This window comes from Podarcis gaigeae (assembly GCF_964106915.1).
Source record: "Podarcis gaigeae genome assembly, chromosome: 1".
In the NCBI taxonomy this organism is placed as follows: domain Eukaryota; kingdom Metazoa; phylum Chordata; class Lepidosauria; order Squamata; family Lacertidae; genus Podarcis; species Podarcis gaigeae.
In genome coordinates this window covers 58851633-58923057 of record NC_139678.1, presented here as the reverse complement: position 1 = coordinate 58923057, position 71425 = coordinate 58851633, and the positions used below count along the sequence as shown (strand labels likewise).

The window sequence follows — 71425 nt, the reverse complement described above, 5'->3', positions numbered from 1 at the left end:
CTTCCCACCTCTGCTCTCTCTGATTATACTTGTCAAATGCTCTTCCCAGCCACACATTAGCTATATGAGAGAACACAGGTCCATTGGGCTCATAAAGCATAGAGCATCCTTTGCAGGTAACTTTGGAAGAAATATCCATGATTAGAAACTGAAGGAATTATGCCTTCAGCTCTATGTATAGGGTATTGCCAGGTTCTGCTGATAAGATCATTTCTTTCCCCATATTTTTGCATCACTAGGGCACTAAAAGAAAGCATTTTGGCAGATACAGTGTTCCTCATATAGAGAAATGGAGGTGGTACATCACCAAAAGAAAGCATAGAAGGACACTGACTGGAATAGAATTTCCTTGTACTGATTCATATTAATATGATCATTTATTTATATACATTTAGTTATTTGCTTAATGTCAAGATGACATCTAAGTGGTTTACCAAAAAGAAAGACAACAATTGCACAACATTGCACAGAATAATTAAAACTACACCATAATTAAAATGCATAATAAGGTGATGCTATCAAAACGTTAAAATATAAATGTATGTGATTAAGATATGCTGTAAAATAAAACAAGTATAGATATTTTGTATCTATATGTATATGCACATATTTAAATTTAAGTTTTAATAAAGAAATGAATACTATGCATCTCATCATAGTTGGGAAAGACCGTGGCCAGGTGTGTGCCTGCTCAGTTTGTTTTCCAGGTACTACCTGTTGATGGGCAGCTTCTAGGCTCCTCCTGTTCCTTCTTGTGGATCTTTTATCTTTAAACTAGACTTGGACTGGCCAGCCCTCTAGACAGAGAAACTATTTGCTTGAGAGCTATGAAACCCGGGATCAAATCTCTTTTTGGCTTACTGGATGGCTTTGGACCAGTCATAAACTCTTGGCCTCATTTACCTCAGACTTCTTTCCACCACTCACCCAGGAATCACTCAGAGAAAGAGTGAAATACAAATGAAAATATATGGAGAAAGAGTGAGTGAGAGAGAACATGGAAAATTAAATATTAAATTAACACTTAAATTTAAATTTACATTAAGATCTTCCCTTCCTGAGGCTCTCATTTCCTGAACAGAGCATGCATTCACTCAAGGTACCAAATTTTCAAGGCTTTGATTTTCAGAAAGTGTTGAACAATCTACCATATTTTAAATTCTATCTTGGAAATCCTAATTTCTTAATAATAATAAAAATTAAACCCCAACCTTGAAGTGCTTTAAGCAGACATAGAAACAATGAAGGCATCCCAGGTCACCAGTCACTTTCAACAATCTTGGGCTAGGATCATTATTAAAGAGAGACCTCTGCTGCATTTTCACGTTATCCACAATAAGCTCTGATTACAATATTGCCCACGGCCATTTGAGTCATTACTGTACACTTCATGAGAAATCGAAGTATGAGAGCTATGGAAATTAAACTCCCTGACCTGAACACATTTTCTCCTCTTTGATGTCAGTCTGAATAGCTGTTTTGACTGGGATATAATTTTACTTTTTAGGCATACAAGCTCTCATGACAGCTACAACACTTGACTTTTGGAACCTTAAAAGCCACACATTGTTTTTTGTCCCCTGAATGACAAGGAAGTCAGAATAGTTACAACAAAATTTTGTAAATACTGTGGTTCACAAAACTGTTCTTGTGGCAATGTTCAGATCAGACTTCTGTTTCTCAGAGGTAGACCATACTACCTGTCAATGCCCAGGCACCTCAATAAGGATGATACTGATTATGATGATGATGATGATGATGATGATATAGCTGCTAGGAAAATTTCATGGTTTTATTGTATAATTTACCACTGAAATAACCGAACATTGATTTTCCAAAACTCCTTCATATTTGTGAATGTTCACGCAGTATTATACTCTTAAAATTATGGTCCTGTGGTAGGGGGGATGAACAGATGGACAGTGAAAGTGGACCCCAAGATCGCTCATGGTTGCAAGGAGATTTATATTGCGAGCCTGAAAGGATAAACATTCACATCTACTTTTCAGTCTCTGATGTCCTCACTGCCCTTTCTACATTTGATCATATACGTTTAATCGTCCATCTCCTTTATATTCCTATTTGGACACATGGACTGCCTATATTAATTTATATTTTTAAGTCATTATTAACTAATACTCAATATTTGTTATCAGATGCAAGTCTTAAGAACCACAAAAGACATAATAATTGGAAAAGGTTTATTGAATATATAGAAAATAACTGTGTACTGCTGAAAACGCATTAAGATAAATTCAACAGGGTAATTAAGTTTTGATGGATGCAATAATGGAAAACTGATTGGTATAGTTTTTGTAAAATATGCAGGAATATAAGATATGTAAAATGAAGCATGGAAAAGGAAATCATTGATATCTTAAGTATATAAAATGTTTATTTGAAATTGTAAAACAGAAAATTTAATAAAAATATATATTTAATAATATCAGTTTGGGAATATATTCTTAGTTCTCCTTGAAGCATCTTACAAAGAACAATTCAAATTAGTCATATCATTTTTTCATATTTCTTTCACACTGTCACATAAACAAATATTCTGATGCACCCAAAAACGAGAAGAAAATGGGATAGTCATGGCAACAGGCAATACCATTAGGGAAAGTGAGGGAGCTGCCTCAGGCAGCAGGTGCTGGGAAGCAGGGAGTGGTGGCGAGGTATAAGAGGGCACAGCTTTTTGTGTCATGGGGCTACCCTGCACCTGCTAATCTAGCCTTCTGCCCACCAGTATGGTGGAAAGCACTGTCCAGTTGCCACTGCTGAAGGAAGGGTTCAAGCAACAGTGCAAATGACTTCTATACATAGAATGGGGGTGGGGAGGTGACCATCTTCTCCTTTGCCTCAGGCAGCAAAATGTCTTGGACATTTTGTATAAGACATTTTCTTGCTCTCATTGTCAATGAGAATATTTCATTACAAAGCTTTTTAAAAGTTGGATCCACCCAAGACATCCATATACAGTGGTACCTCGGTTTAAGAACAGTCCGGTTTAAGAACGATTTGGTTTACAAACTCCACAAATCCAGAAATAGTGTCCCAGTTTGAGAACTTTACCTCGGTCTAAGAACGGAATCTGAATGGTGGAAGGGCACTGGTGGTGGAAGGCATCATTAGGGAAAGGGCACCTTGGTTTAAAAACAGTTTCGGTTTAAGAACGGACTTCCCAAATGGATTAAGTCTGTAAACCGATGTACCACTGTACTCTCCACCCCAATATTCAATTGTACTGTAGAACATCTGCAAAGAGACCCTGCACATGGAAAGCAGTATTTGTGCAAGTCCTCCTTGCCAATGTTTATACTGATTTGTAAATCTCAGAAGGTAAGGCCAGAAGATGCATAGACATGGAGGGTAAGGCCAGTGTGAACAGTCGCACTCCTCCTCCTTGGTTATGGAATATGAGTGGCAAGCTTGTGAACAGCCCATTAGTGCCTGCTTTCCCCCCCAGGAAATTAGGTTCCATGATCTTCTCCCACACTAAACATCGCTTTGTTATTTTAGAGACTGAGAGTTCACCCAGTGAGCATCATGGCCGACTGAGGAGTTGAACCCAGATCTCCCTGGTACAGTCTAACACTCAGAGTAGCTTTCTGTGGGCTGATCCATGCCTCTAACCCAGTTTCATGCAGTGTTTGTTTATCTTCAGAAAGGTATGTGGAACCTACCTGAAGTGAGATACAGACCATCATTCATAACATCTGCGCTCCCAAGAACATCCCCACTTTGGAGTTACTCAGTTTCAACATGTTATTGAAATATGTGCCATGTTCCCCTCTCCACAAGCAACTCGGCAACCTCGAAAGCACAAGGAAACATCACAACCCTCTAATGCAGATATTCCAAGTAAATGAAACCTTTTTCAGTGTGGTTGCCTTTGTAATAACAGCCTTCTTATATGGTAGATACTTACATAAGAGAAGATGAAAAGACATTTTATAGCCTTCTGGCCAGAGGACTGAAAATTAACGGCATACCTGTGGCTATTCAAAGCCAGGGAGGGAGTCACTTTTGGGCCATGGGAATCTCCAGGCGTTTTGCTTCTTCATTCCTGCTTCTTGACTAGCCTCTACTATTTGCATAGGCCTGGTTTGTTTTTCATGAAGCTGATACATTTCAAAGTAAAACAAACCTCCCAACATCTGGATGGTAAAACAAATTCTGAAGAAAGCGTAATAATGGATTGTTTTAATTAATGAATTAACCTTAAGTAATGCATTTCAGAAAAAAATACAATTATATGAATAAAAATTAATTTTTTTAAAAATATTGAAGCTTCTTATCACGTCAGCCTGAATAGTATGCGTCAGATCACTGGGAGCTAGAAATCACTTGCGTTTTGAAAATGCCATGGATTGTCATATGTGAGGAATGCACTCAAATATACTTTGCTGCTGAAAATATATAAGAGGAGTGGTCGGTGACGCATCAAAATGGCCTCCATTTTGTAGCATCACGGCTACTAACCAAGTCAGTGAAGAAACTGCTGGTGTACCCTGAGTACTCTCTTAAAATATGGAGTTAAAGTGGCTGACAAACATATTGTCGATCTTTTATTTTTACCGTTGTTTTTTAAAGCACAAAACACCTCTTGTGAACTGGGACAATCTTTGTCTCACCATCTTAACTTTAGATTTATTCATTTAAGGAATATATAAGCTGCCTTTTTAGGACAAAACCATCCCAAGGTGACCCAACAGAATACGAGCAATATAGAAATATAATGAATTGAAGAAAACATGATGATGAATCAACAGGAACCAGCAATGACCTTAAAACACTAGGCCCAGTAAAAACATACAAATGTAATAACCAAATTAGAGATAAAACGAAGGACCCAAAATGCTGGATCCCAATAATATTGTGAGAAATTCACAATGAACAAATAAGTTTTTAGGACCTGCTTAAAGGCCTGCGGTGATGGCACCTGCCTTCAAGTTTTACAAAATCACTAAAGGGTTGGATATGTGCAAATCATGTGAACAGCAGCATTCTGGGATAAATATGTCACCTTTTCGGAGGGGCAGGTGAGGGTGAGCAAAGATAAGCGAAAGGAAAAGAGAGGGCACTAAGAGACAGTGGGCTCTTACCCCTAATATTCCCAAGAGCCTCTATTATTGTTTGGCTGAGTTGGAATGCCTAGGTACATTGACACAGAACTATTTAGAAGGGAGATAAGGAACTCAGTTCACATTTGGCTTCCATTTCAACATGCCTGTTGTTTCACCGGTGATTGGAAATTTTGCTTAGCCTTTTGACCATAGTCAAAAATGCTGTTGTTGTTGTTAGGGGTTGAAGAAGTATGTAAGGGTGTTTAACCATCCCTGATAAACTCTATTGCAAGAGTGTCTAATCTTCCTTTACCTGATAGTTCCCTGGTTAGGAATGCGCCTGCATGACCTCTCAAACCTCCCCAATTGGTCTTCTGTTTATCTCAATTTTGTGCAAAGAAGGTTGGAAACATTTTCTTTTCTCTTTTGTATGTCAAAATGAAGTTCCATGCTTCCGGAACGGGGGAGAGAACGGGTGTACAAAACATATTAGAAAAGAGTAAAACTACTTTCCTCGTGAAGGGTCTTTTCAGGGCCGGCCCTGAAGACTGAAACTTGCTGCTACCGCCAAAGTCACACAACCCCGGTAAGCAGGTTTCAGCAGGGGTGGCCCCTTCCCATTTCGCCTCAGGTGGCAAAATATTCCGGGCTGCCCCTAGGTCTTCTACACGTATAGCAATCACTACCACGATACATGTCATGTGCATTGAGGGATTCTGGGGCCTTCGTTCCTTTGACACTCCACTCCACCAGGAATGGAGAATGTGTGGTCCTCCAGATATTGATGGCTTCTAACTCCCCACCCCCACCCCAGCCAGCTTGGCCCATAATCAGGTATGATGCAAGATCAGGTCCAGCAACATCTGGGCAGCCATCTTTATTCACACTGGAAAGTCATTCAACTCAAGGTCACTGGCTTGAAGGTCTTCGGATCAGTGAGTGACTTTCTCCAGAACCATGCCAGCTAGAGGGAGGGGGGTTGAGTTTCTTTAGGATTATAGGGCTGAGAATTCTTTGGGTGGGGGGAAAGAATGTGTTTTGAAGGTGCTTCAGAAGTATAGTGTGTGCATAGCCCAAGACTGCTCCTCCACAGAAGCTAAATGCTACCAAGTGTTTCCCTAGGGCAGGAGTGGGGTACCTGTGGCCCTCCAGCTGTTGTCAACTCTAACCCCCATTATCTTCAGACATTATGATCCAAAAGTCTAGGATGATGGAAGCTGCAGTCCAGCAGCATTTGGGGGGCCACAGCTGCTGCTGCTGCTGCTGCTGCTTCTTCTTCTTCTTCTTCTTCTTCTTCTTCTTCTTCTTCTTCTTCTTCTTCTTCTTCTTCTTCTTCTTCTTCTTCCCCAACCCTGCTGTACGTTATGGTACTGGCAACTTTTTTATGTACACATCAGACATCAGGAAGCCCTCAAGAGGATTTTTTTTTTTTGTCAAGCCTTGGTACTACAATGCCTACATTTCTAGAGTAGAGATTAGAAGCAACAACACTGTGTGATGGGGGGGGGGGGCTTTTTCATTCACATCTTGCCGTGTAAATCCCCATATTCTGCTCCTTTCCTGCTGGATTTCTGGTTTCATTGCAACAGACAGTACAAGGCAAAGGCAGTCTTTTTCAGACCATAAATAATATAAAGCCAAAGCAAATTCTTACCTCATACTTCAGGACAAATAACTCCCCTGGGGAAAGCCCACGTTCAAGCTTAAAGCACATGCTGATATTTGAAAAGTCCAACACCCCAACCAAGTCCCTTTGTAATAAACTCTTACACTGTACCTTTAAAACTTAATGGTCTGTGAAAGTTATTATTGGATGTTTTTAGCATGACGTGCCATTCAGACTCAAGTTTATGAAGTGCATGAGGGCTGCTTCAAAATGACAAAGCTCTGTGTGGAAAGTCCTTTCACATAGGAATCACTGTGCAGCCTATGTGGGGTTGTTTGATGGCCTTATATGCACCTATTTGTATATCTCTTCGAAATAAATTTGAAATAAAATCCTGAATTGCCCAGAATAACCAATTTTCACTTATTAGGATACCATGTGTGCATGTGTATCCCATCCACAAAATAATGTATGTATTGTGATGTTTGCACATATAAGGGAATCCACTTCACAGCAAATCTTTGAAAATACAGTATTTTTCCCGCATTTCAAGCAAAGCACACATACACTTTTCATTTTAAAAAAACCCACATAAATAAAATATTGTTTATAATCTTATAGAAGAATAATAGTGAAGCAAATAATTATTGAATTTATATCCTTTCTCCCACATAAGTCCAGGCCAGCAAACCACCCAGAAAAATGGTGTTACTGAACAACCTACATAAATGGCACAAACAAACAAAATAAAATTATTATTATTATTATTATTACACTGCCTCTCAACCTTATTCTGAGGTATTTGTACAAAGAATTTAAAAGTTGAAAATTGCTGTGGTAGATAAGCTAGAAATGTGTTTTTGAAAAAGAGATACAGTGGTACCTCGGGTTAAGAACTTAATTTGTTCTGGAGGTCCGTTCTTAACCTGAAACTGTTCTTAACCTGAGGTACCACTTTAGCTAATAGGGCCTGTCGCTGCGCCGCCACCGCCACACGATTTCTGTTCTCATCCTGAAGCAAAGTTCTTTACCCGAGGTACTATTTCTGGGTCAGCAGAGTCTGTAACCTGAAGCGTCTGTAACCCGAGGTACCACCATAGCTTTTGAAGGCTTCCATGCTAGAATGCAGCTGAGGCAGGGGCATTTAGATGGATGGTGCTTCTAGTCTGTTGCTGTTTTAGGGTGGGATTCCTTTTATACCAGCAAATTTAAGTTGCACAATGATAGTTGATTGGGAGGTCTTGCAAAATGAACCAGCTCCACCCCAAAATTACCCCCCCTCTTTTTTTTTGCAATAAGGAAATTGACAGGAAAATGCACTGGAAACTGTGGGCTAACACATGCTTTGGCCCAACGTTGTCTAACCTCCCTGTGAGGTGAGCCAACATCATCTAACCTCCTTGCAAACAAATCAGGATGAATGCCCAGGAAAACAGGGTGTCTGGAAGCACCCAGAGATTCAGCACTAGCACAGAATATAGTGCTATGTTCTCCAGCAGTGCATTTGCCACACAAATCCTCCTCTGACCACTCACAAGGAAGTCCGGCTCAACAAAGGTCCTTTCCAATCTTAACTTAAAATTCCAAGGTCCTGTGTGTTGTTGCTTCCTGTTGAGCATGGCTGGGGAATTAGTGATGAGCACTTTTATTTGTCTTTGGAAGAATCTCTGCAGTCCTATACACTCTTATCTGGGGGTCCCAGTGAACACAGCGGGGATTTCTTCAGAGTAGACCTGTATAAGATTGCATTGTTAATTGCCCTCACGTCAGTTTCTGGCCCGTAGGGAGTAGGCTTTAATTACTGATTTCCTCACATTTTTTCCTTGACATTTTTATATTGAACTAGCATATAGAACGTAAAGGGGAAACAGTAATTAAAGCTTCTCGCCGCTGATGCCTCAGCTACAACATATTCCCTAGGCTACAAGAAATTGGGCAGGATGTACAAACTGGAAGCTTGTTAAGGAAAGGCACAGCAGCTCCAAAAAGCCTTCAGAGCACTTAGTCTGTCCACAATGATGCCTGCAACACATTTGATTGCAAAAAGAGAGACGCTAACCAGGTCTTTCTTGACTTTGATGCATGCTGGGGTAGCCAACGTGGTGCTCCCCAGATGCTGTTGGACTTCAGTTCCAGTCAGCCCCAGCTAGCGTGGGCAAAGGTGTTTTGGTGAGAGGTACTTTAGTGAGACCTACCTTAGGAGATGTTTGGCCAAGAGGTGAATCGGAAAATAGGAAAATGGAATGTACCTCTCCATTTTATTTTTCATCCGTCTAGCTTTCTAACCAGTGGCTGGCCGAAGGTCACCCCGTAATTTTCATGGCCAAGAGAGCATTGGAATCATACTCTTCAGGTCCTAGTCCAACACCCCCATAGCTTTTAGGGTTCTTGCCTTGTTTGCTTTTCATAGTTACCTATATCCCATGCTTCCACTGAAGAACAGTGCTCAAGGCAGCTCACCCCACACTGCCAGCAACCGAGGACGTAACATGAAATAATAATGATCGAAGAACACAAAATCAGAGACGGTGATGGCAGGTCAGATAACTTCAAAACAAGGAGCAGCATTACTTACCCTTCCAACAGGTAGGTTAGAAGGATATTTAAAAAGAAGCCTAAAGTCAACAAGCTTTGTGGCTGAAAAAGGAATTCTGATCTTGGTTTCTCCCCTCCCCACCCACCCCAGGTATAACAACACTCTGTTTCTTATGCCACACTATCATCTAGCCAGCTTGCACTTCAGCTGGGGCCCCCACTTTTCTAAGCGCCTCCCCTCAACTCACCCTGACTCTTTATAGTTCTCCTCAGCTGGGAAAGGGGTCTAGCATAATCACTTCTTACTAGGGGTGTTATTTCCAGAAAGAGGAAAGCTACGTAAGATAGTTGAGTATGGTTCAGTTCCATGGGATCAAAAGGACATGGATGCACACAACACTTGAGTAATGTATGCACCACTGTGATCTGGTGCAAACTGCAAAGTATTATTATTTATTATTTATTGAATTTATATACCTGGAGGTATCAGGGCGGTTCACAGAACAAAATCAAAATATAAAACCACGAAATATATAATCAAAATAAAACAACAGCCCAATAACATGCCCCCTCAAAAAAAACACCACCACTTTAAAAGGGCAAAGGGCAATAAAATGTCCGGTCAGGCAGCATTTATGTATTTTTCTTCCTATACTTTGAGCAATATGCTTGAACTCTTTACTCTAGTTATAAAATGGGAATAGTAAGTAACCAACATCACAGGACTGTTGTGAGAGAAAATGCAGTGAACACTGGCAATTTACGGGCAAACTGAAAATGCTGAATAAATGATTAAGTGTGGTGCAATTATTTTCTGGGTCTCATGTGTATTTTTAAAACATTCAGTTTCAATCCATAAGAAGTCAACATAAAAGGGGGAATAAATGAGAGATAAAGGTTTGACCATTTAAAAAACACATAAACAACGCACACTTGCAGATAGAAAGAAACTGAAGCCAGGGCCTGAAATGTTTTTGCTCTGCATTTAAAGTCAGAAACAGGAGCAAATTCTTTCATACTTTCCCAGACTATAGCAATGCCCTTGACAATCAGATAACCCATAGTCCGCAAAATCTGAAATATGTCATCAAGACTTTATTTTACTGCCCAATGTTCCTTGGCCCTGTTGCTTCTCTCAGGCTCTGCTCACCCCCACAAAGCTTACTAGACTATACAAGCAAAAGCTAAGCCAATGAGAGGAAGGGGTGGGCTGAAACATCAAAAGAAGATGCGGTGAAAAGGGGAGCAGGGCTACATACGCCACGGAACGGAGCAGTACAGAAAACAGTGAAGTAAAATGCGATGGAGCAATCTTGTTTTTGCCTCCCACTTCCGTGAGCAATGGGAGGTTCAGGGACGCCTTCAGCAAGAGTCTGGGGGAGCGGACAGGGAGAGAGCTTTGCAGACTTAGGATGATTTTGTTAAAGCAACAACAGCAACACAATACTATTAATCTGAAATGTCTAAGTTGAAAAGTCGGAGGTGCAGCAGCAAGTATAGGCACCGCTGGTCTCAGACTATCATTTCAAAGGCCAACTGCCTGAGTGCGCATGCTAGACAGCTGTCTTCAACCCAGCAGTTGCCACAGAAACACTGTCCAGCCCTGTGGACAGTGGCAATACATGTTATGTGGAGCTACCATTGTGCTTGGTCCAGAAGCTCCAGCTGATGCAACATATTGGCAGCTAGACTGTTAGTCTAGTCGTTTCTGGTGCTTTCAGTGGCTGCTCATATGCTACCAGGCCAAGTTCAAGGATTCACAAGGCCATTCACAACTGGGATCAGTGATGCTTTAAGGGCTGCCTGATGTCTCATATCCCTGCCTGTTCACTGGGGTCTTTGGGGGAGCTGCTGGTAGTGGTCTCCCATAGCAGGAGCCATGTGTTCATCAGCACCAGATTTAGCTAATGCAGGTGGTTCCCCTGCACAGGACACCAAGCCGAGGGGCCCAAAACAACAAACTCTTTCTTATATTAAGGGGGAGCCATTTTTTTTCCTTGCTCAGGGCACCATATTACCAAAGCCGACCCGTGTTCACTATTGTGGGCCCAAAACTGTGGATGAGATCACACAAGTCCCAGCCCTGTTGTTTTTTGGGGAAGTATTTTTTTATTATTATTTTGGCATGCATTTAAAGTCAGTTTTCTGTTCTTATGGTTAATTTTAAGTTATTTCATGATGTATGTTGCATCCCTGCTTAGAAACTACAGGATTAAGCACCGCTTAGAAACAACAGCCTTGAGCAGAATATAAATGATGAAAATAATTAAATCAAATAACTTCCAGAAAAAGCCCACAACTTTTGTTAAGCTGGACCAGAAATGGGGAACTCATATTGTCCTGGCCATTGCTCATGCTGGCTGCAGTTGATGGGCTTTGGTGTCCAGTTACATCTGGAGAGCCAGCTTTCCCCATCTCTGGGCTAGACAGTTAGATGGCTTCAAAAGGCTCCTTATTACAATGAGTGGCTAGCTCAGCCAACTTGTACTGTAGCCATGGACAATGGATGAACCCTGCTGCTGGAGGTGGGCAAGTAACCCACACTCTGCATGGCAAATACAGCTCGAACATTAGAATGTTATCAGTTTTTCCTTTTGAATATGTAAATTCACTGATAGAAGTACATTTGAATGATGGTGTTATTACAACAACAAATTAACATGTCTTGAAAGAGGTATGAGCAGCGACAATAGTGTCTCGTTGTTGTTGTTGTTGTTTAGTCGTTTAGTCGTGTCCGACTCTTCGTGACCCCATGGACCAGAGCACGCCAGGCACTCCTGTCTTCCACTGCCTCCCGCAGTTTGGTCAAACTCATGCTGGTAGCTTCGAGAAGGCTATCCAACCATCTCCTCCTCTATTGTCCCCTTCTCCTTGTGCCCTCAATCTTTCCCAACATCAGGGTCTTTTCTAGGGAGTCTTCTCTTCTCATGAGGTTGCCAAAGTATGAAAGCCTCAGCTTCAGGATCTGTCCTTCCAGTGAGCACTCAGGGCTGATTTCCTTCAGAATGGATAGGTTTGATCTTCTTGCAGTCCATGGGACTCTCAAGAGTCTCCTCCAACACCATAATTCAAAAGCATCAATTCTTCGGTGATCACCCTTCTTAATGGTCCAGCTCTCACTTCCATACATCACTACTGGAAAAACCATAGCTTTAACTATAGGGACCTTTGTCTTTGTTTTTTAAGATGCTGTCTAGGTTTGTCATTGCTTTTCTCCCAAGAAGCAGGCATCTTTTAATTTCGTGACTGCTGTCACCATCTGCAGTGATCATGGAACCCAAGAAAGTAAAATCTCTCACTGCCTCCATTTCTTCCCCTTCTATTCGCCAGGAGGTCATGGGACCAGTGGCAGTGATCCATGAAGGAAATAGTGTCTCATACTCAATGTAAACAAACTTGGTAAAAGACTCTATGAATTGAAAGTGGAGATGCTATCTGTATCTTTTCTTGCTTATTTGTTTGTTTTGTATCCCCAAAAAAACTTCAATAAAAACTAATTAAAGAAAAAGAATCATGAGGTAGACGTCTTCTGCTAGTGCACTGAGAGTCACTACTAGGTTGCCATCTGATCTAATGTGGGTCACAACAGCAGAACTACCACCATATAAATATATGGGGCCCCAAATGCATATTTGACTTAAAGATGGGCTCTGAGTCTAAGAAAGCTAGTAGGCCAAACGACATGTTATTATTTATTTGAATATTTCCAGTTCGAAAAACAAGCCATTTTTATAAGCTCCTTTGAAAGACATCAAATATTTTAACAATAATACCACTTTAATTTAGTTACTTTTTATTTTATTTTCAAATCAGTTCTCTAACTGAAACTTCACTTTATTTCCGTTTGGGTCTCTCTTCAGAGCACACATTTGTTGCTTATGACTGGAAAATACAGACCAGTCTTCCATTGGGATCCCCTCTGACTCTTGTTATCAGTGTTCTCTGTCCTCATCAGAGAAAACAGTTGCATTACAAACATATATAAAGAAGTTGTCGGAATTCTAGTTGTCTGGAGTTCCACTTTAACTTAAAACAGTGCTTTTTTCTGGGGGGTGGATGCAGGGGTACGCATATCCCTAAACATTTTGTGAATCTAAGTTTGGCCTCATTGAGGGGCAGTATTTCAATATGAGTAGGAAAATGAGAGTACCCCTAAACACTTTTTTAGAAGGAAAAAAAAGCACTGATTTAAAAACAGGGTCAGCATCTACTTGAAACCATTTAAAACCCTCACAGGTTAGTCCAAGAACAGGCTGACCTATATCAAATCTCAGGGAAAGCAGATACACTTGATTTTTAAAATATCTGGAGGGGGTGGAAAATATCTGGTAAGATTTCCTCTTAAAATATACTTTCTTCACAAGAGTATTTGTAATAATGGCCCAATAATAATTCAGGTTTTGAAGTAAAATTCTGTCATCTTGGATCTGCTTTGGATTTGCAACAAGATCTCTCACCCTAAAGAAAGAGATGGCATAACGTGTTGCTCTGTGTACTTTTTTAAAATGACCATTACTATTGGGGTTTCACATCCACAGGAAGGTATCTTAAATGTGAAATCCTATTGTCAATATGGCAATCAATACTGCTGTTAGGTTAGGCTTTACTTGGTAATTTACGTCCATGAATCAAATTAAATTATTAAGTAAAGCAGTGTTGTCTTAATGTGAGACAATTATCTTAAAATTCAACAACACAGAAGGGAAGGTGTCCTCCCCGATATATGGTGGCTCACATTGCTCAATCCATACTTTGTATCAGACCTCTCTGAGTTGGCCCACCTCTTCACCATAGTCACCATTGCCCATTCACTGACACACTCCCTCTGGGTCCAGTGTTCCCAAAAAGAACATCAGGAGGAAGGTGAAGGATGCTGTTCCAGCTTCTCACTCTTGCCACTGCTTGCTTGCCCAGAAAAGCAACAGTAGGACCAGGAAGGAAGGAAGGAAGGAAGGAAGGAAGGAAGATATATGATTTTAAATAGTATAAGCACATTACAAACAACAATTCAAAATCCAAATATCAAGATTATTCTTAATCTCCTGACTTCCCCCCATCCCTTCCATGGGACCTGATGATAATATTTACAACTGCATATCAATATTTATCCAAATTCTTATCCTTCTAAATTATCCATACTTTCTTGTTACTTTACAAGTGTGGTTAAAATCCTGCCAATGTTTTAACCTGCTTGCAGTGGTCTCGTAAGTAAATCACAAACTTTTCCCATTTTCTTTTAAAGTTCATGTCTTCTTGATTTCTGAGCTTCCCAGTTAATTTTGCCATTTCGGCATAGTCCGTCATCTTGGTTTGCCATTCTTCTCTGGTCGGGGCTGTTTCTTCCTTCCATCTCTGGGCTAGTAGTATCCGTGTAGCTGCTGCCACATACATGAACAATTTTTTCTGGTCCTTTGGAATCTCAGCACCTATAATTCCTAATAAGAAAGCTTCTGGTTTTTTTTAGCAAAAGTTATTTTAAACATTTTTTTCATTTCATTATATATCACCCCCCAAAGTTTTTTAAATTACATTACATATCCACCACATATGAAAAAAGGTACCTTCTTTTTCTTTACATTTCCAGCAAGTTTTTGTGCTCATTCTTTACATTTTTGCTAATTTAGCAAGGGTCAAATACCAAGGAAACTCTATTTTTTTCAATTATGAAGAAGAAGAATATGTATAATTTGGTACCCTGTTTTGTTGATCAAATAAATAAAAGGTGACATATAAATGGTCCGTATGTGAGTTTCCCATATAAACCTTGTTAACCAAAATATGATGTAATGTAGATGCTATTGAAAACTGGTACTCTCATCCCCCCCGCAATTAACATAAATATTCCTGCCTTTCCTTTCCTTTGTATCCCTAATCTTTTGTTCATTTAATTCACTGGTAAGTGCTAAGCAAGCAAGCAAAAAAAAAAAAAAAAGGCCCCACCTTCCCAAGTGAAGATTACCCAACAAAAGAAATTCATTTGGGCTAAATAGGAGGCCATTATCATACCTTGCATTCCCTGCTGTCACAAACTATATTTCCATGGGCAAATGGACAGGTAAAACTCCCCAGATTGGGGAACAAGGCACATCTTCAAGGACTCTATTGAAAACCTCAAAGTAAACAGCAACCTGGAATGTATTAGGGACAGTTTAGATGTAAATGGTTCTAACCTTCACAAGGTCTGTATTTTATCTTTCCCTGTTTTATTGGGAAGGTCTTTCAAATTATTGCATTAATATCCCACCTTCATCAACAGAATTCAAGGCGGCAGACGCTGGCTGCTGTACACAATGTTGGCTTTGCACCTGCAGAATGCACTTCCTCTCGTCCAAGTCAACGCACTGAATTTCCAAAGCACCGGTGCCCACCACCAACTGCAGTACTCTGTGCCACCTTCCAGAGGGTTCACCAGCACACACAGATTGGGTACACAAAAATAGGTAGGAGAGCTCGGCAAAAATGGGATGCCTTGCCTTACATGAGTCGAAGTACTTTCTGCTGGTGCCAAGTCACTATCCATGGTTCCCAGGAGGTCTCCCACCCAGGCAATGAGACACAGATCTGATGATCGTGAACCTATATGATGTTCTATGCCTATGGCATACATGGGATTTTGTTTGCACCCGGAATGGAGGGAGGGGAACAGTATTTGTCTACTGGCACATTCAAAGTTTCTTCCACATATATGGCCACTGTTTCTTCTTTTGTTAGGAAACGTATCTATTTAAAATGTATGTCTTGCTTTTCCATAACAACTGAAGCTCATAGTAGGTTAGTGGAACAATCATTAAAATAATATAATAAAATATTTAAATAAGAAAACAAACATCTGTACAACCAATACAAAAAAAAAAACACTAACCAGAATAGCTTCTAATGGTAAAAGGTGTTGCCTTAAGTCATTGCTGCTAACGATGGTAACTTTAGTAATTGCTTCTAATCTGATTATGTTTTCTCATTACTGTATCTTACAAAATCTGGTACCCCACTTTGAAGGAGCAACCACACTTTAAAAGGTGGTATATAGAGCAGCTAATAGACAGACTAAGAGAAGTGAAGGAAATACTTTGCAAAACCATGTTTAACTTTCCATTCTAACAGCTAAAGGCAGCATGCACTAGCAAGTAAACCCAGGAAGCACGTTTCACAATTGCAAGAGCGGAACAGAAAAGGCTAAGAGCAATGCTTCATTGAAATACCTTACCATGCAGGGGGTTGGTGAAGGGTGTCAAATGGGAAGATGCATGGCTGGTTCAGGCTATCCCTAGAAAAACTAGCATCTTGGATTTTGCCTGGAAACCAAAGTGCCAAAGCATATCAGTGATATCCATCGCTTGATAACAATCAAATCAGTGGCATTAAGAAATACAGTAAGTTTAGAATCCTCAAGAATAGCCCCACAAAGTCCACATGTTACAACAATTTAAAATACAGTATTAGAAATGGTTAAAGCATATTACGGTCCTGGGAATAGGGTGGATCCTGTAAACACACAGTGTTGATGATCCATGCTATAAAAGTAGGTGAATACCTCTGCAGGAGCTGTAACTTGGCAGGTTATCAGACACACTTGTCCAAGGATCCTGTCTGCATCCTCTCAAGCAACAAAACCTGAAACTAACCCAAAACAATTCCGGTAAACAGGAGTTATGAGAAACCTCTGGCCCAGACTGCAGCAGTGATGGAGTCCAAGCCACATCACAACAAACTCTGTCTCTTAACTGCCTTCAAATTAGGCACGGTCAGCAATTGAAAATATGCAATAGACAACAGTAATACCAGCGTGTAAAAGCACCCAGGAGAAAACAAGCTACAGTTCAGAAAAAGAGAGACTGCGCCACTTTCTTCCCAACGTATTTTATTTTGGGAGGAAATGTTTTCTCAACCCAATGCAAGACTTACAGAAACTTTTAAACTCCTCCCCACCACTCCAGATACTTTATTGCAGCTGTTTACACATAATTACTATATTACATTTTTATCCTGCCCTTCCTCCAAGCAACTCAGGGCAACATACATGGTTGTCCTCTGCCATTTTATTCATACAAGTACACCATGAAAGATGGTGACTGGCCTATAGCCTATAGCCACCCAGTAAGTTTCATGGCTGAGTGGGCCTTTGAACTCATGAGCCACATTGGGTTGGATCTGGTCTAAGGTTTCGGTGGCTTGTTCTCTGGCGGTGATCCTAACAGATTTGCAGCCCAGGACTTCTAAACAAAGCAGAGAAAAGCATAGTGCTAAAGTTATGGGAAAGGGTACCTAGAAACAAAGTTGTTGATAATGTAGGGGGAGCTCCTCAATCTATGGCTCAGCCACAATAAATAGGTAGCTATCATTCTCACCTTCCAGAAAGTCCCAAAAAAACAGTTAGATGCAGACCATTTTCTCAGGAGATCAGGCGACTGAGAAAGGCGGTTAGAGATTTCAAAGCTGGCCACTGTTCAGGGATGTTGTAGTAGTTAATTCCCTGCATTAGCAGGGGCTTAGACAACATGACCCTTTAGGGTTCCTTCCCACTGTATAATTCTGCTTATGACAAAGTTAAATGGTGATTGCTGACCAGGTCTGTATATCTTGAAAGCTGCAATCTTATTTACATTTACAAGTCCCGCTAAGCTTGAGTAGAATTGTGCTGCTAGTCAAAGAGTATTCAAATGCACAGGAAACACACGCATGCGTTCAAAGGAAACTGGCACATTCTAGGAAACGCCGCTCAAATTAAAAGTTGGCCGTGTCTTGTTTTGCATACAGTCAATCAATCAAATTCAAAAGCTGATTTTTCTTTAAATTATTTGGGTCAAATTTTTCTTCGTGTCTCTTGTCATAGCCTAAGAAGACTTTATCAACACAGATGAAGCCAGAAGTTCCCTTTCTTCATTCAAAGAAAAGTGAGTTTTAAGTGTTGTTCAGAAGATAACAAAACCCAAGGTACTCTCCAGTCCAGTGTCCTTGTGCTGAGTCACTTTAACTATTAACATCCTGGCCTACATTTGTTGTTATTTACATTCTGGAATCACAATGCAATTAATGACTCTGCAGTGATGTCCAAGTGCCCTTCTCCTATAACTGCATGTCTGTCTTTTGAAGCATTCATATGCTAAAGCCCTTCACAGAAAGTGACTATTGTTCCTCTTTGGCCTTCCTTCATCTCCACTCAGGCTAGTCTATTTAAATGACAACATTCAAAAGGTTAACCAAGCCACCCAAGTGCCTTTTTAAAAAAAAGAAAATAAAGGAAATCCAAGTCTAGTAAAAGCAATAAAAAAGCAGAGTAAATTGCAGCTGGCTAAATGCCAGATGAAAATTAAGAGGGAAAATTTGAAAACCAATATGCAGCCAAGACTACGGTGGTGCGAGAAAAGAAAAGAAAGACATTTCGATTAGACTTGCAAATGTTCATAATCTTCCGGTGAAAGTTATACTTTTGCATCACTTCTTCACAAAGAATAGGGGGATAAAAAAAATGCCACCCTGTCATAAAGATGAGATTATGGGGAAGGCGGGAGTGAATCAATAAAGGAGGCACTATGGAACAAACTCAGTTAAGGTCTTGGGGGCAATCTGGAGAATTTTAGGGGGGAAACTAAATCCTATTGAAATCAATGGAACTCACACTGGCTTTTAAGTTGAAAAGTGCTTCCCAAAGACTTGGTCGGCACTGATCTTTCCCCCAGATCAGTACTTTGCTAAATTATATTAATAATTGGGCTAGCCTTATTTCAGTTTGAAAAAGACCCTACATCATACTGTAACAGGTTGTGCCTCTTGAGAGGCTCCAGTTCTGCTTGGGTTTATATTGGTGGCAAAACGTCTGTTACCACAAGCAAAAATAGGATCTAAACCAAGCACGAAAGTGATTTTGTTATTTTTTTAAAAAGCAAATCAATTAAACAGCTGCCACATTCCAGCTATTCTCTTTTAAGTACTTGAGAGCCAGTGTACTGTAGTAGGTCAACTGTTCTGAGTATCAAGTTTGAGGATATTGGGTAATTTTAGGTTCAAATCCCCAATCACCCATGGAGTTCTCAGTCTGGGGTACCGTTTAGTGAACCTCAAAAGGATATTCCAATAACAAACCACAGTGTCACATAAATGGTGGAGCAAATTTGCTTTCTGATGCTCCAGAGGTTAGGACCCAAAAGAACAGGTTCAATGAACAAGAGGATTTTGACTAAATGTTAAAAGCAGACTGCCTCAGAAACTGGTGGAAACTCATTGCTAGAGGTTTTTATGCAGAGCGTGAATGGCCACCTCTAAGTTATATTGTGTCTGATTTTCTGCATTGAACTATAGTCAGATTATCTCCTTTCCATCGCTATGAGTCTGTGAAATAGGCCATTCAGTAGTATTTCAACCATATACATATTTAAAGTTTTCATTTTCAATCGCATATACTGACGCGGTGAGGGAGAAGGGGAATTTTTACTTGCCCCATATTCTGCTGCAGATTTTATTTCACTGGGGGACAGCAGGGGTAGGACAACTCTGTAATTCAGACCAAATATTTGGTTGCACATTTGTTATGCATAGAATTTATCCAAAGCAACCTCTTCATTCCTTAGCTGCTTTGAGATACATCTCACTTTGGGAAGCATTCACAAATTCACTTAACACTGATTAAAGGTAAAGGGACTATTAGATCTAGTCGCGGTCGACTTTGGGGTTGTGGCGCTCATCTCGCTTTACTGGCCGAGGGAGCTGGCGTACAGCTTCCGGGTCATGTGGCCAGCATGACTAAGCCACTTCTGGCAAACCAGAGCAGCGCATGGAAACGCAGTTTACCTTCCCGCCAGAGCGGTACCTACTTGCACTCTGACGTGCTTTCGAACGGCTAGGTTGGCAGGAGCTGGGACCGAGCAACGGGAGCTCACCCCGTTGCGGGGATTCGAATCGCCGACCTTCTGATCAGCAAGCCCTAGGCTCTGTGGCTTAACCCACAGTGCCACCCGCATCCCTAACACTGATTAATGACCCCTTATTGCTCTTTTGTTCACACAGAGTTGTTAGGATTATTTGAAAAGCCTTTAAAATGCTATCTTTTTTTAAAAAAGGCAGAATACAGTCCTTCCTCATCCTTGCCAGTGACTGAGAGAACAAGCCTACATTAAATACATTGTAAGAAATTAGGATGTGTTTGTGTTTGTGTGTGTGTGTGTGTGTGTGTGTGTGTGTGTGTGTGTGTGTGCAGGATTGGTAACCAATGCAGTCAGGCCCGGACTGGTGTTATGTGCTTATACCCATCTTGCCCCAGTGAGCAACCTGGCCTCTGAATTCTGCACTAGCTGAAGTTTCTGAGCAGTCTGCAAAGGCAGCCCATGTATAACACTGCAATGCGTGGTAACCTAGAGGTTACCAACGCATAGACAAAGCTGATAGGAGATACTTCATGCCACCACAGCCACTTGAGCCTTGAGTAATAGATTCAGAAATACCCGCAAGCTATTTGCCTGTTCCTTGCCCATCACAATATGATTTATGCAGGGACGAAGCAAATGTATTGACTCCCCATGACGACTTTGCACCCACTTGGCTCCTCCTCGGGCATTTTAGCTCTGTGTAGCAGGATTTCATCATGCAGGATTTGGCTTAGCGTTGGTCTGAACAGGATCATAATTAAGCACGCTCCTCAGATACAATCAAGAACAAGTCTTGGCTACAAATTGCGGCTGGGGAGAAGAGGGCTTAACCACGATCCTGTGTTTGGACAACATGCTATGCCAAACCTGGGCGAAGCTGCCATGCTATGCTAAGCTAATAGGACCAGGGGAGGAGCAAAGGGGATGCAATGTCTAGGAGCCAGCATCTTTGCACTGTGTCATGGTTTGATTTAGCCCCCCACACAAATGGAGCAATCGAATCACACAATTCAAATATGGTCAGAGGCAGTAATGCTTTTGAATACCAGTTGCTGGAAACTGCAGGAGGGGGAAATGTACTTGCGCTCTGTAGCTACTGTGGGGACAGGATGATGAACTAGTGGGCCTGATCCAGCAGGCTTTTCTTACATTCTAATGTTTATACTAGCGGGAAGGTAAACGGCGTTCCGTGTGCTGCGCTGGCTCGCCAGATGCAGCTTGTCACGCTGGCCACGTGACCCGGAAGTGTCTGCGGACAGCGCTGGCCCCTGGCCTATAGAGTGAGATGAGCGCACAACCCCAGAGTCGGACACGACTGGCCTGTACGGGCAGGGGTACCTTTACCTTTAATGTTTATACTAAATAAACCATCTCACCCCTTGCTTTTTCCTGTAAAACCAATTGCAGTCGTTAACAGGTTTACCACACCTATCAGCCAATCACCCATTCCCACCACCCTTCTGAGTAATACCCCTCCCCACCATCTCCCTATATATAAGGATCTGGTGACCTCTGTTTCAGTGTATCTGAAGAAGTGTGCATGCACACAAAAGCTCAAATAATAATAATAATAATAATAATAATAATAATAATAATAATAATAATAATAATTTATTTGTACCCCGCCCATCTGGCTGGGTTTCCCCAGCCACTCTGGGCGGCTTCCACAAATCCCAAAAATACACTAATATGTCATACATTAAAAACTTAGTTGGTCTCTAAGCTGCTACTGGAAGGAATTTTTTTATTTTGTTTATACTAAATAAGTGTGTGAATTAGCTGTATTTAAGGCATTATGGTGAAAAGCAGTCCATAAATGCAATACATTAGTAAAATAAAAATGTCTGCAGTATGCTTCCTACAAGTTGCTCAGGATGAAACACAAGCAGCTTTCCCACTTTCTGTTCCCAACCACCCTGTGATGAAGGTTGCACCAAGGTAGCAATGCGAGATGTTTTAAACATGTTTTGCTGAGAGATCCGGGGGTTAATTGTGCTTGCGACAGCACTGAGGGTGTGCTCTCCTCTCCCCCAGTTCCAGGCAATGAGTGAAGGTTTGAACTCCACAACTCACCTGGCACACTGATGAACAGTCATTAGATGCTATATATAAATTGCAAGTAATAGTAAAGTAAAGCTGGCATCTCCCAGGGACACGTTAGCAGGCTTGCATATTTGCATATATGCATCCACACATTTTATCTTGACACTGCAAACTTGGGGGGAGGGAAAGAAATAATCACCAACCTTTCAGAAATACTGATGTTATCAAGTCCTGGAACAGCTGAGTCACAACCTGGTGCTTGACTGATCAACTCTTCTCAGCTATCTGAAGTATTTACAATGCGTCATCAAGATGGTTTTGGTCTTTCCCTCTAAATGCCAGTTACTTAGTGAGTTCTTGTTATTCCTCTCTACTGGCGTGTTTTACTGGTGAGTTCAGGTTTCCTACCTAGTGTGACATGGATCAATAAAGGGACTTTCTTCAGCAGAAGGTACAAGACTTTTCATACGTGGTGGGCATGTGAATGGGTGCAACCATTTTGGGAAGGGATATTTACAACACAGAACAAAACAAAATCACAAACCAGGATGTGCAATGCAATCCATGCCTAGGTTTATGAACACTCTTCGAAGATATTCAGCAAAGAACTCACCATTTTTTCTTCTGGTAGCGGCACAATTACTTATAGCAAAGAACCAGAAAGGACTTGATCACTTGCACATCACACAATGGAAACAGAAGATATGGACAATTGCTTTATCTGAGACACAAACTAATAGAGTAAAAAAGTAAAAGTACCGCTGGCTGTAAGGTCCAGTCACGGATGACGCTCTCAATGACCTATCCAATATGGACAATCTTGTTGGATTATGGCATTCTTTTATACAATATTCAAATGAAAACCGACAACTACGCAACCGACAACTACGCATTTATGGGGAAATTTGATGCATTAGTCTTCTGTTTGGCGAGTGGGGATAGGAAGGGGGGAAATCAATTGTATTGTTGTTGTTTATGTGCATGCTCATATTTTTCTTGAAAAATTAATGAAATTAAAATAAGGGGACTTTCTAAATATTCTCCCTTTATTTAGAGGACAGAAAAAGGAGCAGGGGACAACTATGGGGTTTTCATGGTCCGTGCCGGATAGGATTCTGAATGCATTAAGGCTGCAATCAAATGCAAACCTTGTAGGAAGTAGGTCCTACTGAACTCAACGGGACTTAGTTCTGAGGAAATATGTTTAGGATTGCACTGTGATTGTCTCAAGGGTCTAACTCTAGAAAAATGTGTGTGTGAATGACAGTAATTTTATTGGAATACGAGGGAAGAGAACCATGTTGAGCTGCATGCCCATGTGAAGTGTCACTTTGGGGCCGTGGGTGTAGGTGAGCTGGTTGAATTCAATCCAAGATACAACATTATGATTCCTGCCTACCTGTGCCAGGGAAGGAGGTAGGCATGTCCCCAAGGGAGAATGCTAGCAGTAAAGGAGAAAATGGCAGCAATTCACTTAGTTGGGCAAAAAGTACAAGGGTCTGCTCAGGGGCACTATAAAGGCATGGTAAGGGGAACACAGGAATGTCAGGCTATTTCGCCACCTGGCCAAGTATTGCTACTCTGACTGGCAGCAGCTCTCCAGCATCTTTGGCAGAGGTCTTTCACATACTTTACCTCCTGCTTTTCTAACTGGAGAGGCCAAGGATTCCACCCGAGACCTTTGGCATGCAAAGCATGTGCTCTCTTGCTGAACTATGACTACTCCCATTGCAGCACCTTAAATTGTCCCTGGATTGCCATCTTCTTCTGGCGGGGGAAGGAAACCTATTTGTTACTTAGATATTTTTGCCTTCTTTTCAATGCAAAAAAAGGGGGGGCTTGGCAAAGTAGCTTACAATATATCTATGTTAGCGAAAATATAATTTTGGAACAGTAACAAATAGTATTGCCAAATATATTTTATCTGAGTCCAGTTCTATGACTAGGTATTCCCCAGCAGTAGATCCTAAGTATGCCCTAGAATGTTCATAATGGGAGCCTCTGAGAACTGAAGCTGCTCCAACCCAGATTTTGGGGTTACTTTAGAACAGCTGTGAGGGACCCTGCAGCCCTCAGCCTGTTGCTGGATGCCAACTCCCATAATGACCAAGGAGCAGGGAATGATGGGAATCGGAGTCCAACAACATCTGGATTCAAGGGCACCAGACTCCCTATCCATGTATGGCAAAAACACAACCCACTATATTGTATGCAATTGTATGCCTACGAGATTTGTACAGTGGACGCTGGGGTTGCGAAAGTGATCCGTGCGGGATGCACATTCGCAACCCGCAGCGGGACGTCTGTGCGGGTTGCGATTTAGCGCTTTTGCGCATGCGCGATCGCCGAAACCCGGAAGTAACCCATTCCGGTACTTCCAGGTTCTGGCGGTCCGTAACCCAAAAAAACACAACCTGAAGCATCTGTAACCCAAGGTATGACTGTATACTGCTTGGCATTTACTGTACTCCCTTTCCGATTCACAAGCACAATTAAGTATAATAGTGCTTAACAAACTGGCCAGGGAGAGACAGCACATTATGTGCATAGGGCTCCTTTGCCAATGAGAGCGGCAGGAAGACTCTTAGTGACTCCTTCTGTATCAGGGAAGATTATCACATTCTCCTCTTCTACGCCCCTACAATTGTGCTGTTCAGTTTACTTCCCAGTCCAAATCCTAAAACTTGTATTTTAAAAATAATAAAGCTTACTGCTCATAAGCAAAGCACCGGGCTCTATTGCAGCATTAGCAACAAAAAAACTGACCTTCCCTTTAGTCTTAAAAAAAAACAACAAAAAAAACTATTGTTGGAAAGTTTTCCAAGGCTCTCAAAACAGCAGCTCCTGCGGTGAAAACAGCGAGCTGACGTGAATCCCTTTCACAGTTCCGACGGGTCCTCCTCTTAGAGACATTACGGTGCGCGGTGGTGATAAGAGAAACCATGTGGGCTTGTTAACTTAGGCACAGGCAGGAATGATAGGAATTCGCAGCGCTTCCATTTAATGATCAGAGCACAGAAGCCTCAATTAAAGCGATATCGCCCAATATTTCTCCCAGCTTCGGGTTCGATACAAAGCCCACAAACCTTGCCTAACCTACGAGCCTCGGCGTTAACTTTTAACGCGCATAGGATCCCTCCCGGTTTAGCGTGGGAAAATAAGGAGAATCGGAGCATAAAATGAGCAGTGTCTTTTCTTATAAAAATACAGATGCTATTCAGCGCCCCCCCCTCCGCTCTTAAAACACACACAAAGGGAGCAGACTACAGACATATCGTATATTAAACATCTCCAAAAGCACTTTGAAACCGGTAGCTTCCCCTCCCCCTCTCACAGTTTCGGAAATTATCGAAAGAGCCCAGATTTCCCCCCGCCCCCCCAACTCCGCCGCAATCATCATATGCATTATCCGGTTGCATTTTGATCCATCTCTTTTATTCAAGTACAATGTAGGCAGTGGCCCTTACGTAAGGGGGACCCTTTGCTATTTTGCTTTTTTAAGTAGGAATGCGCAAAAGAAAGCCCAAGATTATGTAGCTTCGCTCGCCAGACGAGAAAGCTGAGAGAGGAAACTCGTCTTAACCGCAACTCTCCAGCGCAGCAACAGATAACTTCTGCTTTCTTGCTTGCATCCCCCTGATTGGAAGGTTGCATATACTTTTCTCCTTTTTTATTTTTTGGAAAGCGAGGCGGAGGGGGGGGGAGAGAGACACAAGAGGAAAAATGTTCATTACATCATGAGAAAGTGCCTGCAAGATTCCTCTTCTACACACACACACACACACACACACACACGTTTCAACTTCCTGATGTTGCTGCTATATCCAATCCAAGCAAGATCAGGCAGAATTTCTCACAGCGAGAGCGGGAGAAAAGCGCTATTAGACGGCGGCGGGAAGGGGGTGCCTGGGTGGGTTGAGGATTTCACGCATTAAGCACGTCGCTGGGGTCGGTTTGGGAGGCAATGCCTTGCGAGAAGCGCGGCTGGCCAAGATACACGGTGCTTGCAAACAATTGCAGAGGCAAGCAAGACGCAGCAAGCCTCTGGCAAACGTGCGCGCCGCGGTGTGGTAGGTAAACCTCAGGAAGAGTATGCGCCCCCGCGCAGCCCAGCCAAGGTACAACAACCCATGCGGCGCTGTGCGCCGACAGACACAGATCTAACCACGGGCCCTTCCCAAATATGTGGCCGGTTTTGTTTCGTTTAGAATGCCAAAGACCTTTTCACATATAAGGGGGTGGGTTTTTTTAGGGACTCAGAAGACGCTTGCCAGAATCCACACGGGGGAGGGGGGTGGTTAGAGAGAGCCAGTGTGCGTAATTGCAACATTTTCCGCCGCTCGACTGGTTATTAATGTCATCTGCACAGACGGCAGTCCTTTGCCCCCTTACCTAGGAGCAAGTCGCACTGAACACGAGGCGGCGAGGCTGGGGGGAAGCTTACTTCCGAGTAAACGTGCCTAGGAGCGCGCAGCACATGTGCCCTTAAGGGCGCCTCTTCCTCATACGCGCCTCCTCGGAGGAGAAGACGAGCGGAGCAGGAACCAACTCCGAAGCAAATGCAAGCTGGAGGGAGGAGGCGAGATCGCCTGCCAGCCCCCTAACAGTCGCACCATGTGGGGCTCTCTTTGACTCAGCGCCCCCACTCCACCTCTCCTTCCGAGTCCCTCAGGAGTGATACCCCCACTCTTCTTTCTAAGTTTTATTCTAAAAGAGACCCACTGATTGCAACCAATATTTAATAAAAAGGGATTTGGGGGGGGGGTTGACAGACCGAAAGATGTCGCCGCCACCTCCCGAGTTGCAACTACGAGGTGTGTTTTTTCTAAAAACTTCGGTAAAGCTGCCAGAACAAACCTAAAACTTACGTGCCGTTTATATTCGAGCTCTTGATTATTCCCCCCCCATCAAAATCGTGAGTGAAAAATGAAAGAGGGGTGCGCTTTAGCTAACACCATGTGAAAACGGAACGTGAGACCTAAAAGGAGCTGCATTTTTTAAGGAGAGCCTTGGAAAGATTTAACAATGGAAAACATTGACCGAGCGGAGAAAGCGCGGAGAGGAGGGGGTGGAGCGGAGGGGGCAACGAACTCCTTTAAAGTTGCCGATCAGGTATCTCGCTCAAGGTGAGATTCCACCTACACATGTGGGAAGTGGTTTGTTTAATTTATGGCATTCTTACAAACAAAAGAAGGCTGGTTCCCGGCGCTGGGGATCGAGGGGAAAGTGCGCACATTTGAAGGGGCAGAAATGCCGGAGCGCATATGCGAAGCTGGTATATCGGATGGTCCCTATTCCAGTTGAAAGGGCAATCGGCCCTCCCACCCTGGAAGACAGCAAGGTAATCGCTGATTTGAGTGATCCCAAATCCATGCAGGGAATGGGCAAAGGGCGAATGTCCAAATGCGAACCTGTGTTTCATATCTCATACATAACCGCCTACCATCCCCACGCGCGCGCACCCCAAACTGCGGTTGCCCTACACTTTCCCTTTTACGGGATCTCTTAAACCAGACACGTGCACCACGAAAGCCCCCTTCCTGGCTTCAGCGTCTGCCAACGCTTTCCCAATTATTATTCGCCATTAAATAAAGAGCATCTCGGCTCCCTCCGTTTTTCCTTTTGATCGTTGAGCAAGCGGCGAAGTGCAACTGTGAACGTGAGAAAAAAGCTTCCATCAAAAGTTTCCTGTTCCCCCCGTTGCAAATCCAGCTTTCACGTTTTTCTTTGGCTCTCGCACTTTTGCCTCAACCCCTTTTGTCTTGTCAGAGAGAAATCAAACAAGTTCCTAGTTCAGATCTGCCTGATCCGCCTGGTAACAGATCTATTCCCCCATTGGCTTATGCTAATTCCAGTTTCCTCTTGTATTGGAGCCCAGTTGGGGAAAGGGGGGGGGGAGTTCCCTCCAGGAATTAGAGCCAATTTTGTTTTAAGTGGGCGATCTCGCTCCTGCAATATTGCCACACGCAGCAGAAGCCGGTCTTTCTGTGCAGCCGTCTCAGCTGGAGGGTGGTGGTACAAGGGGGGCTCCGGAAAAGCTGTAGCTGATACTGCTCCGTCTCATAAATCAAGGGCTCCTGCCACACCGACGCAGATTTTTATGAATGAAAAAAAACAACAACATTGCTCTCGTCGTGGATCCCCCCCCCACTTCCCCCCTCCTCTTTAAAGGACTGGAAAGGGGAACCGACTTTACAAAGCAAATATTGTTCGGTAGAAAGGGAGTGCGCGCAGCTGGCCACTGACCCGAGTTATATTTACTAAACGCAAATTAAGAAATAAAAATGTGAGTCGCAGATAAGCGGACGAAGAGCTTTTAAAACGAGGACAGAGACACTCTTGACCATCTAACGTTAGTGTTCGCTTTTCCTATTTCTAAAGCAGAGACCGGAGCGGGGGTATTCCAAAAGACTTGGGAAGGTTATGCAAAAAACACATCCTTTAAGTTTGCATATCAAGGCGTGCCTGGAATTTGCGGGGAGTTTACTTAACGTTTCACAATGCCAGGCTGCGCTTCAATTAGAAGGCACCCTGGAGACAGAGAAGCTGCACAGGAAATATATATATACATTCATATCCGTATATACACTCACGTATGTCAAACAGCGATGTACTCGAACTTTGGGCATGCGCAGAAAGCTGGGGTTGCAAATTCTGCGCATTTACGCGGGAGGAAGCTCCAATGACTGGTACAGACCTTACTTCCGAGTAAACAGGACTGGGCTGTCAGACCTCCTCCCTAGGGTTTCTCCATTATATCCTCGAGTCTTATAGAACCGTGCCCGACGGCTCTATCTTTCTTTCTTTGGATGAGCCCCATTGAAGTCATTGGGACTTAATTCTAAGCAAGATTACCTAAAATGCGGTGATAATGCCTTATGCAAAGCAAACAGCAGCACATCCCCATACCTAAACGTATACCACATTTGGATGTTGAAGTGAAAGCCAGGGAGCCAGTTTTTAAAGGCGGTTTTGATAAGCGTCATATTCAGCAGTATTGCTCAATAATTGTGGTTGCGTACTGCAATCCTATGTGTCTCCTCAGAAGCAACCTCCAACTGAGTTCAATGAGACAATATCTCCCCAAAAGTGGTTGTTAAGGTCCTACTTTTCCCTCTCCAGTGTGGAAGGGTTTTTAGTTTTCCCTAGATGATGATGATACTTTATATTAAGTTTTGGGTGGCGTGAAATATTTCAAATGGGTTGGAATCCCACGCCTACTTACCACGTGTTTTATGATGAAGGCGCAAGGGATTAGATGCATTTAAATTAACAGTTCAAAGTATCATTCCCTCGACTACAGCAATGAAATCTAAATTCACTCTGAAAGGGGGGGGGGATAGAAAAGTGCACTTCCCGTCCCTTCTTTGGGTTCCGGCTAAGCACGTTGGAGGAAATAATGGCCACCATTTTGCTTATGACATGCTTATGGCATTTCTACGGCAGGCTACCAAAAGATCTGCCACATCTTCCGGGCGAAGGGCTTGCCCCGCTCCAAAATACATTAAATTGGAAACCCCATTGGCTGCAAGTTTACTTCCAAGCAAATGCATGCAGATGCAAGGCTGTATTTTTATTATTTTTTTACAGAATGGTCAAGGAAAGTTTGAGACTGCAATTCTATATGCAGCAGCATTTACCTGGGACTAAACTCCATTGACAATAATGAGACTTACGTCTAAGTAGACGTCATCTACGGAAGTCGCGGAGCCTTTGTCGCGCGTAATGAGTTTAGACTCAGGCTGCTTGGACTTCAAAATTAAACGCCACAAATAATTTGGATCGTCTTTTTATTATTATATCTTCTCTAGTCAGTGGCAATAACTTCGGCCCTCTGTGCAATCCTAAGTACGTACATATTCATACAAAGAAGCCCAATGTGCTTACTCTCTAGAAAGTGTATTTAGAATAGCTGCCCCGGGTTCTTTTCCTAACTTATCCAGAAAATGAGCTTGCCTTCTAAAATAATAACTTAAAAAATAAAATAAAAATAAACACGGCTAAGAATGCTTGTTTCCTAGATGGATGGCCCACGACGCAGAAGATATCTTCCAAACCACCGTAGTGGCGGTGGGGTCCCTTCCTTGGAAAAGGAGCCCGAAGCCCCTACTGCCTGTCCGTGTCTGTGTGTGGCCTAGTCTCATTCATCATTCGGCTGCCGGAGCCCTCTCCATTTTTAAAAAATTCTGCCTGATCCAGTGGAAAGACAATTTGGGCTTCCCCCACCACCTCTCTCTGTCTCTCCCTCCCTCCCTCCTTCCTTCCCCCGAAAAGGGGAAAAAAAGAAAAAGAAAGAAAGCGAGCCCTTGTCCTCATTTGCATTTGCATTAAAAGCCCTGCTTCTGTCTCCGCTAAGCAAAGGGGGAAGGACTTGCAGCCTATGGGATGGCTTTAGGGCTCTGCCCCCTGCTTTTGGCTTCTCTCCCTCTCCCTTCTCTTTCGCATTCTCCCCGCGCTTTGATCTCTGCTTAACAACAGTCACGTCACGGGGGGACTCATACAGGAGAGTTTTGTTGGAAGTTAGAAAGTTTTGCAGCCTCCAGAGGGCTGTAGCAGCAGTAGCAGCAGCAGCAGCAGCAGCAAGCAGCATCTGAGGGACTCCTGGAAGGGGAAGAGCCAGAGAATCTGACTCAGTCCTTTGGAGCAAAGCTGCGCCTGCAGGAGAAGGAGCAAGGAGGAGGCGGAGGCGGCAGACATGGAACATCAGCTGCTCTGCTGTGAAGTGGAGACCATCAGGAGAGCCTACCAAGACACCAACCTGCTCAATGACAGGGTCTTGCAGACGATGCTGAAAGCAGAGGAGACCTGCTCGCCCTCGGTCTCCTACTTCAAGTGCGTGCAGAAGGAGATCTTACCATATATGAGGAAAATAGTGGCCACTTGGATGTTGGAGGTTGGTAAACGCGCTTTGCAAAAGCTTGCGCTTTCTCGCAATAAAACCATTCCGGAGTCCCAGTGTCTCTCTTCCTCTCTTTTCTGTCTTTCTTTACCCCCCTCCAATTTCCTGTACCCTAAAACATACTGTGAAGCATTGATTTCTACCCCCCCCCGCCACCCCCACCCTCCACGCCTTTCCCCTCTTTCCTATAGACTTGGGCTAGATAAGCTAGAATGCAGCCTTTACGCTGTCACCAATAACGGGGGGCTTGTCGAGTTAGTATATAGAGTCAATTCGTGCAAAAAAAGAGGGGGGAAACGAGTTTTGGAAGTTTCAGAAAGACGCCCCCCTTCCTCGTGCCTCTGCGGGATCCTAAAGGTGGGATCGGCAGATCCCTGGAGCATGCCCCCCTCCGGATTCTTCGGCAGCCCTTCAACCTTGCCATGAATCGGACTAGGATTTTATTTTAAATTAATATCCATGGACACGTATGCAAGTGCTCCCCGTGCCAGTATTATGCGCCATCTTTGTTCTTTTATTGCAAAGGCCAAGTGTTTATTAATAATTAGAAAGGCAGGAGCCCGCGGGAGGGGGAGAGAGGAAAGTGGGGTTCCCGGGGGGACCCCGGGCAGAGGGGATCGGGCTCCTGGCTTGCAGATCTTGGGGAGTTGCTGCTGGAAACTTTTCTTTGTTCAGAGAGCAGAAGCGAGCCTCTGGGCTTCCCCCTTGGAAGACATGCTTCTGCTGCACGAACTTGTCGGCAAGGTCGCCCGGCAAAAACCGGTGTGGATTTCGCCTTCTGTCGGCGACACGTGTTTGTGGGGGTTCCCATCAGGACCAGGGGCGTCTGGGCTACATTTTCAGCCCTTTTGCGAAGACCTGCGGACTTGCGGTCTATTTTTAATTAATTTTTGAAAGCCGGGGCGCTGGCAAATGTCGCACGTTGCTTCCTGAGGGAGAGAGAGAGAAGAGGACTGGGGAGCCCTGGAGTTTGACTTCGGGGTGTCCCCCTGGAGAGTCCCCCGGGTCTCATCCCAAGGGGGATCGGTAAAGGACCCCCGCGGCGGTGTTTTCAGACTCTTTTGGGGGCTCTGCAGATTTTTTAAATATTTTTAAATATTTTTTGAAAAGATGACGTCTGGGGAAAAAGGCTTGCAGCTGCCTCACTGGACGCCACCTTTGTGTCTCGACGAAAGCGGGGGTCGGCAGCTCCCAAGTCAGGGGGAGCCAATAGGGGGCATCTAGGCCGTGGCCCCCAACGGGTTGAAACCCCCTTCCCCAATTTTTTTTTTTGGGGGGGCGCTTGCCGTTCAATAGGGCCCCCCTCAAAAGCTCCAATTTTTTTTCTTGCCCGAACGCCGACCACGTTTTTGAAAGCCACATTTTGCTCAACTAGCGACTTTCTCTTTCATTTCTTCTCTTGCACTGTTTCGTCGGTTTATTTGTTTTTATTCAAGGAAATTCACTTAATTTGTTTTGTTTTTTCCCCTTCACCACCTCATAGCCACTGAAAGCAAGTTGGTTGCCAGAAGGCATGGGGAACTCCTTGAGATTTTTTATTTTACTTTTTAAAGTGCTAGTTTCAACAGGCTTTCTTTCCCCTCCAGGTTTGTGAGGAGCAGAAATGTGAAGAGGAGGTTTTCCCCTTGGCTATGAACTATTTGGACCGATATCTCTCCTTCGAACCCCTCAAGAAAACCCGCCTGCAACTGCTGGGAGCTACCTGCATGTTTGTGGCTTCGAAAATGAAGGAAACCATTCCTCTAACTGCAGAGAAACTGTGTATTTACACTGATAACTCCATTAGACCCAACGAATTACTGGTAATTTCCTATTTAATTTCATCAGGGAAACAAAGCTATAAACCTCAGCAAGGAAAAGAAATAGATTTATATCCCCATCATAACCTACACCTCACATTTGAGGTTTGAGAACTGTGTTTGGCTTTCCCTGGCTTGCGCTCTTCCCGTGTTATCCAGACAAGCTTCTAGACTACCTGAATGGAAATAACAGATATGGCCAATATGGTTCTTGAGATTTCTGAATGGCAAAGCCAGGGGTGCATAATATCCCTTCCACATTCCTTGTGGGGCGTGAGCCCTATTGAACTCCTTAGGATTTATTTCCAAGTAAACATGCGCCAAGGAGACAGACTTGCTGAGCTGCAATCCTAAGCACACTTTTCTTTCTTTTTTTGTGGCGGGGAGTAAGCAAATATTTTTAGCAACGGTGTATAAAGTCAACCTCTGGACGGCTGCAGCCCATATTGTGCAGTAGATTAACTGAATGAAAATTCCCTAATATGTTAAAGCCTTATTATTAACTCACAACGAGGAGAAATACAGTAACAAGATGGGGGAGAGGCGGAAAAATGGGTGGCTAGCGCCCTCTTGCGGTAGAAACCCATCCGTCCGGCCGCATGCCTGGTTAATGGAGCGCTGGTTCAGAGCAGCTGGGTGGTGGTGGGGCTGAAGTGGGGGGGAGGGAGGGAGGGAACAGAATTATGTAATTTTCCTGTGGAAAGGCACCTTTCCCGCCTGCTTCTGTTCTCCTCCGGTGGCATTATGGCTGCTGCCATGTTTGGCAAGAGCCCATTTTTTGCTGGCGAGGCTCACCCTCCTGCACAAAGCAAGGCACCGAAAGTGAAGCAGACTTCAGGATACAGTGTTAGGATAGCTACTCAGCCAACAAACGCTGCATTTCCAGGTGCTTATAAAGGGAACTTTGTAATCACATTTTTCTCTCTTTCTCTCCTTTCTTCCTCCCCCCTTGTAGCAAATGGAACTGCTTCTGGTGAATAAGCTGAAATGGAATCTGGCTGCCATGACCCCTCATGACTTTATTGAACATTTTCTAAGTAAAATGCCTGTGGCTGAGGACAGCAAGCAGATCATCCGTAAACACGCCCAGACTTTTGTGGCTCTATGTGCTACAGGTATGAGCCTTGCACTCTCCAGAAGGCGTGTTGTGTGTCTGTGTACCCCAGCAAGCACACCCTCCTCCCTTTACCCGCTGCCCAGAATCCCATAGGCGCACCCTTTAAAACTGGGCACTAAATTTTCAGCTTAGCTCATGCACTAAGCAGGTGTCTCCTTTTCCAGAACCCGGATTACTTTTGCCAAAGGTGAGTTTGCCAGAAAGAGGCATTTCCTCTCTGTTTCGAGGCTGAAAATCGCTTTGCGGAGTGTGGTTCAGCCTGGGGGAAAGTGGCTAGATTAGTTGTCCGTTGCAGAGCTTCATGCTCTCAGAGGTTTGCCCAAGAGCTTCAGGGCTGGATGGCCTTGGAAACCTGTTTTTTCCCTCTCTTGTTGTTGCTGTTCTTGCCATTTTAAAGTCATTGGGGTGCAGGGTTTGTGTCCGCTTTCTCTGGAACATTTAGAATTGAACCTCTTCCCGCCCCTTCCCAATCCTTAAGTGCTGCTGGCAGAGGGCAGGAGCAAAGAAGTTGAAGTGGGCCCAACGTAGAAGTTCTCTGGCCAAGAGCTGAGTCTCTACTGTCCACACCCTGCTGACCACGTGCTGTGCTGAAGCCATGTGCGCTCAAAACCGCGGGAGGAGCCAGAGACTATGACAAAGCTCCAGGATTTCATAGAGAGGGGACTGGGTTTTTGTTTCAAGGGCAATCTTTGTGTGTGTGCGCGCATGCCAGCACTTTTAAGCACTCTTCCCCCGCCCTGCCACTTCCCTTGTTGCCGTTTCATTTCCTTGATTCCTTATTCCAAACACCCTATTCCTATTCCTTACTCCTTTCACCCCCTAAATGACAAGCAGGAGTCCGAGATTGGAAATGTGTTGTTGCATTCCTGATGTTCAGGTAGCACAGCTGGTGCTTTTTTGCAGCAGGCCAAGTGGGGAAGGGGGGGGGGGCGTGAATATTAAAAAAGGGGGGAGAAAAATTAGTTTTCTTCCAGTGTAGCAAGAATGATTTGGAAATGGCTAAAGGACAACGAAGCAAAAGTCATCAATGCTCACGTTCCTTTGAACGGAAGCCTGCAGTGTTGACTCTTGAGGATCAAACTGGTGTTTTTTGCATACATTCTGGGAGTGTTTCTATTGGTGAAATGCGATTTGTCATTTTCCCAGGTAGGCACGGGACAATTGAGCTTGAATAGACTTCTCTGAGCTTGGAAACTTGAATTGCATTTAAAATCCAAGTTGATGCTTGAGGTTAAAGCCCAGCAGTTTGTGATGTCACATCTGAGATGTATTTGGTGGAAAGATCCAAGAAAAACAACAAGCAGATTCCCCCCTCACACCCACCCACCCACCTCCCCTTGTTGGTTTTAAACAGGCCGTCCTATTGCAGGGTTTGGTTTAGAGAGGTAGCCGCAGACTCTCCAAAGAGAAATATGTAAATATTGTAAATATTTTTCAATCTCGCCTTTCATCCTGAGCCTAACTGTAGGACTGTATGCAGCTCAGGGTTTTCTAGAAAATGCATTCCTCACCATGCTCTTTAAAAACATTAGGGCATTTATTTGTTTTTAAAAAATAGTTTTTAGTCTTAAGCACAGTTACCTGGGAGTAAGCACCACTGAATCCACTGAGACTTGTCGCTGAGTAGACATGAACAGGAGTGCTCTGTAAAAAGAATCAAGTTTTGAGATATAAAATAGGTTTAGAGCAAGCTAGCAAGTCCCAATGGTGAGACAAGCCTTGTAACCACAGAGTGAGTTTTCGAGCCTGTTTGTTTGTTTGTTTGCTTGTTTGCTTCTTACCCCCAAATAGCGTCCTCTTTTGGATATGGGGATGTTTAACCTGGGTTATTGCGCTGGCAGCAGCAGTTCCGCAGTGATGAAAACAAGAATAGTTCAAAGGTCGGAGGCTTGCAAAGAGCCAAGTTCTTTGATCTGCTGTCAATGTTGTTACGTTTCTGGTTTAGAAGGCACGTCTAGAGGCCTATCTTAAACATTATTCTAAACGCCATACGTAGAACCGGAAAATGAATTGGTGAATGCAAACCTTGTCCAGAAAAATGTTCTATGCAGGCTTTTAAAAGAAGTGTGTGGAGGTCAACAAGGGAACCCCCAATCTTAATGAAGTCAGTGGGAATTTTGCCTAAGTAAACAGTGTTTAATAGGGTTTTATGTTGGTGAATTTATCCTTAACAGCCACATTTTAGAAAGAAAGAAAGAAAATTAATTGAGGGCTGCTGAGACAGAGATCAGGAAATGGATGCATGGCCTTTCTACAGATAGGATTGGTTTTTACTGTTTCCTCATTCTGCTATTCTAATTTGCCAAGCTCCCATCTGGATGAGTTACAAACCCTGTTTTATTAACTACTTCTGAGGCTTCATCCAAAACCCCATTGAATTAAAGGTCCGTTTGGCCATTAGAGCACAACTTCCACTTCATGCGGAATAAAGGGGGAAGGTCCCTAGAGGACTTTGCAATAGAACTACTTACTTTTAAACAGTGGGCAAAAAAGTTTAAATGAGGTGAAGGCAGGGTAAAAACAAATGTTTGAGGATTTCTAGAAGTGTGGTTTTGTTCTAGATATAAAGAAGATTACAAGCAAAGGTGATGCTAAAAGGAATTCCCTTTTATGTTCCTCCTTCAGCTCTCTGTCTAACCAGACTGGATTTGCCTTGTAATTTCTCTCTCTCTCTCTCTCTCTCTTTCACGTGTGTGTGTGTTGTGTTGTGTTGTTTTGAATATGTTTTCTCAAAAGACTCCTTTTGTGTGGTGGGAGGCTTGGGACGGAAGAAGAAGAAGGGGGAAAAATTACCACGAGTTGTTTAGCCTAATGAATAGGGCCTTGGCATGGCCAAGGAAGGAGCAGATCACACAAATGAAGTGAGCTTCATTGATCCAAGCTGAGACCACTGCTTAGGGAAAAGGCCCTGCTCTAAACAAGCAGAACGATTAATTGGGACAAATATTGGGAGATTCGGGGTTTCATTCTGTTCCTCCGGCTGTCTAAACATAATTGGGTCTGCCACTGCTGCTCCGCCCCCCCCATCACTTTTCTTCCGCGGAGGATTATTATCATTATTTAATGTGATTTTGCTGGAGAAAAGCCCTCCCTTTGAAATGCGTTTGCCACAATTCGCCTATTCTGCGAGCCTTTCTAAAATTGGAAGTCTCAAGGTATGCGACCAGTTGAAACCTGTTGCATCTCGCAGCCAGTGATTTATGTTCGGAGTTTTGATTTGCCTCAATGAAAAGATTTTCATTCATAGCCCCCAGCTCTCCAGACGGATGGAATTGCTGCTCCATTTAAAAAGGAAAAGGGGGTGACTTGCCTTGTTAGGAATTTTTTTTTTTTAAAGCGCTACAGCGCCTAGATGCCTGCTTTGTCCTCCCTTCAGGGTGGCTGGCATTCTTCTCTCTCCTCTTTCCTCCCCCCCTCCTCTCCTTTTAACAACACTGAAGTTGTTTATTCTTTTTGGATGAAGTCTCAGATAGGCTACTGGGGATGTGTGCTTCAATTGAGGGGCCCCCTTCCCCATTGTAGCTGTGTCAGGTCTAATTCATCTCACCGAAGCCCCCTTGTTCCTGAGCGCTCAATAGCGCAAGATGAGGCAATGGAGGCTGACAATGATGCCACACTCTTCCCTTGGGAGCATCCAATTACAGCCGAGAGGGGCCCCCTGATTAATATGCTGAAATTAGTGGTCTCTGCCACAAATAATTCCTTGTTGTGTCGCAACAAAAAGTCTGTCCATGCCGCTTGTCTAGAGTGGTTATAGGGACAGGCACAAACCGGTCATTTAAACTTCATTATTGCTTTTCCACCTTGGGAAGAAAGGGTGTGACTAGGAATTCCTCTTCCTTTTTCTCTTGCCACTTTAAAAGGAAGTACTTTGTGCATTCCCAAACTTGCTACTCTTTGAATGATCTCCTGATCACTTTGCCCATTTTGGGGTTGGGGTTTTGGTTTTGTTTTGTTTTAAAGGTGGGGCCTTCATTCCAAATTGAAAAAAAGCAAAGTTTCCAAGATTGGAAAAAGAATTGAATCTGGGTGATGTAGAAGTCAGAATGCCAGATCAGGGTGGTCATTTCTGTGCTTCTTCAAAACCCTTTAGAAGCTGTACAGCAGTTAATTGGTTTGATGTCTATTCATCCAGTGGGGCTGATGTTGAAAATTTATTGATGCCTAGGCACAGGCCTTTGTAAAATGAAAAGTAGGAAGGTAATCTCAGGCAACATGGCATAGTGTTTAAATAGCAATACATGTAGTCCACGTCTTAGGGGATCATTGAGGCTTTGAGCATTTAAATGTGTGTTGCTCTGCACCGCAGTGTGCAAATGCTCCTGAATTGTGATTTCCCTCAACAACAAACCTGAGATTGAGTCTCATGATCTACCAACTGAGCTATCTCTCATCTCCCAATATTTTAAAAGGGCATATTGCCCTACTGTCAACATTTTAAATTGGAATAAGATGCCAATATTGGGTAGGGATACTCACAGTAGCCCTATTGAACTTAAGGGACATGACATACTAAGGTATTGTCAATAGATCTACTCTTAGTAAGACCCAATAGAATGCAAGCCATTACATTTAACAAGGAATGCGAACGAAATGATTTTTGCATAGTCCTGGAGGTGATTTTGCTGATAAAATATTCTCACACTGGTTTTCCTGAAGAGCAGCTGCAAATCACAATTTCAAATATTTACGGTTTTAAGAAAGCGTTTAGCATAGTGGACTATTGGAAGGGAAATTGCAATTCTTTAGATTGGGGTTTGTAGGTGAGCGGATGGATTGCCTCCAAGCTGCTGGCAGCGTTTCCTAAGTTGATGTACATAGGTTGGCATTTTCTGCTTTCATCCTGACAATCAGATATTGAAACATGTTCCCCCTCTCTTAATTCCTGGTCATGGTCAAATGAAGGCATGAATCAAACATGCCTGCTTAGAAGGAGCCTTAGCCTCAAAATGTAAATGATTGCTTTTTTGTTGCTGTAACATTCTCTATGGCAGCTATAGGCCAAGCAATCATGGGAGTGGCTTTGCCGCAAGACCTACAGCAATGCAGTTTGGAAGTGGGCCCAGGCTCTTGTCAGCGTGGTGTCATATCAGAATGTAGCTTATTGTCTGCCAGTTCTTGGGACCCCCTTACACTAAGTCCCCATTGCCCGCATGGAAGGCAGTCACAGATAAGGGAAAGGTTGAAGCAAAACATTTACCGGAGGAAGTGCCCATTTACATCTGATTTCTCTATTCCACTGTAGTGGTGAAGTTCTTGTATATTTGGGGTTCAAGTTTCCACCTTTATTTATTAGAAAGAGTGAAATTTTTGGTCAGCGTATGTGGTCAGAAGTATGTTTAATGGAAACCATTTGGAGAGAAAATTAGAAAACCCTCTAAATGTGCTCTCTCTGAACAGTGTTGAAACCAGGATTCTATACTAGCTTTAAAAATTAGGGGGGGAGGGATTCTGTACTGGCTTTGCTTGCAAACTCATGGTCTGATGATGAATGCGTTCTTTTAGCTGCCGGAGACTGAACCATCCTGAAAAACAATAGAATGCAAGATGGTGGTCCAGTTTCAAAGGAGTTGCTACAGCCTTTGGTGCAATAAAGTACCACAAAGCCCTAAATCTATGCAGCTACATGGGATTTGAAAAGGAGCTCTGATGGATTAGGCCAAAGGCCAGTTTAGTCCATCAGCATGTTCTCACAGTGGCTGACCATATGTCTATGGGAGGCTTGCAAGCAGAACATGGATGCTAATACCAACACATCTCATTGAAGGAAACGATTGCATGGGTGAATTTATATGCAGGTTGGTTTTCATGGGACTGTTCACAGAGCTGGGCCAAAAAATGTTCCAAGAGATGCTGTAAGAAAAGCAGTAAGCCTAGATGCATATGTTCACATGGACACGCTCTGTTGAGCCACCTTCGCGCCTGCCCATTGGAAACCTTTGTGCACTGGGTCAGCCGCCTTTATTTGCACCCATGAGCTTAGGGTGGTATGTATATGCAAGCTCACTTCTATTTCTTTGTTTCCCCCCCAACAGATGTTAAGTTTATTTCAAATCCACCTTCCATGATTGCAGCTGGTAGTGTGGTAGCTGCTGTGCAAGGCCTTCACCTTGGAAACACCAACGCTTTCCTCTCTTACCAATGCCTCACACATTTCCTCTCGAAAGTCATCAAATGTGACCCGGTAAGTGATTCTTGATCCGTAGTCCTGGTGCCTCCTGGATGGGGGCATCAATTCTGTTTGTGGGCCTCAAATCAAAGCAAGGCTCAAAGGTTGCTTCACATCTGTCACCTTCTTCATCTTCACTTATTTATTGTCTACATTAGTACCCAAATGTCTCCTTTATGTATTGTGTGGGCTGAATGCTACCACTAGTTCCAAGCCTTTCAATGAAGAAATACCAAGAAAGGAAAAGAGAAACTCTTTAATTTAAGAGGACAAGTTCAGAGGCTGTATTGATCTATAGATAATTAAATCGTGTGGACAAGTGCTCTTAAGTCAAGGAACTAGTGATTGCAGTGAACAGAGCTTTCTCTCTCTTTTTTAACCACGCCTGAGATTCTTTATATTGCTAAGTGATGTGTGGGGAAAATGTTAACAGAATTTTAATGGTTTACAACAAGGTAGACCTGCACAGTAGATCATACTGAATTCCAAGCCCTCCCCATCCCAGCTGTTTTTTGTTTTGCTTTTTAAGTGCCCCATTATTTCATGAAAAGGTAGATGGTCCTCATAGGACTCTTCTTTTTGCCCCGCAGCTTCCTGGAGATGCTCATCAGTAACTAGTGAGCAATAAACCTTTCATGAATGAATGGGCAGGAAGGGAGCCTACAAGGAAGACCTAAAGTCAATGATCCATGCCCTAATGGTGTGTGAAGTTGGGGCAGAGTTTAGCTTTGTGCTGGAACAATGTGAAAGCCCAATAAAAAGATGCTTGGAAAAAGGTTCTTGTGAGGTCTCCAAGCACCAACAATGAGTCAAATAAAGTCAGCTTGCAACCAAATCTTGGAGGCACGGCTAAAACATTCCTTGTTTCATACGTCCATAAATATATAGAAAATATAAGAGTGCAGAAACGAGAGCTGTCACAATTACAATGAGGTTCCTTAACGTCCTGAGACTTCATAATGAATGGAATATTGTGGTACTTTGATTGCAAATGCTTGCTTCACTACTGCATTATACATGGGTTCATGATGTTATTTTTTATTTGTCTTTCATGCTGCCAAAGTTTTGGCTATAGGCAGTCTTTTTTCAGGATTGGATGTGCTCAGTCAGTGTAAGCAACATAGATTCCTGCGCTGATCCATCATCTGCCTGCATAGCAAAAGAGAGAGAATAGTGAAGACACTTTGAGAAAAGCAGCCTGCAGAAGCAATATTGGCACTAGGTTCTTTTAAATCACATCCTGCCTACTTTTGATTTGAGGCCAGATTAGGAGCTAAAGAAAGCATCACAGAGCTGTGTAGAAAGAACGCTTCATTGAAGGCAGTGCTAACTTACACTTAGTGTCAGGGTTGCAGGGTGCAGTTTACCTCAGCCTGATCTACTCTCCTCATTTTTCGTGAAGCCTTTGCAGAGCTCACAAATGATCTCCCTGTTGTCTTGAATGAAGGATGTGTTTTGCTAGGTGGTAGTGGTAGTGCTAGGTGGATTGAGTCACCTTGTCATGCTCAAAACTGGTTGATTTCAGTGGCACAACTTCAGCTTGAAGACTGTACCTGAAGTGCTTCAGTGGCACCAGGTCTAAATTCACTCCTTAAGTCTTGGCTTCATTTCAAATGTTGAAACAAAGTGGGGTCAGCCTTATACAGATGTTGAACTTACAAATAAGTAGAACATGTGAACGAGGAGAGCAGGGATGTGCACTACCCTTTCCCATTTGCTCTCTACAAGTTTTGAGGGTGGCTGTGAAGACATGGAGGCTCCCTCAGCATTGTAGAAGCTCGATTTTCCAGGATATACATTGCTTAGGGAGTGTGCCTAGGAAGAGCAGGGTCTCTACTGCAGCCTGTTGACCTCAAACTCTTGAAGCCCAATGGGGTTAGAGTTAGTGCCCTTGCCTCTGCTGTCTCTCAACTTGTGTGGTAAACTTAAAGGTAAAGGGACCCCTGACCATTAGGTCCAGTTGTGACCGACTCTGGGGTTGCGGCGCTCATCTCGCTTTATTGGCCGAGGGAGCCGGCGTACAGCTTCCGGGTCATGTGGCCAGCATGACTAAGCCGCTTCTGGCAAACCAGAGCAGCGCATGGAAACGCCGTTTACCTTCCCGCCGGAGCGGGAAGTTATCTATTTGCACTTTGACGTGCTTTTGAACTGGTAGGTTGGCAGGAGCAGGGTGGTAAACTTAAGTTGGCTTTAATATCTGAATTGCAGTCTTGTCTACCTATGAACCAAGTAGGTTCTCCACTGTACTTTGCCTCTGTCCAGTGCAATACATTTGACTTAGGGGTTCCGCAGCAGTTAAATGACCTGCTATCCTGCACTGATTGTGATAAGGAAATTATATTTAAGCATATTTTCATGCATAAGATGGAACTGGAGTCTATTGCATTGCGGTCTTCTGAATCATGTGAAACAATGCATTCTTACGTGGTTTGGTCAATATCTGAGCTTTTCTCGGAAAGAGGGATTTTTATAATTGAAAACAATGGTTTGGATCCAAAGGTCCTCTTCTGAAGGAGCGTTTTACACATCACACTGGAGTGTTACACAGGAAATAGGGGAGCGGGTGGCCCTGTGGTCTAAACCACTGAGCCTCTTGGGCTTGCCAATTGGAAGGTTGGTGGTGCAAATCTGGACGACAGGGTGAGCTCCCATTGCTCTGTCCCAGCTTCTGCCAACCTAGCAGTTTGAAAGCACACCAGTGCAAGTAGATAAATAGGTACCACTGCAGTGGGAAGGTAAACGGCATTTCTGTGCACTCTCTGGCTTCTGTCATGGTGTTGTGTTGTGCCAGAAGCGGTTTATTCATGCTGGCCACATGACCCGGAAAGCTGTCTGTGAACAAACGCCAGCTCAGCTCCCTCAACCTGAAGCGAGATGGGCACTGCACCCCAGAGTCACCTTTGACTGGATTTAACCATCCAGGGGTCCTTTACCTTTTTACCTTACGCAGGAAATATAAAACCTAAGATGTTTGGTTACTTGCTGAAACTCTTGCACAAACGGAGTCACGGTGCAATTCTTTCTGTTAGCACTTGTCCAAGCCCTTGGGAATAGCATTCACAGCTGCTTTCCAAAGATTTTCTGTTCTTTGGATTCAACCCACTAGTGTCTTTCAAAAGAGCTATGATCCAGAGAACTCTGTTCAGTATGCACTGGGACTAAATTTTCCTGACCACAGAAAGGAGGTGAACCTCAAAAGGTGCTAGAGAAAATGGTTTGTGGTTTGTTTATTTACAGAAGCGCTCAATTTCTTGCCTCATGCATTTTTAGTTACTATGTTCATCATTAGACACAGCTACAGACAAGAGTGTGATTCAAGCAATTCTATTATAAAATTTGGCACATGAACGTTATGTAGAAACACATTCTTAAAAATCTCTGAGGTTCCATGGATATTCTTTTGTAAAAAGAAATGGCTTGATGTGTCTCTACATAATTCCAGTTTGCTAAATTTTATGTTGTCATACTTTTGAATTGTTTTTAGGTGTCTCCAAGAAGGAGTATGGTGTACTAAAAATGCAGTGGACAAAAGAAAAATGGGGTTATTCTGTAAATAAACCATTTTTATCAGCTTTTGAAGCTTACCACCCTTTGGCAGTAGAGGCTGAATGTCAGTGATGCCTCCCCCTTTCAAGCTCAGTTTTTATCTAATAGCAGCTTCTGAACTGTAGGAACATGGCAACCTGCCTTTAACCAAGTCAGACCACTGCTGCATTGTCTGCACAGGGGACCAGCTAACTTGTGGCCTTCCACAGCTGCCACCATTCCTGGCTGAGGCTGATGGTCCATAATCATCAAATGGATGGGAGTTGCAGTCCAAAAATCCGGAGGGCACAAAAAAAGTTTTTCTGGGTTGCTTAACATAGAACTTGCACTTTATCTTCTACAAGTGCATGGGTTTTCATAATGTGCCACACAGTCATCAACTTTAAAGTTTAAAAACCACAGAGATCAACATTTCATTTCATTTGAACATCATAAAATATACTTAAAATTCTTGGCTGGAATAGATGACCTAGAGGATTAAAAAAATAATAATTTACGGTTAATTTTTTACTTTTAACCACGAGAAAGTAAAAGCTAAAATTAATAGCACCTGACTGAAATTCCTTTATGGTTCATTTTGGTAGGAGTCCAATTTCCCATTTTGCTTTTGATCAGTGGTAATTAGAAGTCAGATAGCCACCATTAGACTCTTGGGCTGTCTTCCATCGGCTCTGTTCCTGACATTCATTTCAAGGCCAGAAAATTGCTACATTCAATTTGTTTTCGATGCTATCTGTTAAATACATTGGAATTTGTAGCATCTTGGGAGCATCTTGTCTGTAACCACAGTGGACCAGGCAATAAATATTGCAGGATTCTTAAGTTGTCTCTGTTACTTTTCTTTGATCTCCAAATCCCAAATTGACTGACATACAGCCTGATCACAGCTTAGTTATAGTAAAAAGTTATGTCTTTATGTTAGTAGGGCACACTCATTTGCTCGCAACTCTCAGGCCTGGTCTGAACAAGCTCTAAGTAAACTTTCCCTAATCTGATGCCCTCTAAAGGTTGTTGGACTACAATTCTCATAATCCACAGGTTCTCTGTTTTAATGTCATTATCGATTGATGGTGCCAATAATTCGATACTAGGCAGTTGTAGCCCAATGCAGTCAAATATATTAGTTTCTAAGGAACAGGATTCCAAAAACATAATCACAGAGTCAGCACTGCCAGACATAACTTTAATTACTACCACCTGTATTTCTTCCCTGGATGCCTAGTGCAAAGTGAGAGCTTTTGGCAAAGTTGTTGAGCTTGCCATACATTCCAGTGATTTCCACCCAGACAGTTTCCGACTGCCGTATTCCGGCTATGCCCGGGAAATTATGGACGTATGGCAGCCCTACACTTCTCACGAGGCTTTGGAGAAGATGGGATGCTGCATGAGTTTTGCTTGCTACCTTTGAGATTCCACAGTGTCTGGCCCATGGTAACTCCCTTGACATTCATGTCAAGCATTGAGAAGGGAAAGTCAGAAACAGCAAGGTTCTAGTTGGTTCCAAAGCTCAAAATTGAGTTTCAGACATCAATACCAACTCTTGAGTTCCCTGCATCTGCTGAAAGAAAGACTTATCAGAAATCACTGGGGAGAAAAAGCAGCGTGGAGCTAAAATTTGCAGGTCCCCTCCAGTGACAACGAATCTTTTGGTCACAATCCCTAAAACCATATGTGCTATGCACCCAGTTTTGTTTGTTTTTACAAATCTTGTGAGTGTCCAGTCACCCTCTAGCAAGCTTGATGAGCTTCAGCATTCCTCCAGCCCAAATCCTGGGAAGATGTTGGGGTATCAGCTCCACAATTGGACTGCACTTTGGAAACTCCGCATGACAAGAGCAGGCCCTAGCTGGCCTTTGGAGCTGGAGAAGGGAGTAGGGATCCCACTAGGGAATTTGCTCCCACAAGAAGCAGGGGTGGCCATCAACTCGGATGGCTTTAGAAGACATATTTATGGAGGAGAAAGCTATCAGCAGCGACTATCCCTGATGGCTGTGTTCTACCACCACTGACTGGGGCAGTATGCTTTTAGGACTGGGGGATGTTGCTGTGCTTAGGTATCTGCTTGTTTCTCACAGGCTTCTAGTTGGCCACTTTGAAAACAGGATGCTAGGCAAGGTGGGCCACTGGCCTAATCCAGGAGATCCTTCCAACATTGCACTTTGCTTCAAAAGCATCTTCTGGTGGGCATGTGTTTGTGTGTGTGGTGATTTCCAAATCCAAGAGCAGAACTGGGGGCTACATCACACTGTGTTTTCAAGTATCTTCACAGCATGAGTCCCTGTCAGGAAAAAGGGCAAAGGATAAATAAATGATAGTAGTGGTGATGATGACTGCCGAAACCATTGTGCTCCTTACCTCCAAGCTTAGAAGAAGAGTTTGGGGCTAGTCTCTGTCAACACCGTAGTTGTAAGATGCGACTGCCATATTGGAAGTGTGTGTGACAGAAATGAACTGCATGCTTACTGTGCATAAAGATGGGATGGGGCTGAGGATTGTCCCTGATGTCATGCTGAGTTTTGGAAACTACAGCATGAATTTAGGGGTAAGACCTGTGCCCCCTTGGAGCAGCTGGAATTTGTGGACGCCAGACGTCTTGCTTTCTTTAGAACTCCGACCAAGTCTATAGGTTTGATAATGCTTTCTCAGTTGTTAATTTGTGTGTACGTGTTTGTGTGTGTGTGTGTGAATATGAGTTCCTCTTAAGTATTATAGGTAAGCCTTCCCCAACCTTGCGCCCTGCAGGTGTTTTGGACCACAGCTTCCACCAATTCCATCCAGCACAGCCCTACAGACTGGGGCTGATGCGAGTTGGTGTTCAAAACACCTGGATCTCACCAGATTGGGAACGACTCCTGATAGGTGGAATTGGTCTGGCCACTCAGCTTAACAGAGTCCCAACAGGGGACCTTCAAGTGATGAGTGTATCACAGGTGGGTGGCCAGCATTTGAATATGAGAAAAAATATAATATGCTTTCATTCAATATGGAGTTGTTGACTATACTGTTCAGTTATGGTTGAATCAAACTCACATCTTTCCCCAAACTTTCTGAAAGTGATAGAATATGTTTTTAAAACTCTTGTGGAAAAGCCTATATATTTCTTTTTATATTTCTTATTTGGGTTAAATAAGAATGTGTGAGATCAGAGTAGGTATTTCATACCATGGAAACACCATATTTGTATCTATTAAGAAAAGCCAGTGCTGTGTAGGGTGCCTATGGCATAATTGCTTTAGGATATAGGGTGTTTCTTTTTGCAATTTAAAATACTGTCTCTCTGTCAAGAGGAAATATTACACTAGAGTTTAAACCAGTAAAGGTCAAAGGTTATTTGTTTTCAGTGAGCTGTAACTGATGGTCTGATCTGCTTAGAGGTAGGATTAACCTCCCTCTCTCTCAGAAGAGGCTTGCAGAGAATTGTTTGCTTGGGTTTTTAATCTTATTTTACCCCCCAAATGCCATGTGGTAGAGAAGGTTCTTGTGGCAGCGGAATCAGTGAAAAGCTGGTAGGTCACACAAGAAGCTTCTGAATGAAGGCAGAATTGAAACAGGAAAATAAAGAAAACAGCAGGCAGGTCACCATCTCAGGAAAACAACATTCATTCTCAGTCATGCACATCCTAACACTTTTGACGGCAATTTATCATGGAAGACTGGGTTCACCGCAAGGGCTAGCACATGTCATAGGTTAAATCAGAAAAGGCAATCCCAAAAGGAAACTTCAAAGTTCTTAATACACAGAGTTAAACATATTGAAAAAAGCTTCTGCGATGTTTGTTAGAAAGACAGGAGTAAACAGTGAGCCAAAGGAATTTCGGCAGACTGCTGTGGGATTGTTTGTTTTGCCTATTTAAAGCACTTGGCACTGAAGAAGGTATCCCACCAACACACAGGGATGCATGTACTGGTGATCAACCAGGTCTCATTCCAGTCTTAATTCCTAGTTGGCATGGCTGATCCTTTTGGGACCAATTCCAGAAAAGTAGCCATGTTAGTTTGTTGCTGAAACAACAAGGAAGAGACCTTTGGCACCCAAAGTTCATGCCGCAATCAATTTGTTACTCTTCTTAAGATGTCAAAACTCTCCTTTTTGCTGTTCTTATGCTGTTTAAATGTTTCCAAATCTCCTAAAATATCCTATCTCAATGCATTTTCCTTGCAGACAGTGTGGATGAGTACTAAGTGGTCGCCATATAAAATACAATAAAGGGGCTCTGGGTAGTATTTTCAAAATAGAAAAGTATGCCATATTGTCAGAGTATATTAAGTTCGTTGAGCTGTGTTTACACTGCCGGCATTCAAGAAAATAGCTTGGTTCATCAGCTATGATGTACTCTTTAAAGCCCTTCCTATAGTTAGACATCAATAGATGCTTACTATTTTACTACTGGCGAAAAAAACCCACACAGCCCTATATGTTAATAGCTTTCTATACATTCTGACCTCTGTTGCATACATGAAATGGCCTAGTTCATGTTGTATATATGAAATCCATAGTCTCCAGCCATTTCAGACCAGAAACCCACCTATAATTCAAACATGGATCTCTTAATTTTTTACTATCTTTTTGCTTCTGCTACTTTAGATCAGGCCATACTCTGGTACTCTGTCCCGACCCATCAGTTGAAAACCAATGGTATATATTATAATAGCCATTGAATGGGAAACTAAAGATGGCTGTGGGCTTCATGCAGAATTATTTAATATGCTTAGCGTCACATTAAGTTTTCACTTCAGAATACATTTGCCCGAAAAAGCCTATATCTGCAATGAGCATTTAAGGCTCACACAGCAAATATGGACAGTGATTCAAAGTTCAGGCTCTCAGATTTGTTTATTGACTGGGTTGTGCACTACAGGAGGGAAGGGGGGGCGGAGAGAGTGGTCCTTCAAACATTGCTGGACTATAATTCCCATCATCTCTAGCCATGAGCAATGCTGGTGAGGCTGATGGGAACTGGAGTCCCCAACAGTTCCCTGTGGCCTGGAGGGCTACGAATTTCCGCCTCCTACTCCACAGGAAGGCTTCTTTACTCATTTGGTTGTAAGTGCAAAGGAGCTACTTCCTTTGAACTGACTGGAGAAGCCCAGGTCAGCGCCCTCGGAAAGAAAGACAAAGCCTCAAAACCTAGCTGGTGAATCTTCCAGTGATTACTTCATAGCTGTTGATGATACTTCTGTCTTGTAAGGAGACCTAGAGAAGTTGCTCCAGTGGTCTGCTTGCTTACTGACTTTTCTGTTGAGAATAATAGCTGTGGACCATTTAGATTAATTAGTGGTGACCTTCTATTGAAATGAACATTTGCACCCTCTGCCTTGGGTGATACTTGCGTCTTCCGCCTTGGGTGACTTGGAAGTTATATGTGCAGAAGCAGAAATTGCATTCCGCAACGGGCAATCAGCCTTTTGCGAGGAATTGGAGACATTTGGGTGCCAAGTTTGGCACCTAACATCTCTTAACTGGCTGGCACGGCTGCAATGCGGCACCAGTCACCTGTTATGTGAGGCAGCACAGAGCTTAAAAATGCATGGCTTTTGGTGTTGCAGGGCCCTGCGAATCACCTGGCTTGCGCCACACCAAAAGCAGCACACATATCAGGCACGCCCAAAACAGTTGCTACCTGTATTCATTATTTCAATATTTTGTGTGAATTGAGTTGTTGGCTGTTTTGGGGACGCGGGTGGTGCTGTGGGTTAAACCACAGAGCCTAGGACTTGCCGATCAAAGGGTCGGCAGTTCGAATCCCCATGACGGGTTGAGCTCCCGTTGCTCAGTCCCTGCTCCTGCCACCCTAGCAGTTCGAAAGCATGAAGTGCAAGTAGATAAATAGTTACCGCTCCGGTGGGAAGGTAAACGGCGTTTCCGTGTGCTGTTCTGGTTCGCCAGAAGCGGCGTCATGCTGGCCACATGACCCGGAAGATGAGCGCCGCAACCCCAGAGTCTGCCATGACTGGACCTTATGGTCAGGGGTCCCTTTACCTGGGGAAGAAAAGCAGGATACAAGGAATAAAGGAAATAATAACAAAGTGTGAACATCAGGGGCCAGGGTCACCAGGCATTCTCCTGATTCTTCTTCCCACTTCCAATTTCATATCTACGTCACATGCATTGGGCTTTTGAGTTGGAGAACACAGTGGTGGCCACTTCTGTATTATTATGGCTTATTTATGACTTACTCTTTTCCATTTGTTTATTTGCTTTCTAGGGATAAGCTATTTGGCTGTGCACACTTCTCTCTGTTTTGCTAAAGAGTTTTCCCCTTCTCTTTCGCAGGATTGTTTACGAGCCTGCCAAGAACAGATTGAATCCCTCCTTGAATCTAGTCTACGCCAGGCGCAGCAACACAACATATCTTCAGAAACAAAGACTGTTGAAGATGAAGCTGATCTTTCCTGCACACCCACTGATGTTAGAGATGTGAATATTTAAGGAGGACTTCTGCAGTTGGGTTTGCTTGGCAGTACCAGCAAACAACGAAAGGGCATCTGAGAAGGAAGTGGAATCAGGATCTTCTCCCCCCGCCCCTCCCTCCCCCTACCCAGGAAAACCTTTTCTCCAGGACTTTTTATACCAGAAGGGAAAATGTCATTCATTCTTTTCTTCGCTATTCCTTCCTACCCTTTGTGACTCTTAACAGACAACCCCCCCTTCACTCTCAACCGTCTTAAAAAGAAAAAAAAATAGTATTTGCATGATCTCCAGGGGTTTGTGCTACAAAAATAGAAGATTTTATACAATAATAATCAATTAGTTTTTTATATATTAAAGTGTTTTTGTCTTTATGTTGTAAAAATAGGCATTAACACACACACACACACACACACACACACACACACACACACAGTCTCTCCAGGGGAGGTATTAGATTTGATTCTTGCATATTAAAAAGCCAACCATTTTTAAAGTAGAAGAGGGTGTGTTTTTTTAGATAGGTTATATGTGTTTTGGGTGTGTGTTTTTTTCCTTTAAAAAGCATAGCTTTAATGCAGTTCTAGGCTTTTCTGTATCTTGCTTGCTTATGCATTTAGTCACTTTATAATTCATCTGTAAATGTTTATTTTATCCCCTTAGGTTTTTATCCTCTTCACCTTATAAATGGTTTTAATGTAACCTTTACGTTAGTATATGTTAGCAATCAGCATTATTATATGTTAATCTTCTGTGCCTGTGGATTACCTGTGTGTAAGGCTTCTAGGGGTTCCAGCTTAGCATGGCCAGGAAAAGATCCGACATTCTGTTCCAACATTAAAGAGAAGTTCCAATAGCTATATAATATATTTTTGTAACCTTCCTATTTTTGTAGTGTACAAAAACATGCTGGTTTTCACCCAAACGATACACAGCCTAATTATATCCAGGTTGAATCCACAGTTTTATCTTCTTTTTTATTATTATTATTGTTTTAAAACCATTCCATTTCAAAGCACTTTCAGTTCATTAGGTATAGGAAATACTTTCTTTTTTTGTGTGTGGGAATTTTTTTTTTCTTCAAATGGAATGGTTTGGAAATTATATATATAAATATATAAATATATATATAAAGTGCTTGTGTGCAAACTCAGAATTGCAAAGCAAGTGCATTTAACTATGGTGTGAGGAAAGGTGGGGTTGTTGTTTTTTTCTGAAGGGTTGTGTTCCAGTCAGAGAAATTGCATTCACAAAATTGCCAGGATATCTTCCTAACCTTTTCAATAGAAGAGATGTTTAGAAATCTTTTGGTGCCAATTCATTTTTTTAAAAAAATATAAATTTAGGGGCCTGAAAGGTTTACCTATAGGACACATATTTTGAGAATTGTCTCTAGATGTTGTACAACTGAAGGCTATTAAACACTAAAATATATAATTTATAGTTAAGGCTAAAAAGAATATTTATTGCAGAGGATGTTCAGAAGGCCAGTATAATTTGTAAAATAAATCACCCCCTTGATTCTGAGAAAACAAAAAGATCTTTCTGCCCTTGATGTTGCAGTTTTAACTCATCTTACTAAGAAATGAGGACATGTCAAGATAGTACCACATTCGGCCCAGTTGTTTCCAAAATAACCACAAGAAAGCACCATAGTTAAAAGTGTAGAATTGGTGTACTTGAAAAGAAAAGAAAAGTTCTTAATCCAGTGTAATTCCCCTCCTTTTTTTTTTAATTTAGCTACAAATAGAAAATTTGCACATCTTGGCTATGTATCTTTTTTATTATTATTGTAGAAAGTAGCTGAAGGGACGTGGACATAGCTGTTGAAGTTGATGCTTGAGGAGAATGTGATGGCAAAATGTATGTGAGAAACTGCCGCTAAGGTGTTGATTGTAAAAAACAAAAAAAAGTTTTAAAAAGGAAAAAAAAAAGGAGCGGACGCTCCCATTTTTTTTATTGAGCTGCTATGGATAAATTCCCAGCATGAATTGAAAAGAAAAATTAACATTGCTTTTCTGTATCTTTGTCATTGTGTTTTGCTGCTATTTTGTGGTCTTTTTTTTTTTTTTTTTTTTTTTTTTGGTTATACAATGTCATATACTGCCATGTTATAGGTTTTAAATTTTCTCATAGAAAATTATATTATTGACATTTTTTGGTAGATTTTTTTTTTTATGTGATCAATTTTTACTTAATGTGATTTACTGCTCTATTCCAAAAAAGGTTCCTGCTTCACAATACCTCATACTTCAGTTAACCGTGTTTAGATCAGGTTTTAATGTTCGTTCACAATGCCTCATAGTTCTACTGCAAGCTGAAATGCATTGGACATTATTCTGAATGGGTCTCGCGATTTGCAACTAGTTTGTGCTAATGTTAAAACAGCAGACATTTCAGAAGATTGAGTAATGTCAGGTTCTTTTGGTTATGTGTTTTTTTTGTTTTTTTATAAAGTGGATTCTTTTTTTTCTGATCTGGGGTTTATTATCATAGTAGTTTTTAAGCTGTGTTATTAGCCACATTTGATATATGAAAGGTGCATTATAATATAACTCTTATATGCCCGATGCTTTCCATCACTGGGGAATCATCATGCGGTATGATAGGTTATCTTCTGGAATTTAAGTATTGTGTGTGTTTAATCTGTTATGATATATTAGGGTTTTTGTTGATGTTAATTATAGCATAATGCTAATTTAAAAAAAAATACAAACAACAACCTGTAAATCTCATTAAGTAAGCCAGCTAACAGAGTTGTATGGTGAAGAATAATCTAGTTGCCTGTATGCTGCTAAACCAAAACAGAATTAGAACTTCATTTTTGAGGGCAAACGCAGTTAAGATCCTACCTAAGCTTATTCAAATGGAAAAGGACAGCAGGCTTGTAAGGCTTCTAGCATCCGCAGGACCCACGAGGACTGGATTCATTCTGTCCAAATTTCAGGAACATTTCTTACTGCTTACCTCATAGACATTTCTGTTTGTGGCATCTCTGTGTCTCTGAACCAAACAAGATTATTGAGTTAGTGGTTGTTGGTTATATTATGTGTTGCTCACTGAGAAGCGGCAGCGTGTACTGCAAAATTTTAAGTATTGTATGTACTAAAAGGCCAAATGCTGTTAAGCGGGTTCACGTGCCAACAGAGATGCTTTATTTGTCACATTGTTATAACGATCTATAGAAAGCAAAACAAATCAGATTTGTATCTTTAAAAAAATAATAATATTGTACTTATTGGCATCACTGGTCTGAAATGCACATGTTCACCAACAGACCTGTAACAGATAAGTTTCCAGCAAAAGAAAGAAGAATAAAGACCTCCCCTAAAAGTCTAGAAATAAATTTGTAAAACCCAATGCTTGTGTCCTGTGCTTTTATTCAGTGGGAACGGTTTGTGAACCACAAATCTGCTGCACTCAATTATCCTTTATATTTATAAGCGTACATGATTCAGTATACTGAATCTATAAAGATTGAGATGTTGAGTAATGTTTTCACACATTGCCAGAATAAAGCAATGATCAGAATATATTCTTGGCACAATCCTTTCCACACTCACTAACACAATGCCAAGTTTGTATATAATGGATCACATTTTTTAAAGAAGCCTTTATTTCACAAATATCATGCATTTACAGACCCATGTAAAAAGGTTGTCTCAGTCCTTGACAGTGTTTTGCAAAGTTCCTAATGAAATATATGGGCCAGCATTTTCTTGCAGTTTGTTAAACATGACCAAAAAAAGCTTTTACTTTTCTCTTAAGTGTAACACTAGATTCTCTGCCTGCTCTGACTAATTATATTAGTTTTAACATGTGGACCACATCCCATACCTTTACAATACAGTCTTCTGATGTCTAGGTCCTTGCGGTTCTCTTGTGTGCCTGATTCTGTGAGTTACAACATGTCCTGATACTATGATCACCCTGTGCTGGTGGGCAAGAGTCTCTCTGAATGGGCCCTCCTCCCCAAAGTTACCACTGCCCAGACATTTCGTTTGCAGAGTCCACACAATTGCCCATTTGGACTTTCCTCCTGTTCAGTATCTGAATGATAAGGCATTAGAAATTGCACATACAGAAACTAACACTAGGAGAAGCCAATGCAACAAGCCCTGCTAGCACAACTGGACTCCTGTAGTCTTATGTTGCACAGGGCAGCAAAAAGATATCAACTTTTATTCAAATATCAAACAGAACCAGAACAAATTGAAAAGTGCATGATTAAGTGAGCACAAATGATAGGAGAGCGTATTCACCTAGATCTTGGTAGAAACGTACGGGAAGCGGCTCACAAATTTTCTTTGAACATAGGCATAAGGAGGAAACTATTTTATAGTAATGACAAGATGGTATAGTACTCCAGCCAAGGTACATAAAATTAGTAAGAGCCACACTCCCTTATGTTGAAAATGTCAAGAAGCGATGGGGGGTTCACATGTGGTAGAAGTGCAAGATGGTGAATAAATATCGGAAGATAATAAATCACAAATATGTTACCTATGAAATCCTGTTATGCCCAATTATAAAAAAAAGAGTGTCAAACAGTGAGATCAGAAGACAAAGAATTTCCTATATAGTAGCAGAAAATAGACAAAATAAGCTTTTGTCAAATTGGTAGAAATTTACTTACAATACAAAAAGACACCGTTCGGGACCACATAAGTCTTCTGGGCTTACAATATATTAATATATCTGGGTAGCTGAATTAATGCAAATCAGATGTTAACATTTTGGGTTTATTATAAGAAAGGTTAATGAATGTTTGAAATGAAGTGTTAAACCTTTTAATAGATCAAGAGATTAAGATGATTGGGTTAAGAAAGCTCTCTGTTGGACTTGAGTTTTTATAGATTGAATATAGTTTTTGTTATGTACTTGATTTTATTTTTCATTTGTATATGTCTGGTGATATGGATTCAACTGTAACTTTCAGAATATGGATGATTTGGATAGATCTTCGGCAATCAATCGTAGCCAAGTAAGATTGTCTTCCATAAACACGGTTTTAACAATGTGTCCGTAAGTGACTGTGGACGCCAATTCTGGATCCAAACGTCCTTCCACAGTGGGGACATTGGTTTCTGGGCAGGAGTTGATCACGGTGTGGATTTGCCAAGTGTGCCTTCCTCTTAGCACGTTTCTCCCTTGCGTTCTAGGTTTGAGTGTCTTCAAAGTCCAGAAGAAGAAGAATGCACTTAATCTTTTTACGTGTCTCTTTAGGTCTTGCATGTGTAAAAGCATATTAAAAAGTTCACAACTCTCCCCATAATTTTTGTTGTCACGCTATAGCAATGAGCATTCATCCTGATTTGCTTACAGGGTGTTTACACACCTTCCTGTCAATAATTCATTCATCCCACACTTTTTGATGCATCCAATGCATTTTTAATCACTTTCCAAATTGTTAAAAGACCGTTGTGTGTGGTTTTTATTTTTTAAGTAGATTTATTGCTCTGGGACATGCCCTATAGGTAAAGGGACCCCTGACCATTAGGTCCAGTGTTGTGACCGACTGGAGTTGCGGCGCTCATCTCGCTTTATTGGCCGAGGGAGCCGGCGTACAGCTTCCAGGTCATGTGGCCAGCATGACTAAGCCGCTTCTGGCGAACCAGAGCAGTGCACGGAAACACCATTTATCTTCCCGCCAGAGCGGTACCTATTTATCTACTTGCACTTTGATGTGCTTTCGAACTGCTAGGTTGGCAGGAGCAGGGACTGGGCAACGGGAGCTCACCCCGTCACGGGGATTCGAACCGCTGACCTTCTGATTAGCAAGTCCTAGGCTCTGTGATTTAACCCACAGCGCCACCCATGTCCCTTCGGACATTGCCCTATAATTCACTTTATTTGTGCAAACCCATGTGCTCGAATCCCTGCTACAAAATAGTGACACAAGTCTAGAGGCAGCCTATCTTTGGATTCTCAGAGATAACCCTGGAAGATCATTCCATCCAGCCTGACTGAGGAGATGCTTCCCAACTGGTGCCAGTTAATTGCAGTGCTTCCTAGTATCCTTCCTGGGCAGTGAGAGAAGCTTGTTTCCCCTGCATAGGCTTGCCACCATGGACCCTGCATGGACAGCAGTAGCAACAAACAAACAAACTCCAGAGAACCAGAGGCATTCTCTTCCCAATCCCATTCCAGCATATCTTTTGCTGCCCCTGCCATCAAGAGAGGAGCTAATTTGCTTTGTCACAATCTGTTGCAAGGTGCATTAGAGAATCACCAGACTAAAATGCAGGGTCCATATGTACCTTAAAACGGAATAAGTGCATAATGAATTGGCTCAGTTTTTATATAACAGTATCTTGCTTTTATGAAATGCATTTCTAGAACATGCAACCATATAAAATATTGTCCTATTTAAAACAGAGTATATAAACTCACAGAAACATTTTTTTAAAAATAAGTGTGGTCCGTGTTTACATTTTACAGATTGCATCACATGGCATTGCTCTTGCGGGCAAAAGATACGCTGGAGAGGCAATGTCAACAAACCAGTTATGCCATTGTTGCTATTTTCTACTTTATGAGTTGGGGGCAAGAGGAGTAGGCTGTATGCAGATACCTTCCTGAGCCCTGGATCCAGCAAGTGTTAAAATAGAGGTCAGGTTAGCTCCCTGATGAGGTGATCGCCTGGGTGATGGGCCATTAAGGGAACCCAAGAAAGGGGCTCTGTGTGCGATGGCAAATGGGAGGTGCCCCTCCACCAGCTCGTGGTTAGTTAGCAGGAAAAGCCATAGTTGAGTTGCAGTGATGGTGGATAGAAGAAAAAACTGCAGACTCGATACAGAAGCAGAGCAACATTTGATTTCTGTTTGAATTCAAGGCTATGGGAGAAAGAAGACCCTTTTTGTGGTGTTGATGTTGTGAATACCTCCATCGTACGCTCAGGTGGTATATATGTGTAAATAAACCTTATATCATAAAGACACCACAGTCTCTGTTGTGCCAGATGGAAACATGAACCCTTGGTAAGTGCCTGGAACCCCTGCAATTTTGGCACTGCTCAGGGATTAGCGTGGCATGTTACTCTATTATTGCCAAATCTTGACTGCAACGACCATAGAAAGATGCAGTCTTGCATTACTTTCAGGGAGTGGGCTACCTCTCCGGTAGCTGTTCACCATGACCAAATTGTATATGTGGCTGCATTTGCTTATAAAAATAGTAAATTGGGCCTTTAAAAAAGTGTGCCTACACAAAAATTTGTGTTGGGTTTTTGGAAAAAAAAAATTAAAAGCCAGTTAGAGAACAATGTAGGCATGTGTTTTTAAACTACTGTTCGTGCAGTCTGGTCAGGACTGTGTGACACAGTATACAGTGTTTTGTCATCCAAGGAATGTCTTTGATCAAGAGTTTATGCAAGAAGGGGGGAGCCATGAAACCCTAATCCGTTCCCACAGTCCAGTAAACGTGAGCTGGACAAACACTGGACAATAGCAGTAAAGCTTGCTGTTGGAACAATAGCACCAACTAAAAAAATTAAAGGGCTGCTGACTCACAGTTCCTACATTCAAGAAAGATTCCATGCAATATTGATTAGTCCCCAGATTCAGAGGGGGCCGAAAGATTTAAAACTTTCATTATACCTTCAGATTATTTGAAGAAAGCACTCACTCATGCTCCAACGAAAAGCAACAACATATGCAATCGATCTCCATTTTGTACCAATGCTAGATGAAGAGGCTGTCTAGGCATCGCACAATCTTTTCCTCAACAAGGGCCCTAAAAATAGGCAGACCCATTTGAAAATACAATTGTTGTGTCTGCTATGAAATCATTGAGCCCCAGTATGAAACACTTCTAAATTCTATTCAGCAAGACAAAAGATAGATGCTGCTCCCAAAATGTATTCAAGCAGGATTTATAGTTAAGAAGCATGATGGAACATTATTTGGGGAAAGGAAAATGAACACTTCGGGGGAAACCAGGTACAATTAAAAACAATAAGAAATGGTTGTTGTAACATTTCTGCTTTTAGCACAGTCTATCTAAAATTGGTATTCCCAAAATTTAAAAGGCTGAGGGCTACTTTGTACTTGATAGCTTCCTTTGAAGTGTAGAGTAGGCTTTTTCTACCTTACAAATACCAAGTAGAGAGCTGACATGTGCAACACTGTTTGTTGTACTCACCGTCACTTTATAATTTTTAGTTTATAGAAATTCTCTAAACAGGAAGTTGACATTTCTCAAGAGTTCACCCGCTTCATTTCAGAGGCAGTTGTGTATACAAAGGATAAGTTTGTTTTCATTGGCAGGTGACATTGCCATTCATAAGAAAACTGTGTGAAGATGTTTTCATACAACCAAGCTATCATTAGAGAACCATAATCATTTTATGAGAAGTGTGGTTTTGTAAATGATGGTCATGGCCATACAAATTCTCTCATCCAACTCTTTCAGAAACATTCCCAATGGATTTGACACACAAACAAAGCACCTGTAATGTTTTCAAATTGAGAAAGTTACTGTTAATTTGCTGAAAATTTCTAGCTGATTATGTCATACCATACAATTGTACAGCATAAAAGCATGTTAATTACACACAGAGGGTTACCTAGCTGATAATTTCTTCCTCTCACTTCAAGTATCTACAGGACCATACCAAGACATTTTGTTGCCTGAAGTGAAGGACAATATGGCACCTCACAAGTTTATTTAATTTTATTGGAACACCGGTGATAGAATAGCACCCTCCACCACAGGACAGCAGGTTAACTTAGTGACACACACAACTTGGTCCTTCAACGCCTCAAGACCATTCCTTATCCTCCAATACCTGCTGCCTGAGGTGCCCCTGGGACTCTGCATTATAGGAAGAACTACAAATAGATAGAAGATGCATTGAGGACACAGAAGATATTGGGATGAAAGCAATAGTAGTACTGATAATAAGCATATTACAAGTGGCAGGCACACTTGGTATATGGCACACTAGCAATCCTTATAACAGCTTTGGGCCAATATTTTGGTGGTGTTGGGAGCTGAAACTATGAAACTACACACTACATTTAAAGCAGCACCATACTATTTGAAGTAGTCAAGGCTCCCCCCCCCCCAAATGCTGGGATCTGCTGAAAATTGCTAGGAGACACCCCCCCCCCCAAGACCTGCATTTCCCAGAGTACAGTGGTGCCTTGGCTTACAGACTCCACTAACCCAGAAATAGTACCTTTACTTCAGGATGAGAACAGAAATTGCACGGTGGTGGTGCGGTGGCAGCAGGAGGCCCCATTAGCTAAAGTGGTACCTCAGGTTAAGAAGCTTCAGGTTAAGAATGGACCTCCAGAACGAATTAAGTTCTTAACCCGAGGTACCACTGTATGTTAACAGTCAATCCCTCATATCTGGGAATTGTAGCTTTGTGAGGGGAATAAAAAAAGGTAAAGGACCCCTGACAATTAAGTCCAGTCGCGAACGATTCTGGGGTTGCGGCACTCATCTTGCTTTTCTGGCTGAAGGAGCTGACGTTTGTCCGCAGACAGTTTTTCCAGGTCATGTGGCCAGCATGACTAAGTCGCTTCTGGCATAACCAGAGCAGCGCACGGAAACGCAGTTTACCTTCCTGCCGGAGCGGTACCTATTTATCTACTTGCACTTTGACGTGCTTTTGAACTGCTAGGTTGGCAGGAGCAGGGGATTGGCCTGTCACGGGGATTCGAACCGCCGACCTTCCGATCGGCAAGCCCTAGGCTCAGTGGTTTAGACCACAGCGCCACCCGCGGGGTCTCCTAACAACTCTCAGCACCCTTAACAAACTGCTGTTCCCAGAATTCTTCGAGGGGCAGCCCACAACTGATCTAAGTGGTATACTGCAGATGAAATTTTCAAACTCATATACTTTATTTCTGGCCTTTAAACTGTTCCCTCATTTCTCATAATTTCTCATAATTTCTACAAATTGTTTATCTTGTATTCTTCTGGTCATCCTGAATATTTTTATTTGCTGCTGTTTAAAAATAATCATGAAATTAAAACCGCAGCAATCATATCACTCCCCTGCTGTTTGCTTCCTGCCTGGACTACTATGTGAAAAATTAATATTCAAGCCCAGAAACCAGATACGAAGAACGTCTCCAAGATTGGCTCTCTGCTCTTACTGGTATTCAAATGATGCCCAGAGATCTCTTATGCTTATCTGATTTACCCCCACAGCCCTTTGAACTACAAGGAATGTACCCTCACAGTTTAAACTCCGGAATTCAGGAGGCAGGAATTGGCCTCAGAGAACAAATGCTCTTGGGGAAGGAATTCACTGAACTCAACCTCCAGATCTACTGGATTCTTTAAACAACGAGGGAGAATGTTCTCCATTCATTTAAACTTGGTTGGGGGAATTTTCTTTGTGCCCTCCAGAGAGTGCTGGACTACAGCAGCCATCATCCCTGACCATTCTTCATTATTTGGGGTAAGCGCAGACTGTATGCAGCAACAAGACAAGCAGAGCCCCGCTAAATGCAGGTAGTTAAATTTAATTAAAATGAAGCCAAAGTAAACCACAAATAATTCATTCAAGTATGAAGTGCTTTGTCAAGTGGCTTGACTTCCCTACAAGAATTAGCCGGTACTGGATTAAATTAGGCTGCAAATTGCAGTTCTGTGGGCAATTTACCTAGGAATAAGATCCACTAAACATAGGACAGGGGTAGGTAACCTAAGGCCTGGGGGCCGGATGGGGCCCAATCACCTTCTCAATCCGGCCTGCAGACAGTCCAGGAATCATTGTATTTTTACATGATTAGAATGTATCCTTTTATTTAAAATACATCTCTGGGTTATTTGTGGGGCATAGGAATTTGTTCATATTATTTTCCAAAATATAGTCCGGCCTCCCACATCGTCTGAGGGACAGTGGACTGGCCCACAGCTGAAAATGGCTGCTGACCCCTGACATAGTTCACTTCTCAGTAAACATACATAGGGCTATGCTGTTAGTGAACAAGTGAGCAGAATATTGCCACCCCTCATACATCCATATGCAAAAGGTCCAGAGCCATGGTTCCCAACAGGAACCCACAGGAGGGCAATTTTTAAGGGGGGCAATTTGAGAATGAGTTGTAAACAGCTAATGGCCTTTTAGGCTTCCTCTGCATGAATAGTTCACTTTTTGAAAAATAAAAATTATAAGTCGGGGGGGGGGCATCAGGATTTTAGAGATGCTGAGGTGGGGCATGGCAAAAAAAAAGAGGTTGGGAACCACTGGTCGAGAGGTTTATGTTAAAAGGGGACACAATGTTCTGCCCTAGACTCATTGTCAGGAGTGGTGGGTTAGAAGGCTTTTAAATGAAATAAATAGCTCACCCTTAGGTCCCACTGAAATCAATATGTGAAACTCACCCAAAAATTGTGATTTTATTCATTTTGGGGTGAGGTGTTGTTTTTTGCAGCTACCATGGATGGTTATTTCTATAGATGTCGGCTGTGTGTTTTTAATGTTATAAACACTCTTGAGGGCAGGACTGAGCTACTTTGGCAGGATATAAGTGGTAAAAAAATATTAAAATTAATTAATGGTCCGTTTTAAGGAATGTGAGCAATGAAGCTGCACTTGGGCAAAATTGCTTTAAGGTCCTATTATATTTGCACTCATGAAAGCTATTGAAGTTATTTAAGGTATAATACCGAAAATTACACACACCTCTTATAGGCTGCAATCATATACACATATACCTGGGGAAAAGCTCCATTGACCTCAGTGGTTTATGGTAAATACACGGGGGTGGGAAACCTCAAGCCTAGGGGCTGAACGCAGTCCTCCCAGACAGTGTCCCCTTCCGAGGTCCTGGAACTGTAACATTATCTTGCTTGCATGAATGGTGAGTGGCGTGTGTCCAGCCACAGATGTATCCAGCCATAATCCCCAGAAGGCTGGCCATGAAGGAATGCAGCCCTTGGGCTGAAAATGCCCCCCCCCCTTCTGCCTAGGGTCACTCTTTACATATTAATGCATTAATTTACTAATATTTTTGTGATCTTTGGTTTGACTGCTTTTCCAACTGTATAGACATACACCCCTGCAAGGAAAGTTCACATGGCATTCTAACTAATAGTCAAAAGGACCATCAAGCCAAGTGGCATTAACGTTTAAAGTCTTCTAAACCTCAAGCTATTCTGCTCTAACCATTTTTTAAATAATCAAATTAACTAATTGGCAGAATGGGTTGCAGACAAGGAAACATAAAAGGCAGCATGCTACTTAGGATCAAAGCACAAGGGTCATTTTTGTCTGTGTCAAACATGAGTGTAATATCTTGTACAAGGGAGACATTTTCTTATATATTTTAATGGTCCAGGTTGTGTTACTCCTAAGTGTAGAGTCTTTGATATAATTAAATCTTCACCTTAAAAGCTGCCGCCTAGAAAGAGACATTCCACACTTGGCATGGTGTATATTTAATTTGGTAGTACCGAGAACAATAGGCGTAGACATAAAAGAGTTTATGGATCTTAGGTTTCAAAAACCTTGCAAACCGAGATTAATCTAATCTCCTTTGTGTAAACCAGATCCCATATAAAGGAATCAACACCTTTCCTAAGCTAGTCTGTAATATTAGGGGGCAGGTGGATTTGTTGCTAATTTACAACCATTCCTCCAAAGGTACACACTATACAGCTGGACAATAAGGAGGTCACCAAAGATTTTTACATACACAGTCATTGGCTCTTAACAAAAATTAATCTAATGTAAAAGTCTCAGTGGCTAGCTTCCGAAGCAGAGGAACTCAACAAATGTCTCTAGACAGAAATCCATATGCAAATTAACTCTTAATGGATAAATTGCACACGAATCATTTTGGAGCATCTCCGGAGGTTGCAGTTCTACTGATGCACATCTAGCTAGGTTGGGAAAGGGCAACATGTTGTTTGTGGGCTCTAAAGCCCATCAACTCTGAACACTGGCTAGATCCATGCCCTTGACTGCAAATCTGCAATATTATTTCACTCTCCTCAGCCATTATAATTAAGTAAATGTAAACACATGAACAAATGCTCTAGCTCCATTCCCCCATTGCCATTTTCATTGCTTTCCTACTCAGAGCTGGCAAGCCTCTGTAGCGGTGAACCTTTTGTACCTGTGGAGGATTCCCATGTGGTTTAGAACCCTAGAAAAATCAGGATTTTAAAACAGGTAGTGATGGGATGGGGGAACCTTTGTGAATTGGAAAATTAAGACTGGTGATGGAGTGGGAAAAAGCAAACATGCTACCAGCCTACGACCTGGTTGCGTTAGCGAATTGTAACTTTTGAAGAGGGCTTATGTATACTGTTTTTCTCAATTTTACTTAATGGGGCATATATCTAAATTACTTCTGGTCCCCTTGCTAGAGACTCCTCCCCCTTCACTGTGTTCCCACATTAGTTTATTTTAGCTAATTTGTGTCCCCTCACAAAAATCTGACTAAATTAAGTGGGTTAATAAATTCTCGAGAGTCTGCAGTTTAGATAGTGAACTGGACTGCCACAAGAGAGAATATGAAGAAAAAATGTTTTAATACAAAGAAAAGGATATTCCAAAATGACATCTAACACCAGACAGGGAACAAAATACAAAACAGGATGTGGATGTGACCATCTCATGCAGTACATTTGAGTTCCACGATCAGCATTACAAACAATCTTTTATTTCAGTATTTTATTTTCCCAAAGCAGTTTAACCATACAACGTTCCATTCATTTTGGAGGTTAGGTTTTGAGGATTACATGTCTATATATGAAAAAAGGATCTCTTGAAAAATTATCAACCGCCTTTGGAATTTCCAGTGAAACACAAAAGCAGTTTTACACCTTTATTTTCTAGATGATATATTTACTTTTCCCACTAGGTGGCCCTAAACTAGCGGCTTGCTTACGGAGATCTATTTGGTAGCTTAAACAGAAAGGATCCTTGCATGGATGCAGCACATGTATATAGAGCAAGATAACAGGGGGAAACCAGAGCTATGGGTCAGCTTCTTCTTTGCCCTGTCCCCAGCAAACATGCATGGGTTTTGTTGTTTTTTTTTGGGGGGGGGGAATCACACCTAAACTGAGTTGGGGGGTGGAAATCACACCTAAACTGAGTTAGTCATTACATAATCATGTTCATAGGCAACAGGAATATCACCCCCTCCATTTAAAAAGTGAATATTCCAAGTGCAGAGATGCTGAGATTAAAAATGGGTAGGGCAGAAAGAGACAACACTGTCAGTGGGAATCCCAAAAACTGCAAGGAAACACTGGCTTTTGAAAGCAAACCATCCAACTTCCTTTAACTGCTGGTCTCATGTTGTCAAGTAATGTGGCAACAAAGAACAAAGTGAAGAAATAGATTTTCCTAGCCAGAGCCGAGAGTTAAACTGGTACTTACTTTACTTACCCTTAACTGCAACCAGTTAAGGACACAGGTAGGAGGAAAAGGGGTACACTGGGCCAATTTGTTCCCTTCCCAAATGGATCCTTTAAAAAGCTTAAAGAACCGCAGCTAGGGCAGGGGTGTGTGTACTGGCCCACAAAGGCACTTGAAATGTTCTGCAAAGGCTCCCACTTCTGTTTCCTTATTTTGATGAGAGTCTAATTGTATTTTCTAGAAAATGTATTAAAGCCAGGCTAAGTCATTTCCACATCTCAGTACTGAAGATATTTCTTATCTCAGTGTGTGAGATATTTTAAAGGAAAAGTGTTGTTTTGGAATGAAGCATTCTTTGAGGGTCCAGCAGGTCAGATATCTATTAAAAAGTATGCTTTCATCTGTGAACTATATCACTATAGTAATATCAGCTGAGACTGCACTGCATGCGGGGGACGGGGACACAACTACATATACGGATAAACATCTGTTTTACAGATTAGGTTGCTGCATTTCTTGCACTAATATAGTGCAATATATCTTTACACACATTGCCAGGAGAATGTCAGGTTTACAAATGAAATTTTGAAAGTGTTTACAAGACCCAGATCAAAGTATCTGAAGTCATTTCAAAGTTACCTACTCAATAAAATGACACCAGTATATTAACAAGCCACTGTGTTGTAGTCCAATTTCCAATATTAATTTCTAGCCTCATTTTCTCCACTCAAGATTTCACCACTTCTTTAGTAGCCTGAGCGGAGTTCTTTTCTCCATTTGTGGTCCTTTTCAGAATGTAAGTGCAGATCCTTCAGCACCAAGTCTAACACTAGAAGGAATATGCAGCAATGAACGAACCTAAAATGAAAAACAGAAATTGTAAGCAATGGTTTTTATAGTTATACTATGCATTATCCTCAAGTGATATACATTATTAGTCACACTCAGAACAGATCCATTAAAGCCAATGAACCTAAGCTTACTTAGTATGATTTAGTTGGATATTACCCGTTAGTTAAGTTACATTGGGTGACATCTTACTCAGTGCTTTTCCCCCCTAGAAAAATAGGTGCCGGTACTCACCATGTTGTTACGGTAAGGGCCACATTTTTTAACAGCAACAAAAGATGTGCCAGTACTGCGTGCCCCCTGACAAAAAGCACTAATCTTACTGTGTCCGTACGCTTCAGGAATGGCTTTTTGCACATGCAGTGGGACTTTCCTCTTTCCCTCTGAACTACAGCACCCTGCACACCTCCAAAATCTGTTCCATATTCTCCAAAGCAGATTTTGGGAGACATGGGAAGGTATGGAGGGGGGTGGGAAACAGGGGGGCGGGTCTGCTCATGCAACACTGGATATCAGCTATGATGATTACATTATTATTCCATGGGAATAGCATACAATTTGAATACAGCTGAAATGAATACTCCTTTTATTCCAACACTAAAATCAGTTTCTAACCTGTTTAAACCGTCCTCTGATTTTCTCCAGGTCTTCCTGAAGCTTTTCATAGGCTGGATCTTCACAAGGAAATGTCCGAATCATCTCTATTAATGACTCTAGAGCTTTTATCTTTTTACTGAAAAAAATAAGATCATTTTATTTTACAAACAGTATTTAATAATTTGATGTTTTGAAAGGCAGACTTTGGTCACACAATCCCTTCAAATGTATTCTGCTACTGTTATTCATTTCAGCATCATACCACCAAGATGGACAACTCACAACAAGCAAAGCTATGTTCACAAATATCTACCACTGAGATGTGGGACCCACTTTGACAATGGCCCCCTATGCCTTGGCATCAATAATACCTGGAAAGGCAAATCACGCAAGTCAGGACTGTGATACTCAGACTAGCACTGCCTCTTTTTCAGGGACTGCAACAGAGGAGCCTTGCCATTTGACCAATCCACAGAATTTCTTTTTGCCCCCCTTATTAGACCAGCATGAGATGCAGCCATGCTACCCTAGAATTATACGTAGTTAATTCATTTGAAAACCTGTTTTTCTGAAATATCTTCAAAACATATATAGACAGTAGCACACTTTGGACACTGAAATTGAATGTGTGAAGAGAGTACCCTTCCTCACCTCCAGTGCAATGCTTTGCAAATATGTCTGCATTTCCATTTTGTCTTTTTTGCACAGGATCTTGGCTGAAGTCAGAAAAAGCCCTCCTGCTTTGTGCTCGCAACATGGTGCCCATGAGCGCACAAGCATACACGGCAGCCTTCCCTAGCATTCATAGGGTCTCCTCTCCACTGAAAATAGGTTTGAAGTAAGCATTCTACTGTAGCCAACAGAATAGGTAAGAGAGTTCATTTTCTCCGGTTTGCATATGGGCCCATGGGCCCCCCGAAAGAAGCTTAATCAACCAATTGATTCCTTAAATCAAATGACAACCCTAAATTATTTCCTGTTCCATAGAAGGGAACATTCAGTAACTAAAAAAGATGCTTGAACAAATGGAATTTGAACAAAGATGTTCCACACCCGTATCTTCTACCTGTATGCGGAACAACACTAGCTCAGAATTTTTTTTCATATACATCTTAAAGAATTAATGTAAACACAGGTTTTCAGCATGCTTAGTGAGGGCAATTCAGCAACAAATGCAGCAGAACAAATGACACGGGTTAGGGCCACAGGTTACATCATGTAAACCGTGCATTGCACAAAAAATACTACATTTCAGTTGTTTTTCAGAGTACTAACTAGCAATGCAATCAGAACTTTTAAATAAACATCCCTATTTAGCAATCTGGCACTTGCTGGGTCAGAGAGGCATCCATTTGCCAGGCAGCGAGCCCAGAAATGCTTGTCTATATATATAAAAAACCCTGATATCCTACACATGACCTCATCTCTTAATGTCTAGCAGTGGATTCCTGCCAGTTAACAGTCACCTCTGTATCTGAAGGAGGAATGGAAACTGCATCCACATGATATTTAGTGGTGGTCATTGCCAAAACACTTAAAAATACAGAGGTAATCCAGCCAGACCAGCATGAAAGCATGTTATAAAGAGGTGGTAGAAAGAGGAGAGACACATGGTTTAACTTACATCCCTTTGTTTCAGAAGGTAAAAACATCTGTACTGCCCAGTGAAAGTCAACCGAATACCATGCTTGAGCATTGCTAAATTTGGAAAGCCAGAATAGATGTAATGTTGCTGAACACAAATAAAATGGTACGATGTACGATACGGTGCTAAGAGTTTTTGGTATATGATATTATAGGTGTCACATAATACTCGCTCCATATTTGTCAAAACCCAATCACTTAGTGTGGTAGCATCTACACTTTGGAACTGTATTATTTTTGGCGCCAGCTAAAAATGTTCTTGTTTACTCAAGCCTACCCAGTTGCTTAGAAAAGCTGATGTGAATTTTTAACTGTTTTAGTATTTTAACTTCTTGTATGTTTTAATATATTGTAATTTCCCCCACTTTATGGTTCTATCTTTTTGTAAAATGTTTTGAGGGTGTGTTTTTTTACACAACCAAGCAGTGTATAAATTTCATGAAATAAAATTAATAGATATTTGATGCTTAAATCCTGGTCACTCTTAGTGACCAGCGCTGCTACCTCCCCAGTTATTTTATTGTTGGTGTTATGGTCTTATGGTGTTACGTTCTCTCTCTTCCTTCTACTGTGATATTATCTGCTCTCTCGCTCTCTCTCTTTCTCTTTTTAATCTGAAGGAAACAAAGAGAACCAATGCATGATACGCTGGCTTTATTTTTTAAAACCTACCTGTTTTTCTCATCAGAGCCTTTATGAAGCAATTTCTGCCATGTCATTGCAAAACCAAGATATGATCCAATCTACAAATTTGGAAAGAGATCATTTAATTTTCCTTGTTATGCCAATTATGTCTTTTTCATTTAAGAAAATCTCAGATATGTATTTAACGGGACTTACTTCCATGTAAACATACTTAAGAATGAAGCCTAAACGAACCTGTTTGAATCTAGGATTGTTACTACAATATGAATTTTGCATGGAACTTGGATATGTCCAGTAACAGAACAGGAGAAACAGTGATGCTCACTTTATAGATGAATATACATTCAGGCCCCAAGAAACATAGATTGTCATGTTGCTTCTTTTGATCAAAATGCTCATTTTATTTTTTAACACATACTTCTAAACCAATCTTTGCACCTTGTTGTATGCCATATTGCCTTCCTTCAAGGAGTCCGGCACGTGTTCCTTCAGCATATCCTTCTTGATAGCCTTCACCATGAAATCTGAAATGAAAGATTTTGAAAGAGCTGTTAGGCTGAAGCAGCGAAAGAGTGCTTGCACCTTGGAGGCTAACAGCCCTATCCTATGCATGTTAACTTCAAAAGGAGTCCCACTGAGTGTCAACCGGCTTCAATGGGATTAACTATGTGCAGTTGATTTCTTCAAGTATGACCAAATTTCGCTACATCATCTTAGTGCTACATACTTTTTATTGGGTGGCATACAAATAAGGCAAATAAGAAGATAAAGTTATACAGTTAAGTAAAGCCATCTAGCTATATGGATCCCCCCCTCCAAAGTAAGAACTCATTGTCTTTGTCCATGGAGTTTTCTTGGCAGGGATACTGGAGTGGCTTGCCAGTTCCTACTCCAGGTGGATCACGTTTGGTCAAAACTCTCCACTATGACCTGTCCATCTTGGGTGGCCCTGCACTGCATAGCTCATAGCTTCTCTGAGTTATTCAAGCCCCTTCGCCACGGCAACGCTCACTGGAAGGATAGATCTTGAAGCTGAGGCTCCAATACTTTGGCCACCTCATGAGAAGAGAAGACTCCCTGGAAAAGACCCTGATGTTGGGAAAGATTGAGGGCACTAGGAGAAGGGGACGACAGAGGACAAGATGGTTGGACAGTGTTCTCGAAGCTACAAACGTGAGTTTGACCAAGCTGCGGGAGGCAGTGGAAGACAGGAGTGTCTGGGATGCTCTGGTCCTTGGGGTCGCGAAGAGTTGGACACAACTAAACAACAACAAGAACTCATATTCTGTTGTACTCATAAAACCTAAGGACAGGACAAAACTTCTGGAAAAAGAGCTTCAAGGCGACCCAGCAGCATGCCATACTTTTAGAAAGTCATCTTAAGCTTCTTTGAAGCAGTTCCCCCAGCAAGCAAATTATATTGCAACTGAATTCCCTTAGTTTAAGTCAAGTATTTATTTTAGGTGGTGTTGAGTCTATGGTAACGCATAGGCACTTTACTCATTTCCCACATTTGAAAGTACTTGTCCATGGGCAGAGAGGTGGTTGAAGTTATACCATGCTATGTTCTAAAGCTGTTAGATGCTCTTTAGGCGACAGGGTTGCACTTTTAGCCCAAACTGATTCAGGTCACACAAAAAGTGTTCAAGCTGCCAAGGTTGTAAATGGTTTTATAGATTTAAATTTTCTAAGTTGTAAGGCAGATATGAGCCTGTGAGTACTGGAAGACCAGCCTTCCAGGTCTTTTCCCATCTGGCCTGACAGAGCAGGGCCCTGACTCTGCAAAAAGCTGCAAAACTTGAGGCTGCGGAACAGACTCTTGGGCTGGAGTATTATTTAGGGGCGGGGTCTTTGTTGCTGCTGCTGTTATTTGTTTGGGGAGTATCTCTACTTTTAGATCTTATGATTTATGTGGAAATTGTTTCAATCTGGTTGTGTACTTTTTAATGTGTTTTATATGTATCATTTACTTACTTTTACTACGTTTGCATTCACATAATTGGTTTCATGCTGTAAGCCGCCTTGAGCATTGTTTTAACTATAGAATAAAGTGATGACGATGAGCCAGAATATATGCAGAGAGAGAGAGAGAACCACCGCCACCCCATCATTCTCTGTGCAATCTCATATTTTTAACAGTGACACAACAGGCAGAAATCTAGCATGTTAAACTTTCCTCTCCTATTGCATCTCTGGGAGGATGAGAAACTGCATTTCTAACACACAGGTGTTAAAATGACAGCAGCCACAGGGGGCATAATATAAGTTTATGACATTCTATACTCTCTCATATAACACTAGACTTCGTGGGCAGCCAACGAAGCTGAATGTTGGAAGTTTCAGGAGGGGCAAAAGAAAGCACCTCCTCAAACCACGGAACTCGCTCCCAGAAGCCAGCGACGGCTTCCAAAGAGGACTAGACAAATGGATGGGAGGAGAGAGGGCTGTCGATGGACGCAGCTGCGAGGCAGCAATGCTTCCGAAGACCAGTTGCTGGAAACCACTGCAAGGGAGCTTGGATGCTGCTTGGCCGCTGTGAGAACAGGATGCTGGGCGAGATGGACCGAAGGCCTCATCCAGAAGGGCTTTTTTTATGGGGCCGAGTTTGGGCCCAGATCTCTCAAGGCGAAAGCAGCAGCCTCAGCACCGGGTTCATCCCGCTCCCCGAGGGGCCTATAAAGCCAGGCTCAGAGCCACAAGCCTCATCAAGGAGTCCAACGGGCCCCAGGAAGCGGGAGGCCCCAGGGACGCCGCGCCTCTCTGCCCGCTGCGGAGGCGAAGGAAGCGGGCAAAGCTCCCCGCGAAGAACGCCCAAGGCAGACCCGGGAACACAACCCGGCCCTACCTCGCCTCCGCCATGATGATGGTATCGAAGGCGTCCGACCCGCTCGCGTCAGCCTCCATGGCCTACGACGGATCCTGCCTCACCGGCTCCCAACCACCGATTGGTTCTTTCACCGTGCAGTGACGTAAGGGGGCAACGGACGGCAACCCGGCGGGGCCAAACGCGATCGCCGTCGTCGCGCATGCTCCAAAGATGGAGATGGATTGGAGGAGGGGGGACTCGGGCTTTCCCTCGTGACGTCACATGCCGACTGGATGGAGCGTCGCCCTCATGGTGTAGTTTGGGGCCGTTTTCCTCAAGCGCCGCGTTTCTTTGCTTCTTCCCAGGTCAGCCGCTAGAGGGCGCCGGTATTCTTTGCGAAAACGCCTCGTCTCTTTAGAGAAGCTGAATCTGAGCCTTTGACTGCTGTTTATCACGAGGATAAGGGCTTCCCCTTTCGGTGTGACGCGTCGAGCGTTTTCA

At 42.4% G+C, this 71425-nt stretch overlaps 2 protein-coding genes and 1 long non-coding RNA gene across 8 annotated transcripts; 1 reads left to right on the top strand and 2 right to left on the bottom strand.

The window, feature by feature from the left end:
- Positions 1–13799: 13799 nt before the first annotated feature.
- LOC310851259 lies at positions 13800–28797 on the bottom strand. 5 transcript variants are annotated; one of them, XR_014567664.1, is made up of 4 exons: positions 22313–22796; positions 16739–16824; positions 16412–16499; positions 13800–14642 (listed from the first exon to the last, which is right to left on the bottom strand). It is a non-coding gene; the product is annotated as an uncharacterized lncRNA (long non-coding RNA). The 5 variants fall into 5 exon arrangements; XR_014567661.1 differs by lacking the exons at positions 13800–14642; positions 22313–22796 and adding an exon at positions 28703–28797 and having other exon boundaries at positions 15686–16499; XR_014567662.1 differs by lacking the exons at positions 13800–14642; positions 22313–22796 and adding an exon at positions 26978–27120 and having other exon boundaries at positions 15686–16499.
- A 1699-nt stretch (positions 28798–30496) lies between these two features.
- CCND1 (cyclin D1) lies at positions 30497–53408 on the top strand. Its single transcript, XM_083752659.1, has 5 exons — positions 30497–31002; positions 32595–32810; positions 33763–33922; positions 39960–40108; positions 49914–53408. The coding sequence occupies exons 1-5, from the start codon at positions 30805–30807 to the stop codon at positions 50067–50069; spliced, it is 879 nt and encodes a 292-aa protein (XP_083608785.1). The 5' UTR covers positions 30497–30804; the 3' UTR covers positions 50070–53408.
- A 10686-nt stretch (positions 53409–64094) lies between these two features.
- LTO1 (LTO1 maturation factor of ABCE1) lies at positions 64095–71124 on the bottom strand. Of its 2 annotated transcripts, none has more exons than XM_083753110.1 (5): positions 70964–71124; positions 68537–68642; positions 68146–68216; positions 65848–65965; positions 64095–65241 (listed from the first exon to the last, which is right to left on the bottom strand). In XM_083753110.1, exons 1-5 carry the CDS (start codon positions 71020–71022, stop codon positions 65173–65175), a joined length of 423 nt encoding a protein of 140 aa, XP_083609236.1. In that variant the 5' UTR covers positions 71023–71124; the 3' UTR covers positions 64095–65172. The 2 variants fall into 2 exon arrangements, with proteins under 2 accessions (XP_083609236.1, XP_083609237.1); XM_083753111.1 differs by having other exon boundaries at positions 68557–68642.
- Positions 71125–71425: the final 301 nt, after the last annotated feature.

What these genes read in the sequence shown, in the direction of transcription:
- CCND1 (XM_083752659.1), top strand. Translation starts at nt 30,805, where the DNA reads ATGGAACATCAGCTGCTCTGCTGTGAAGTGGAGACCATCAGGAGAGCC. An exon ending in TGGCCACTTGGATGTTGGAG is followed by an intron (nt 31,003 to 32,594) that starts GTTGGTAAACGC and finishes TTTCCCCTCCAG; the next exon opens with GTTTGTGAGGAGCAGAAATG. An exon ending in TTAGACCCAACGAATTACTG is followed by an intron (nt 32,811 to 33,762) that starts GTAATTTCCTAT and finishes CCCCCCTTGTAG; the next exon opens with CAAATGGAACTGCTTCTGGT.
- LTO1 (XM_083753110.1), bottom strand. Translation starts at nt 71,022, where the DNA reads ATGGAGGCTGACGCGAGCGGGTCGGACGCCTTCGATACCATCATCATG. An exon ending in GTGCAAAGATTGGTTTAGAA is followed by an intron (nt 68,217 to 68,536) that starts GTATGTGTTAAA and finishes CCAAATTTGTAG; the next exon opens with ATTGGATCATATCTTGGTTT. An exon ending in TCAGAGGACGGTTTAAACAG is followed by an intron (nt 65,242 to 65,847) that starts GTTAGAAACTGA and finishes TTTTCATTTTAG; the next exon opens with GTTCGTTCATTGCTGCATAT.